At 42.1% G+C, this 72,089-nt stretch overlaps 2 protein-coding genes across 3 annotated transcripts in view; one reads left to right on the forward strand and one right to left on the reverse strand.

Annotated features, from left to right (window-relative positions):
* Positions 1-1,507: 1,507 nt before the first annotated feature.
* ZNF217 (zinc finger protein 217) lies at positions 1,508-35,669 on the reverse strand. Of its 2 annotated transcripts, none has more exons than XM_035122934.2 (6): positions 35,589-35,669; positions 16,157-17,924; positions 14,235-14,360; positions 11,705-13,246; positions 8,963-9,089; positions 1,508-8,045 (listed from the first exon to the last, which is right to left on the reverse strand). In XM_035122934.2, exons 2-5 carry the CDS (start codon positions 17,556-17,558, stop codon positions 8,980-8,982), a joined length of 3,180 nt encoding a protein of 1,059 aa, XP_034978825.1. In that variant the 5' UTR covers positions 17,559-17,924; positions 35,589-35,669; the 3' UTR covers positions 1,508-8,045; positions 8,963-8,979. The 2 variants fall into 2 exon arrangements, with proteins under 2 accessions (XP_034978825.1, XP_034978826.1); XM_035122935.2 differs by lacking the exon at positions 35,589-35,669 and adding an exon at positions 35,318-35,582.
* A 33,540-nt stretch (positions 35,670-69,209) lies between these two features.
* The window catches only part of LOC132592461 (52 kDa repressor of the inhibitor of the protein kinase-like), a 4,504-nt gene continuing 1,624 nt past the window's right edge, over positions 69,210-72,089 (forward strand). Inside the window, exons 1-2 of the mRNA XM_060277315.1 lie at positions 69,210-70,717; positions 71,074-72,089. The exon at positions 71,074-72,089 is cut by the window's right edge and continues 1,624 nt beyond it. Of these exons, the coding sequence (XP_060133298.1) occupies positions 70,690-70,717; positions 71,074-72,089 (1,044 nt within the window). The 5' untranslated portion in view covers positions 69,210-70,689. The remainder of the gene's footprint in view (positions 70,718-71,073) is intronic.

Here is a 72,089-nt window from a genome sequence, read left to right on the forward strand (position 1 = left end):
TCTGTTCCTGTTTATTTTTGCACATCTTCCCCCCCCCCCCTGCCCAATTTTACATAGACAAATGCCAGTTCCCCACATAGTAGAAGGAAAAATGGAGAGAGGAGATGGGATACAAAGAAGCTGTTGTGCAAGTAGAATGAGGTCCATTTGCACAATGGGACTTTCCTCCCCCCTCTTTTCCCTCCCCCCTGCACATCCTAAATCCGTTCGGGATGGGGGTGTTTTTTTTGGGGGGGGGAGCCCAGAACAGCTTTAGGGCATGCGTGGGGAGACTGCAGCAGAGCAGGGAAGTCCAATTGTGCAAGTGAACTCACGGCACTCATGCATACCCTGCTTAACGTGAAGTTTAATTCCACCCAACATAACAAGATTGAATTTGTGTATTTGAAACCCCCTGCTGAAGCAGCAGGGAGATCCAAAATGTATTGGATATTAGTATTGGATATTAAACTTTCCCCCCTACCCCTTTGGTTTCTGATCCTCTCCCCACAGACCTTCATTTCAAAATGATATATATATATATATATATATATATATTGAGAGAGAGAGAGAGAATGAATATGATGGTGGTGCTGGCATTTCCTTTCACTTTAAGCTTTATTGATCAGCTCAAGCAATATATTAAAATTGTTCAGAAGTGGCATGCATTAATTAATTCTTCAAATCACCCTTCAAATCAATCAGTATAGATTATATCAAAGATTAATATCATCAGTACAGATTACAGTATCGCAAACAGCCCTATACCTCTGAACTGCCTATGCTCCTTTCGCTGGTTAATGCCCGGCCAGTTTAGCCCTGTGTGAGCTCTAAACGGCTCAGCACTTCAAATAAAAGGGAAAGGGGAAATATCACTGAGTAGTGCTTGATGTGTGGGGAGAAAGCCCCTTCTGTGCTCTGCTTGCTGCTAGGTGGAGGTAACTTTGCAGTTGGTATCTAAGCACTCAGTTAATATTTTCCCATTCTTTACTTTGTGTGCATTTCAGGTGCTAACATGAGCTCACACTGTCACCTTGTGGTCGCATGACTCAAAGCACATTTGAAAACCAAACATGCTGCTGTTGATTTTAAAAGGAGTACTGTGCTTAATCCACCTAAATCTCCATGGAACAAGTTAGCTAAACTAGAGAATATTTAGCTGGGATAGGTAATTAAATAACCGGGCCTAAATCAGGTTCAGAATGGTTTATTAACCTGTTTAAAAGCATTTTTGTAACTCTCTCCCTAAGAGAGAGGAAAGAAATTGAACTCCTCTACTTTTGCATAGATCATGTGAGAAGTGGGAAATTTGGGGCATCAATAGATATCATTTTAGAAACTAGAAACATTGTCACACCACCCCCACACCCTCCCCTTATCTACCGCTCTCCCCCTTTTCCTCCCCAATGTCTCAACAATTGAAACTGATCTGTAAAAATGCTATGAGAGACACTGCCCATGTCTTTGTAAACTGAGAAAACCTTTAATAATATATATATATATTTAAGATATCATTTTAGGTCTCGTTTCACCTGGTACATTTCCTGGACTCTAGTACCATCTTAAAATAAGCATGGTTGTCAGTCACCTGGCAGATTATGAGACAAACACAGGGCTCCCAATCCCCATGTTTGTCTCATTTTGCTTAACAAACTTTATATACTACTTACTATGAATTTTAAAGTGTTTTATTTATTTATATTTATTGCATTTATATCCCACATTTTTCTAGGCGGTCTCCCCCTTGTTTAACCCCATCAACCCTGTGAGGTAGGCTCGGCTGAGAGGCAACAATTGTCCCCAGGGCACCCAGTGAAACTCATGGCTGAGAGTAGAATTTGAACCCTGGTCTCCCAGGTCCTAGTCCAATACACCAACCACTACTCTGCACAGGCTCTCGTGCTGCCACACTGAATGACTGGTTCCTTGCATGTGCGGAGGAATCATAATGCTAGTATGTTGAGGGACTGAGAGAGCCAATTGATGGGGAAAGAATGAGGCGGGGAGCTGTGGCTCATGGGTAGAGCAAGCGTTTTGCATCCAGGTTTGGTATCTCCAGGCAAGGCTGGGAGGAGCCCCTGTAAACTACCTGTAGGAAATCTACAACGTATAGACCAGTGTTTCCCAATCTTGGGGCTCCAGCTATTTTTGGACTACAAATCCCATCATCCCTGACCACTGGTTCTGCTAGTTAGGGATTATGGGGGTTGTAGTCCCAAAACAGCTAGAGACCCAAGATTGGGAAACACTGGTATAGGCTGAATTAGCCAGCAAAACTGTTTTTGATCAACACCACTCACTCACCTGACATCAGGCAAGGGATATGTAGCCTTGGCACACATGTAAAGCACACAGCTTAGAGCGCACCACTGTTCCTTTGCAGCAGAGCTCTAAATGGCAGTGCTAGTTAAACTTTGGTGCAGAATGCAAGCCCCATTTTCAGCAGGGATGCAATCCACCTACTGTCATGTGGCAACCAATGTTTGTACATATGCCCACTTGTTCCGTTTGGACCATAGAGGGCTGGTCAACTTTTTGACCCAGCCTACCGGCTGAAAGTGGTTACCCAGCCCCTGGTGCAAACAATACTGAAGCACAGGAAGCAATGGGCTAACAGCTTCCTATGTCCCCAGGTGCTCGTCTCTTCCTTTACAGGCCTCCCCCCCCCACTGGCTCTTTAACCCTTGCCTCTCCCATAGAACCTTGCAAGTAAAGCAGTTTACATCATATATTTACGGCACCTGAATCTGTAGTCAAGGCTCAACAGAACAGACAACCACACACCTGGGAGTTGCCACTGAGCAGGGGTGACAACAGGACTGGCTCTCTGCTTTGGGGGCAGCCACTCCCTGCTATCCTCAGCTTTTTTGTTTTTAAAGCTGCCCTCCAGGGATGAGGAGCCAGCGGTTCACCAACCGCTCTTTGTCTCCAGATTCCCATCAGCTGCAGTCAGAAAGGAGCACAAGCCCCCCATTCCTGATTTATTGTAAAGCTGCTGTGGCAAGACTTGTCAGGGAGTGAATGGGAGTACTAGCCTGTAGTCTGGTCTGATTTGGCATGAGCTACTTTCATCTGTTTGGTGTGAGCATTAATCAGGCAGTAGTCAATGCTCACGGTGCCAATACTTGCTTTAGAAGAAACTGATGTGTACACTTGTAATGTGTGTGTAAAACTGCTTGTATGAAACAGCTCTTGGATACAGTAGTCACATTAGTCCTTGGGGTTTCTTTTTGGCAGCGATCCAAACAGCTGCAAGGAGACCTTCTTCACCTGAGAAATATGCATAACCAACTCCAGCAGAAGCAAAAGCCTCTAGGAAGATTTTGCTTCCCAAATTGCTACCTAATTTTGCGAGGGTGCCTGTCAGAGACAAAAAGCGATACTTTCATGTTTCTGTATGGAAGAGATGTATCCTGTTTTTTTTAAAGCTACTTTAATGTACAAGTTTGTGGCCTTTTGCTGATCAGACATGCATGTTCCATTTGTGAATCACACTCGGAAGAAACTGCAGTGGAAGCTTCAAACTGCCTTTGTACGATACGGATTGGCTCATTGCAACCCCAATAAGTTTTTCAATCTTTTTTCCAGCTGATTGTACTTTTAAAAAAATGTGCCAAATTGCTTTTTAAAAAATATAAATATGTGCTTAATTCTTATTTTTAAGGCAGATTGCCTGCATGGCACACAGGAGACACAAGAACCAAATCTGCATTGGAATCACAGATTATAAGATTAGCATCATAGCAAAAGTGGGAGGAAATCAAACTCAGCTCCATGTGATAATTCTTTTGAGACTGCTCTTTTTGGATACTGTTTCTTGGTACTTGCCTGGCACCTTCATTACACATCTTTATAATAATAATTTATTATTTGTACCCAGCCCATTTGGCTAGGTTTCCCCAGCCACTCTGGGCGGCTTCCAACAATATTAAAATGCATTAAAATGGCACACATTAAAAACTTCCCTAAACAGAGCTGTTTTCTAAATGTTAGGTAGTTGTTTATCTCTTTGACATCTGATGGGAGGGCATTCCACAGGGCAGGTGCCACTACCGAGAAGGCCCTCTGCCTGGTTCCCTGTAGCTTTGCTTCTCGCAGTGAAGGAACCGCCAGAAGGCCCTCGGCGCTGGACCTCAGTGTCCGGGCAGAACAATGGGTGTGGAGACACTCCTTCAGGTATACTGGGCCGAGGGCATTTAGGGCTTTAAAGGTCAGCACCAACACTTTGAATTGTGCTCGGAAACATACTGGGAGCCAACGTACGTCTTTCAGGACCGGTGTTATACGGTCTCGACGGCCACTCCCAGTCACCAGTCTAGCTGCTGCTTTCTGAATCAGTTGTTTCCAGGTCACCTTCAAAGGTAGCCCCACATAGAGCACATTGCAGTAGTCCAAGCGGGAGATAACTAGAGCATGTACCACTCTGGCGAGACAGTCCACAGGCAGGTAGGGTCTCAGCCTGTGTACCAGATGGAGCTGGTAGACAGGTGCCCTAGACACAGAACTGACCTGCACCTCCATGGACAGCTGTGAGTCCAAAATGACTCCCAGGCTGCACACCTGGTCCTTCAGGGGCACTGTTACCCCATTCAGGACCAGGGAGTGCTCCACACCAGCCTGCCCCGTCCCCCAAGAACAGTACTGCTGTCTTGGTCAGGATTCAACCTCAATCCATTAGCCGCCATCCATCCTACAACTGCCTCCAGGCACTAACACAGGACCTTCACTGCCTTCACTGGTTCCGATTTAAAAGAGAGGTAGAGCTGGGCATCATCCGCATATTGATGGACACCCAGCCCAACCCCACTGATGATATCTCCTAGCGGCTTCATGTAGATGTTAAAAAGCATGGGGGAGAGGACAGAACCCAAGTGAGAGCCCAGGGGTCTGAACACTCATCCCCCCCACCACTTTCTCGACACGGCCCAGGAGGAAGGAGTGGAACCTCTATATAACAGTGCTCCCAGCTCCTCTAGACGGTCCAGAAGGATGTTATGATTGATGGTATCAAAGGCCGCTGAGAGATGCAGCAGAACTAGGAAACAGCTCTCACCTTTGTCCCTAGCCCGCTGGAGATCATCAACCAGCGCGACCAAGGCAGTTTCAGTCCCATGATGAGGCCTGAATCCCAATTGGAAGGGATCCAAATGGTCTGCATCCTCCAGGCGTGCCTAGAGTTGTTCAGCAACCACTCTTCAGCAAGACACTCCTCAGTAATTCTCTTGCTTTAGTCCTCTTGCAGCATGACGGTTCAGTGCTTGGAATTTTGTATGCAACCAGCGTTCAAACAAAAACCGCACAACCACCCAGTAAAATTTTGTCTGTCTAGTGTTCAGAAAGTGAAACAAGGACAAGAGTATTTGCAAAAAAACACACCAAGTTGTATTTACATCCACATGTAATAACATATTCCACTAAACTGAAAACACATCATAAATAAAATGACTTGAATGGTGTCTACAGCCTGACAACTTAAGGGAAGTTCCACAATTAAAACAAATCAAGATGGTAGGAAATAAATACAACAAATTGATAATTTGTACCAGTATACTCATTGCTATTGCAAAACAAAAAAACCCCAGTAGTATCCCATAGTTAATACTGATGGGCAAAACCTACTTTGGAGACCAGGGCTGCAATCTACGAAGCACTGCTGCTGCAGATCTCCTGCTTGTTTTGACAGGGCTTGCATGGAAATGTTTGGGTGTACAGCTGCAATTGAGGGCATCTCTTGTGTTAACTTCACAATATATGAGCTGCTTTGTTTTGTGCTGCAAAAGGAGCACTGGAAACTCCAGACCACGGGGAAAGGGTCAACCCACACCATGACTCCTGACCTCACCAGTGTCTCCCCTTCCGGAAACCAACCCAGCAAGTGCAGGACTTATATTATTTCTGCAGGGAAGGAGGAAGCTTGTGCTGGAGCAGCTCTTGTGACATAATAAAGGTAACACGAGAGAGATGTCCTGAGTCAAATTTGAAAGTGTTCTTTGTTCTCTTCCAAACTGAAGAGAGACAGAGTTTTAGAACAACTGCACCAAAACAAAGAGGAAGAGGAAGATTCTTTTAAAAAAAACATACAAACTATAGTTAAACATAGCCCTGGTCTTTAATATTTTAAGATTCATTACTTGAAAAAAAGGATACAGACAAGTTATTTTACACATCCTATAAGACTCGTTGAAGGGTAAGGCAAAAATAGAATAACCATCTTCCACGCAAATTTATCTTCAAAAAATAGGCTATAAAAGTGCAAAACTAGGAAAACAAATCTAGATTTTATGTACATATGGCTCAGCTTATGAACAGGAAAATGGTAAATTGTGTACAATTTCCTGATACACAGCACTTCATTACATTGCCAGTTTTACAGAGACATCAAAATTACATATCCCTTAATACACAGGAAGTAAGAAATTAATTTAAAAGGTCTCAAAGTTGCATATGGGGTTGTGGGGGAATCGCCAAGAAAGTCTGTGTTCTGCCGTTTTACATTTGATAAGAAACACACAATCAACAGTGCAAAAAAATATTTTTGAAACCATTTGTTTCCTGGAAATGTTTGACATCCAAACCCAAAGAAAAGAATGAGTTAGTCATTAAAGGCTTCACATGCTGTATCATCCATATGCACAGCACCATGGCTGATAACAAGACAGCTCTTCCATTCATTATTGTCACGTCCAATGGAAAAAATATTGGGTTCACACACACACACACACACACACACACACACACACACACACAACCCAACAGTTCCTTGACAAGCCTATCAAACCAACTTGGGGCTGCACTGCATGCACAGCACACAGTTCCAAATGTAAAGGAGTGGATCCCTAAGTAAAGCCACCACCATTCCTCTTTGCTTTGGTGAACATAGCCCTGGGCACACTGAAATGTGAAGGCCATTGCCTTCAACATGGGAAGGCCCACAGTTGCTCCATATGCGTAGATCTGTGGAGGACTGGGGTGAGGTGGGAGGGGGAAGCGAGACAGGCCTTCAGTTGAAAGTAATGGCAGTGCACATGGCTTTATATTCTGGCCCCAAATGGACAGGAATGTTGGAGGTGGGGTGGGGGTGGGGAGTGGAATGGGACTTCATAGTACCACGTGGGAATCTTTTTCCCATGCATACAGCCTACATGAATGGGTGGGTCATGTCCTTGCTTTGGCTGCTGGACAAACAAGGAGTACTATATTTGCAAATATAAAGTTTTGTATCTGGTACAACAAGTTGCATCAGGGTTCAACAGGAATGTTGTTTTCTGCTTCAGGCATATGTACAAAGTATTTTTAAAGCTATGCATTTTTGCAATATGATGCATCTGTGGAGTCAAAACTAAATATTTAGGAGGAAGAGGGGTAAACGGAATCTCTCTCATGCAAGCACAAGTCCCTCTTCAGTAATAGCTTGCAGGCCAGAAAGCATTTTATCTGAATTGTGACTGCATGCCAAGGATGATGAGACGTGTTACTCCCTATTGATAGAAAATAAAGTACACGGTTTCTTTAAAAAGATTGTGGTACTTGTGTTATTATTCTTGCCTTATTCCAGCTGGTATTTAAACTCTGCATAAGATGAAAACAAAAGTATGTTGTTCATTTGGAAACATTTTCAAAAATGTACATAGGTTAAAGCACAAAACAAAATTTGACAAACTACTACCCTTATACAAAAATAATCCCAGTATTTAAACCAGACACACTCAATGCACAGATTTACCTGAGGTGCAAAGGGTTACACACAGCTTCTAAATTGGATCTCTTTTCAGCAGCACTCAAGTATGCAAAAATATACTTTATATTGAATATTTGGTCAATGATAATTCTGAGAAAAAATATTATTCAAGATCAGGAACAGATGCATTTGCCAGTTCTTTGCAAGCTAGTCTTGAGAAGACAGTGTTTAGGTCCACAATGTACAAATGGGGTCAGACCTTCCATTACAGAACTGTAGTGTTTCTCTCTATACAACAGTACAATCACAGCTTAGTTTGGTAGCTTTCACCATTCATTATTCTCAAGAGATGAACTGCAAGGGAAATCAAAATTTGCCATCTTCATACCTGGAACACACAAACAAAAAGGGTTCTATGGCAATGACTCACAACAGATACAAAAAAAAGCAGCACAGTGGGGCTGGAAACAACAGAAATTGTTGTTGTTTAGTCGTGTCCGACTCTTCGTGACCCCATGGACCATAGCATGCCAGGCACTCCTGTCTTCTGTAACCACTTAAAAGTGATTACATATGTAGGAAAAACTATATTGAACTTTAGGCTACAGATTATAAACTCTGGTGCCAGAACATGGAAAATAGCATCCCCCCCCCCATGGCAAATTCTCCCCAATTACATAAAGGAATGCTTGATCAGTGACACATTGCCATTGTGTTACCTATTTTCCCCCACTCTTGCCTTACAAGAGTTATATCTTAGTTTTAGTGCACTACCAAGGACCTGAATGTTCCAGTTAAATGGCCTTAACCACATATCCTCTTGTAAACAAGTCAAACTAGGAGGGTCAGACAAGGTAAATGAAGGACTTACACTTAGAAAATGAAGTAAGAAAACATTTCCAGGAAGGTGAGGAGGGGAATCTTCAAGTGAATCATACACTATTTGAGATACGTCAACACACAAACATTGTTGATAAAGAAGTGTGGATACTTAAACTGTTAGGGTCAGCAATATAGGACAACCCTGACTGCTGGAATATCAAAGCTACTGGGCCAAAGCCATTCATTCAATAAGCCCAGTAAGAGTGCTTGGTAACTCAGACTCATATTTACATAACAGAGCAAATCCTCTCACACAGCACCCTTTTCTCCTTCAAATGGAGAAACCACACAGCTTAGGACTGCTCCCTAGGTCTAGAACAATCAATTCTCATGACTTTTTTCTGTTCCTCCTCCCAATATGTGAATTGTGGGGAGGGGGAGGGATCCTTATTCCTGAGGTAAATTTTTAAAAAAGTTGTTTACCATTCATTGCAGCAGAATCATGTTCTCTTGTCATTCAGTCGATTATGTGTATTGCCAATAAGCCTCTCGTAACCTCTTTTCTGCAGCATGGTGCTAGACAAGTGTTGATACGACACTGGCCTTTTTCCTAATAATAATAAAAAATCAGCACATTAGGAGACATTGCCAGTAAGGCCAGAAATAGCCACAAAACTAATTTCAAGAACTTAGTGAAATAACCATGGCATTCTTCCTCTGCCCTTGCTCAAATGCATAACTTGTCTATAAACACACTTTTTGCAACATTTTGATTGTTTTCATGAATTCAGCTGGATCTATCTTGAATGCAAAATGCTGGAAGAATTACTTCAGCCGATGATAATAATCTGCATACCTCAACGTAACACAATGGTCAGGACCCAATGAACCATGGAGCTTTTTTGCATAAGCTTGGGGGGGTGGCTATACAGTAGCTTTCCCCTCAAAACAGCACCAACTCCTTTTGAAACCATGAAAACATGAATCCAATTGTTTTAAAGCTGGGTGGGAGGTGCAAAAAAAATGTTACAAGACTAGCACAGGTTCCTTGCACAAGCCAAATCAAGCTCCCATTTTATGTACCCATTTACCAATTTGTTTCCACAAGACAACTGACTTGCTAGTTTTATACCCAAATTTGGTGGTGGGGGGACGGGACGGGGGACTTGCGCTGGAATAATAACCATGTGAACGCAGCCTTATTGCAAAACAAGGCAGCATGTTTGTAGAACTGTGGGTTCAAATCACCTAGTGAAAACCCTGGCCTGAGGCAGCAAAGCACTTTAGCTGCTCCTTGTCCCAACTCTTAGCATACATAATTTCCTGAAGTATTCAAAACAAACTCTGTAATAATCTGATTGAGACCACTCTGGTAAAGAGGAATACAGAAGCTGCACAAGAGCGATTTGAACACATGGAGAAAGCCTCGTCACCATTACAGGCCATGAAAATGTAGATGCAGGCACTTCCCACATGCTTCCTTGTGCTTTCTTTATTACTGTACTTCACTGCAGCCAAGGGAGAGTAGCAATTATATCACTAATGTAATTCAGGAACTGCTCCTGTGACATACAGCCACAGTAAGTCCATACCATCCCAGAGATAAAGCTACATGAGCCACTACCATACTACCGCTTCATGTGGTGTATTAGGCAAGTGCTGAATCAGCACATGGCATGACTGGAAAAATCCCCGGGGTCCTGTAGCTGTTGGTGGCATCCCCCTTTCCTTTCTTAATTTGGGTGGGGGGACCTGTGAAGGGTCCTGTGTTGGGGGGGGACCTGTGAAGGGCCAAGCAGCTCCAGTGTCGCCATCTTCAATAAACCCAATGCCCTACGCAAATGTGTAATCCCTCTGCAATTTCAGTTTGCAGCTCTGAAGCATTCTGGGGAAATGAAATCTGCGGCTGCAGCCACCTGACTGAACCTAGTGCTTCCCTGTGCTGAGGAAATATTCCAGGTACCTGGGGCTCCACTACTTTCAGTACTGCATGGCCCCCAACTGCTGTCTGTTCCCACTTGTCCCTGTCGCTGCTCCCCTTGCACCTGGAAAACTATTATTTCGGGAGGGGTAACAAGGCAGCATTTTAGTGAGAGTACTTTGTCCCAGGTACTCTCCAGCCTTGTGCTGGCCCTGGATCTAAGTCCAGGTTGCACATCTTGTGCTAAAGCTTTTTTCTCTGAGTGGGCATACATATACAGGCAGTGACCATTTTGTGTGGGGGTTCCATTCCTGGCCCCCAAGTGCACATAAGCCCATCCTGGATTGTGGATTCAAACAACCCATACATTACTGGTCACGTCAACTGGACATGCGCAAAATGGTCACCACCTGAACTTAAAGACTCAGGCCAGCAGGTGTGGTCACCAGCTATACACATGAATTTGGCATGTCTGCAACCTTCTCCAACCTGGCATAGGGCATAACTCTTCTTTCTAGCTTTAAGAAGTTACAAAGTTTAGAAAAGGAAGCAGGGAGTCCCACACCTAGCATCCCCCAACCCGCCCAGTGCTGTATAACAAAGGGCAGGAACTAGGGCTGTTCTCTCTCCTTTAATTTTTAATTAATTGTTCTTTTCTTCTGCCCCCGCCCTTCCTCCCAAAAGAGCACCCAGGGTGGCTGACATAAAATCTACATGCACAACAGTTTCTGCAAAACAGAAACTATGCAGCTTGAAGGCAGCTGCTCTTAGCAACATGCTGTGTGAAAACATAGTGGGATGCCAAATCCCTGTCTTCTGGTAATAGAACCGCTCAGGGAAGTAAAGGAGGCGGTAAGTGATCACTCTCATTTTTTTAAAAAAAAGAAATTATTACTGGCGATTGGTCAGAAAAAGAAAAACAGAGTGACCTATCTTACAATGTCTGCATGGGAAATTTTTGGGTTCACAGTGGAAGCCATGTGTTGATCTCCTCTGGGGCAGAAGTAAAAATATCCCACAGAGAAATCCAAATTTTTACCATAGTTGTGATTGGGCACCACTTTGTAGCAGCAAGTAAATATATGCCTGCTATCCTATTTTCCCCCAGATACATTTAATAAGCCCAGGATTAATGAGACAACAGCAATCACATGCAAGTTCTTAAATACACACTGAGGATTAGATAAATGGCTGGTAAATTCTAATTTTTTGTGAGCAGTGCAGTCACTTAAAACATGATGATTTGATTCAGCAAGCAGAAAGCATTCGTTTGTTTTTAAAGTGCTGAAACGCAGTGTGAATACCTTCTTTTGAAGAGCTGGGGACTTGGCTGCTACTTGATCCACAGGAACTGTAATATGGCCCAGGACCATATGTTTCGTATGGCTTCAGAATAGTCACTGGATTTATAGCATCTACTTCAGAGCTCATGAGCCCTTGTTTGGCTGGGAAGAAAGAGGCAGCAGGTTTGGTGTGTGAATATTCCTGAGGTAGCAGACCTGCATATCTGCCTGCAATATGTAATCTGCCAGCATCGTTCCCTCTCCGAGACAGCGTAGGGTCAATCTGTTCCGGAGCCGAAAGATTAGGCCTCGCTCTTTTAGAAGGCAGTCCATCAAATTCCAAGTTTATATTCCCTGCAGGTCTGTTACTGAGAAACTCTATTCCTCGATTGCTTGACCAAGCAGATTCGTTCAACGGAGTCTCAAGAGAGCCATTTATGTTGCTACTTGCTATGCCTAATTGAGAAGCCAAAACTCTTGCTTTAGGATCCAGCTTTTTCCCTCTATCCTGTACAGGAGTGCTATTAGGGCTGTTGTGGGTTTCTTGCTGTTGTCTAAAGCTAGTAATCTGACCTCCAATCACTTGCAGTTTGCATGATTTCAAGTTACTTGGTGCCGAGCTGCTAGAGTTCAACCCTGAAAAAATAGGTGCTTTGCTCCGTAGAGTGGGACAATGTTTAGCCTTCTCCACATGCAGGGATTTTGACTGGGTAGGCAAGGAAGACTTGATTTTCCCAGGGTTAAGAGGCAGAGGGTGCACATCCTTTCCCAGAAGATAAGGTGGGCATCCAGTACGTCTGGCTTTAAGAGCTGCCCTATTTCTGATACTATTTTTATTAGCAGTGTTGGGATTATTGGGGGGCTTATGCATCAATCGCCGGTGCATTATTAGAACCTCTGGATATAGTGTTCGGTAAGTACAAAAGGAGCAGGTGCTGGTTGCTAAGGAGCACTGAGAAGCAGCAGTTACTGAAGCATCCAGAGAACAGCCAGTAGATAAATTTAAGGGCTTTTCTTGAGCTATTAGTCTGCATTTCGAGTTTTCTGAAATGTCGCTTAGAAGAGCCATATTTGTTTCACCTTTCACAGAACCAGAATAAAGCACACTTTCTGGCAAAACAGAATTCCTTTTCTCAGACCTATCAACGTGCTTGTTTTCCTGAAGCTCTATTTCAATTTTTTCCAACTTGAAGTTTTCAAGGCATGGAACTGATGCACCATCATTTGAGCCACCATAGTTTGTACCTTTATTTGTGTCCTGAGTGATATTGTTCAGTGCAGTCTGAAAAGAGGAAAGCATTTCTTTCTGCTGTTTTACAGGTGGGCCTCCTTTAGCATCTTTGGCATCTTCCAGGAGCCTTTTCAGATTTTTGGTTTCCGGAGCACAATCGCCGACTGGCAAAAAGCCCATCTCCTGAGAAGACAGCAAACCTTTACTGTCAATTTTCACATCTGCTGCAGCTTCTGTTTGCTTGTCCTTGTGGTGTCTCTCCAAGTGATATCGCAAAGATGTTTTCTGGGCTGCTGCATACTCACAAAATTCACATTTGTATGGTTTTTCACCTGAAAGAGTTGCAAACGAGAAGTCAAGAGTTATTTCCCTCTGCTAAAAGAACACAAGAAGGGAATCTATTCTATCCTTCCCCATTTCCACTGAATATGCTGGGGGAATCAATATTTTGCCAAAATCTAACACTGGAGATTCACTAAGTACTAAGACCTCTGATTTAGAGGGAGTTCCAGCTGCAAAAATATTAAAGATGACCATTTTGCTAAACAGAGGGGAAAAGTAAGGCTAAACAACAAAGCATATAGCAAAGGTGCTAATCCCCCCTATAGTTGCATACATTTTCAAGAGGTTCACGTGTGTGAGTCTCTTGGTTAATCAGGATTGAGACATGTAGCAGTAAGCAACTGAAGCTGAACACTAAGGAGTGCCATCACATCCTTCTGGAATAGCAAAAGTATGTCAAGGACCTTCACCACACTCCCCCACCCGCAAGCAAGTGGCAAAGCAACTTGAGAATTTCCACGTCCTTCTACAAGCTATATCTTTGAGGTGGGCTCTGAGCCATCAATGTTGATGAAGATGCTTACATTCCTGGATTGATGCTTACATTCCTGGAGTCAAAATGGATGTGTAATAGCCTCTCCTCCCAACACACTTACAGCTTCTAGCACTGAACATCACAGTTCTCTGGAGTTCACTGAACACTACATACTCTGGAAAGAGACTAAAATCTTAAAAGGCAAGCAGCAGTGCTCTCTTATTTGTAAATCCCTAAATTTCCAATATCCTTTCCAGTTGGCTCACAATTCTGGAAATTTGGAGTCAATAGGAGTTAACCACCTCATCTGTCTAGAGGTCACAAATTTGGAGTTAACCACCTCATTTGTCTAGAGGTCACAACTAGGGGCTACTGTATTTCCTCAACATGCAGCAAGTTGATTCTGGGAAGTGTATCAAACACCAAAGCTGAAATTATCCTAATCATGAAATTTCCTTCAGTTCAGGGACCAACCATCATGAAGAGAGTTCAATTCATTTTACCTGTGTGAGTTCTGAGATGAATATTGAGGTAATAGTTTGAGCGGAAATACTTCCCACAATAGCTGCATTCTCTAGAGGCGCCAAGGTTTTTAACTTTTGCCCTTTCTATGCCATCTTCGTTCTTATCTTTGGACAGAGGAAGAAAAGAAAAAACACACACAAACCATGTTATAAAAGTGAATACAGTGGTACCTCAGTTTTCGAACAGCTTAGTTCCCGAACAACTTAGAAATCAAACACTGCAAACCCGGAAGTCAGTGTTCTGGTTTGTGAACTTTGCTTTGGAAGCCAAACCATTTGTACTGTTGTGCTGCTAATTTGCACCCCCCCCCCCACGTGATTAAAGCTTCAGGCCTTCCATTTTTACTGTTGTGCTGCTTATTTGCGTCCCCGCCCCCATTGTAACTGAAGCCTTCTGTTTCTGATTGCAGTGTTCTGAGGTGATATTTGGTGCTTTTGTTTTTGCTATTTTTTGCGTTTTTGTTTGTGTGGCTTTTTCGTTTTTGTGACTGTGGCTTGTTCTTCCTTTTATGGGACTCTGACTTGTGACTTCATTTTTGTGACTTGTTTTTGTGACTGGAACACTTGTTGGGGCCCTTTTAAAGGGGGAAAACAGCAGTAGCCACCAGAATGGAGATTAAATACGTTTGTTTGGGGGTTTTGTTGGCTATTACACACACACACACACACACACACACACACACACACACACTTCGGCTGGGTTATTGAGCATGCAATAGCAATATGCATGGTTGCTGTATCCCGGCTCCACCCTGAACTAGAAATAATGTTAAGTGGCATGATGTATGTGGGCATAATGAGTTTATTAGACTTGCGTTGCTAGTTCAATAGATGTACTGGAAAAACAAAATTTAAAGTTAGACTTCCAAGAGGAACAAACCCAAGTGCACTGCACAAGTTGAAACAAATCTACTGAATCTGTGGGGTACAAATATTATTATTTATTTATTATTACTGGGTGTACAGTATTAAAACCAACCCTATGGGAAGTATTTTAGTTCAACAGTATACAAAATTTTGTTTAAATATTGTAATGCTAGTGTGGGACACCTTCTTAGTTATTTGCTTGTATAAGTCTTTCATAGTATTGGAACAGAAGAATTTCACTTTTTTAAAAAATGAATTGTTTTTTAGTAAAAAAAGTTCACCCTGACAAGTGCATGGTTTTCTGTAATACATTTAAAGGAGGGAAATCTTTTGTTATCTGTTCATCACAGCAGGTTCCAGTTCTTCATTTGATAGTCATATAAACAATTTTCTCTCTCTCTCTCTCCCTCCCCCCCCTCCAGCTTCTACATGCAACTCCCAAGACATAACACTAGAGGGCAGCAAGCACAGTATTATAATCAACAAAGGGCGTTTCAGGTTCTTTCTAATGCCATTGCTTAGAGGTGCAATTTCAGTTACGGCTGCAGAATGGTGGTGCACACAGAAAACATGGACAGGAAATGCACCTAGTCATTTCATAAAATAAGAGTCATTTTTATCTTCTCAAAATTTTCATATTTTAAAAATTAATGAAGTAGCAACTATGCACTAATGACACAACAACCTAAATGATTATGAATATATATGTGTGTGTGTGTGAATGCGCGCACACACAAACTTGTCCCTATAGTGCTTGGAGCTCAGTACCAGTTGGCAAAGAATTGAGAAACAACGAAGTTTCTACAGGTCATTCAGCCATCAACAGAATGGCTAGTGCTCCATTCTACTATCCTGAACTACAGGTCTGCACATTGCTAGAAAGGGCAAGTGTACATGGAACATGCTGTACAATTAGCATTACTAGCAAAAATCTCTTGTCAGTAACTTTTTAAAAAATCAATGTGGTTTAGATAATGTATATGTGAACAAAACAAGTGAGCTAAAAAGGAATCAAACTTCTTAGTAGCTCTTACCTAAGGTCTCTATTAATCCATCCTCTGATCCATCTTCAGAGCCTCCTTCCCCTCGTTCTCCTACTCCATTCTCATCCACAGTCCCGACATCTGTAAGGCATGCTCTTGGCTGTTTTCCTTCAACAGAGCTGGCTTCTAAGTCATTCTTTCGGTCTCTCTTATGTACTCTTGAGTGAAGGACAAGCTGGTGGTAAGTTCGAAAGGCTTTGCCACACTCTGAACAATGTGTGGGCTTGTCTTTGTTCTGGGACAATTTTGAATCCATCTCCATAGAAGGCACTTCACGGCCAGGATATTTGAATTTGTCTTGTGGTATATTACCAATCGCTGTGAAACTTCCACTTTTGCTTGCCTTGATCTTCCCTGTGCTTTCAATCTGGCTCGCTTTGTTTGCATTCCAAATTTCCCCAAGCTCTTCTTTATCAGAAGAGGAGTCATCATTGTCTGTACTTCCTTCATGCCCTGGCTCTTTCACTTGCCCATGGCCAGTAGCAATTTTTCCTTTGGTAGCCAGTTGCCATGCCTGATATGTACTGAATGGATCTAACTCTGCTATCCATTTCACAGGCTTTTCTTGCTTTTTATTGCTAGGAGGCATGCGTGGTTTTAAGTTTAAAAACTGCAAAAACTCTTCCCTGGGCGATCCATTTCCTTTGTCACCTGGGTCAGCTTGTGAGCCATCATCACTGGCTACTGAATCTTTGGTATGTACTTTACTGTGCTCAATTAAACTTTCCTTATTCTGAAATAGGAAGCCACAAACCATGCAGATTTTGTAAGGTGATGTAATACTCTCAGTTACTTGGTCTTGTACAACCTCATTTATGGTTATAGGACTCTCTGATCCTTGAGGTGTCTTGCTTCTAGAACCAGGCTTACCAGTATGTGTTCTCATGTGATTTTTGAGGAACCATGGCTCCTTAAATCTCCTCCCACAAACACTGCACCAGTAAGTGAAAGAGTCCTTGTGCTTTCTCATGTGGGCCTCAACATCATATGCCTCCTCAAATGTTTGTCCACAAACCACGCAACTGAAATCTTGGCTATCCTTTTCATTGGCATCTGAGGGTGGCAAATCTGTTTTCACTTGTCCTTTATCAAGATGGCTAAGGTATTCCGCTTCTACACGCAGAACTGCTGGTTCACAGAGTGTTGGCCTGTGCTGCATTAAGACATGCTTACCAAGATCTTCTGGATGCTTGAAAGTCTGATCACAAAACATGCAATCCAAAGGCATGCATCCTTCCCCTTGCATTAAGAACTTGTCTTGCAAGTTCTTGTACGAGATTGTGTTGGCCCCTTTTATAGGCATAGTGGCATCATTGTTCTCCATACGTGAACCAACAGTACTTGCTATGCCATCTGGTCCATCCATATATGCTAAAAGAGGTTGAGTAGGCATATTCCTTTGAAGATGTTAGCATGGATTATAGGCGTTTTTTGCGTTGGAGATTAAGGCCACTTCAATGGCTTCCCACCTGTTTACTTGCAAATGTCCAAGCCCAGAGGACCATCAAGAGAGGTTTGTTGAATGTTTTTGCTCATCGGTAGGGGCAGAGATCCGCACGCAATACAAACTATTTATAAAAGTGTCCCATCAGTTCTCTAATGAAGGTATTGGATTGTTTATGCTCTCCGTGAAGCCTTTTCAGTTCATTTAAACTTCAAAGAAACTAGCCTGCATGTATCTCCACATGTAAAAAAATTCAGATCTTCTTAAGCCCAAAGAAATATGGAAATTGTTTAGCAGCACCAAGAAATTCACCACCTATGGAGAGAAGATTTAACACACAAACATTAACTAAGGAAACATGGATATAATAAAAATACTTTTGTTTAAAAACAAGAGGTTAAACTAGTATATTTTATATGATTTATTCATGTTTTATATTGCTACCAATATTCAGATTAAGTAATAAACTACTCCCTTAAGTCACCATAGATAACCAGGAATGTCAGGGAGGAAAATGTATGGAATTCCATAAAATAAATTACAGCTTAGAGGAAAATATGTGTATTACTAGCATAGCTGCCAAGTTTTCGCTTTTCTCGCGAGGAAGCCTATTCAGCATAAGGGAAAATCCCTGTAAAAAAGGGATAACTTGGCAGCTATGCTAGTAATACACTAGTAATAGGCGTCTATGCTGGAGAAAGTGAAGGTCATTTCTCCCCACCCAGCATAGAAATGCAGCAGGGCTTATGGAAAAGGGACAGAGTGAAGCATTTCTCCTTGTCCAGTCTACTGCATTTATGAGCTGGCAATAAAGGAGGCAAAGCCCTTTCGTCTGGGACTAGCACAGAAATCAAGCAGGAAGGCAGAGGAGCAGGAAACACTTAATGCCTCCTCAGCCAGTCTGTTGCATTTCATGGCTTTTTACTAGCCTGATTTTTATTCATAAGAGAGGTTGACCATCTATCTATCCTACCAAGCTCCTCTTGCGGAGTTCAAAGTGGGTAGGTATTTCTTTTGTCTTTTTTTTGGCATGCTAGTAACTTTTTATGCCTAATGTTTAAGGCTGTCTTATAAAAAATGACTTCTTCCTTTTAAAATTATTGCAAAACACACACATTTAGTCCAAACAACCTTATTCTTCCTAGATGTCTATGAATACTCATTTAAAAACAACTGCAACTACAGCTAACAGTTTGCCCAGGCAAGTCTAAAAAACAATTTTGTGTATTCCACAATTAAGTAAGTATAACACAGCTATTGAATTCAGATTTCAATACATAGTTATCTTTAAAATGATGCAACCGTCAAAGGAAGTTACTAATTTCTGCGAGGAACCTGCCCTAGGGAGTTACTGTTTAACACTCACATCATGCTTTTATATTCATATGGAAGAAGCTGCTTCAGTGAAAGAAATCTAGTAAGGATTGTTACTAAAGTTCTTTCACCTCCAAAATCCCAGGTCTACATTTTCATTCTGGCTGAAAAAGTCAGGTGAAGCAGAATTCCATTCCACTGTATTACATCCAAACAATTTAGGTTGTTTTATACGACCTCACCTTGCAAAAATGGTTCAACTTTTAAGATTAATTTAAAGTGTGAGTAAAGCTCTTATTCATGACTATAGCCAACATCTGCTGTGGATAGTGCCCATCTGGCAGCCATTTTGAAGCTACACTGTCTGCTGCTACTTCATCAGGCAGCCAACTCAGCAAATGGAGTTCCTACCCTTTGGATTACTTAACAGCACCATCAGCAGCAGACCTACCAGATAAGAGACTAAGACTACGTTAGCCCTAAAATAAAACTCTTCTGAGCAGCTGTGTTTTGGTGATCCATTCTAAGCAATAACATGTTTAAATCTCAAGTGAGAAGCAAGTAGAATAAAAAAATTATTCTAATTTCATTGGTCCAGCACACCTGGTAATCCAGCTTTCAAGGCACACTTATCTCTGATTTAAAAAAGAAAAGAAAGCTCAACAAGTTGTACAGGGCTGCATTTTGGCAGAAATAAAATGGCATTTCAAAGTACTTCGGCTTAATTATTGTCTAAATAGCCCTATAAGATGGGTCAGTATTATTATCACCATTAAATAATGTATTTAAATATTTATAAACTGTACTTTTGTATAAAAAGGGGGGGTGTATGCCACACAAAGGTTACAACTATAAAAGCAAATAAATGGAGAGAGTGGAGGGGCAGAGGTTGGAAAGAATGTCTTCCTGGAGTCCACCTAATGAGTTCATAATGACTGAACAGAAGACTACCAACTTGTCCCCAAGTCACAGTCACCACAATACACCAGCATATGCCATTTAACAGGGACCCCTTTTATCCCTATTTACTAGTATTTATACACAGTTCAGCTTTCTATTCCTCTCCAAGATGGGGAGAGGAGAGTTTTGTGTTACTTTAAAAAGCACCTGCACCCCCTAATAAGACAGGGGTTGGACTAGATGACCCCCATGGTCCCTTCCAGTTCTGTGTTTCATATTCTTTGTAAACCACTTAAAGATGTTATTTGCAGTTAAGCAGTATACAAACTTTGTTAAATAAAGTGAAATGCTGACACAGGACTGGCATAGACACCACAATGTGCAACCACACTACACAATGCATTCCCTCCAGGTTTATGTCTTCACTCACAATCCAAAACATATTAATAAGAAATGCTACATTTATATCACACATTTCCTCCAAGGAGCTCAAGGTACTTGGTTCTTTCACCCTTGCTTCATCCTCACAACCACCCTCTTAGGATAGGAGAGTTTGACCCAAGTCAAGGGTGAGCTTCATGACTTGACCAGAGATCTGAACCCATGACTCCCAAGTCCTAGTCGAACATTTCTAAGCACACCACCACAGATTAAACCAAGAGATGTCAGTTGTCAATAGCATTATGTCTACCAAGTATTGTGGATGGGGAAACTGTGGCCTTCCAGATGTGGTTGGACTCCCTGGATTGGCATGGATTGGTGAATGAAGTTTTAGTCCTGTAACCCCTTGAAGAACACAGGTTCCCCATCCTTGTGCAGCTAGAATTTATTTGTCAGTACTGTATTAAAAATTGGTAGACACTGTAACAATTTCCAAATCTAAAATGACCTTGCCAAACATGCAGGCACACCACAAATTCCTTGTGGTTTGAAATCCAAATGTTCTAGTTACTACAGAAGCAACACCCAAGGCACCTGGAGTTTCACAACTCGTTTCAGTGTCTTCTGAACCCACAACTCATAAATCCTTGATCAGATTTTCCACATGGGGTACTGGATGTAACTCTAGGGTTCAGAAGCTCCATTCTTGCAAACAAAGAAGTCAGCATGACAAGCCAAAGCCCTTTAAAACCAAACTGCCACTTCAAAAAGTTAGTAAAGGTAAAAGTAGAGGACCCCTAGATGGTTAAGTCCAGTCAAACGTGACAATGGGGTTGTGGCACTCATCTCGCTTTCAGGCTGAGGGAGCTGGTGTCTGTCCATAGACAGCTTTCCAGGCAGGGGCGTTACAATGGGGGGGCGATGGGGGCAGTCCGCCCTGGGTTCCACTCTGCGGGGGTGCCACTTGGCACCCCCACCCCCGCGACTCCCAAGCCAAGCCTCCAGCCTCCCGGTAAAAAGTCCACATCCGGAATTTTTACCGGGAGGCTGGAGGCTCGGCTTGGGAGTGGCAAGTGACACCCCCCCCCCCCGCCGCACGGATTGGAGTCACTGGGGGGCGGTGATACCCCGCTACATAACACGCATGTGCAGTGGGATGCTGCGCATGCGTCGTTACGTGGCGGGGTATCGCCGCCACCCCACGCCTCCAAAGCCACGCGGCTCCAGCTACAAAACTCCAGGTAGAAGGCGCACCCACCGCGCTGAGCGGGCTTTTTACCTGGAATTTGTAGCTGGAGGCACGCAGCTTTGGAGGCATGGGGGCGGCGATACCCTGCCACATAACGATGGATGCACCGTTATGTAACACGCATGCGTCGTTACGTAGAGACGCTGCGCCCCCCGGGTGCATGGCAATTTGCCACCCCGGGTGGTGCGGCGCCTCGCTACACCCGTTTCCGGGTCATGTCGCCAACATGACTAAGCCGCTTCTGGCGCAAACCGCTTCATTTTAACACCGAGCAGATGACAATTCATAAAGAGAGAAGATATGATGAATGAAATGATCAGACAGCGACCCCAGATCCTCTCCCACACTTTCCAGACAGGAAGCTTTTAGGAGCAGGAACTGAGCTTTTTATGCGGAAATGACACCCAAGCATACCACGGACTGTACTGAAAATTGACCATAGAAAATAAATCAACATGAAAATTTATTGTGGCTTCAGGATCCAGTGTTCACTTTAAGCATAGTAAACAGGCTTTGGAGAATGATAGAAACCAATGGGAGGTGTCAATCTATATTTGGAAACAGAACAGTCTACAGTGTAGACGGTATACAAAATAAGGAACAAGACTGTACCTTTTTTAAAAAATAATGTTTGTCCACAAAACCACAATTAGGATAAATTTGGATCATCTTCTTCCCTCATATTGTTGATCATTCGCCCATGAAAAGCTACAGAAGTTTCTTTCTCTAAAGGGAACAGTGCCAAACCACCATCACCATGCAGATAGGTTAAGTTGTTCCTTTTTAAAAACCAGGGAATTTGAGTTAGCGTACCGTATTTAAAACTACAGTATGCCTACTATGTGTCTACTTTCAAGTTAGGAAAGAGTTTGCCTATCACTGGGAATCAAGGCCCACTGAACCTTCAGCAACTATGCTAAGCATCAAGGGTGTGGAGTCAAGATCCGCAAGTTCTCTGAAGGTAGAAGTTCACGTCACTTCATGATGGGAAGTGGCAGAAGCAGCAAGAGAAATCAGCACTGCTTCTTCCTCTCCATAACTTAATTCCAGTACTGTACTGCAGGAGCCTCCAACCCCCACACAAAGGCCTTTGGCACGTATAGGGGAGGGGAAGGGTCTTTCACTTTACACCATGATTTGGAGAACAATAGAAACTAATGCGTTCTAGGAAATACACAAGAAAGGGTGGGTGAGCAGATGGAAAGGAATCCTTGTGCTGTAAATCCTGGGGGTATGATGAGTTGCCCATGCATACATGACATCTGGATTTCTGGACCCACTTAACCTACCTATGTGAGCTTTTTCTACATTACAGGGTCAGTCATGGGAATGCCTTGGGATCATAACCCAAACTGAAAAGTTTCCATGCCCAACTCACTGTATGATGCCCATAAATGTGTGTTTTTTTTAAAGGTGCTATTCAACTAGCTAGAATGGATATAGTTTTGAAAAAAGTTTCACTGCCCCATTTTCATCATACAGTATTCCTGTGTGCACACAAGGCACAGGATCATGCCTATTCCTGTCAATTAAACTCCTGTGTAATACACATTTGTGCGCATACATAAAATGTAGTATGTCTGACATGAAGCTTTTAAAAAACAGTTTGAACTGCTCCTTTTTCCTCACAGGGAACCAATCATTCCTAGTGGTTTTCAGACATGTATCTACAGCAATCCTGTCCAACAGCTAATTCTTGTTTTGTAAAGATTTCCCTTGACTTCACAGCTAACAAACACTTTCGTATATTGAATTCATGTCTGTCCTGTGATAATTGCACATTAAATTCATCATGTATTTAAAAAGCTACCAGCAAATCCTAGTAATGAAAAATATCAATATTTTCTTAATTACTTCATCCAACAAGGATAATGGCTGTTTTTTGTTTCTTAAGTGCAACAAACATTGGCAGATGTGTGCTATATTTTCTCTCTGTACACCAGTCAACTGACTTTTCTTTGTGAACAATATAATTGTGTTTACAGGAATTACCTTAGAAACCATTCATGTCAGAAGGCCCTTAAATCTTAAGCTAGATGCAAAACTACATTGCTCATATTTCTCCGATAGCTGAACAGACCTCTGTGTGCTTCTTTTTGTTGAATAACATGAGCCTGAAAGTCCTCTGCGTAATCTCATGTCTACCATTTGTAGGGCAGGGGGAAGGACAGAAAGAACAAAAATACCTTATGAATTTTCAATTCTATTTGACAGTATTCAAATCTATTTTCTCCCTCACTGGTTGTTAAAAATTATACATACAGTATATGAAGATACATTTTCTTATTCTGATGAGAAGTTACATTTATGCCTTTTATTAACATAATAGTCCAATTGCTAGAAGGCTTTAAATATAGGGTATTTTGTGAAAACAGAAGTGAATCCAGACTGTGGCATCTTCATAAAACATAACCAACTATTGCAGACCACTCCTGTTTGAGAGAGTTCTACAGAGCAGACTGCATTTCTAGTGTAGCTTAATTTTGACCTGGCATTGCAGCACTTCCAGTTTCCCTGTTAAGTGTTAAGGGACCTTGACACCACAATGCATCTTGCAAGAATAATAAGCTTTAATGAAACAACAGCAGTTTTACATTTTACTGTTGCTTCAGTTTAATGAGGAAATATGCTTTACCTCTCTATACTCTCTTCACACGACAGCCTTCCAGACCAAGGCCATTTAGTGCAACATCCTGTTCTTACAAAGGCCAACCAGATGGCAATGGGAAACCTGCAAGCGGAATCTGAATTCTCTCCACTTGTGATTCCTACCGGTAGCAACAGGTGTTCAGTTGCATACTACCTGCAACAGTGGAGGAAGAACAATGGCATTCTTGTAGGACTTCACTTTTTCATAAAAAAGGAACACGGAAGTTGCCTCCTGACCATTTTCCTTCCCTGTTGGCTCCTGTATGAACAGCAAGCAAAGCAGCTGGCTTCAGAAAGCAAAATAGCTGGAAGTCAACTCCCTTGTGCTTCTCAGCAAGAAAAGATGAGGCTACTTTGGAGTGAGTAGGCAGCAGCCAACACTCCAAGTTCTGGGTGGCTTCTGCACAGGTGCTGACTCACTGAGATGCCATGTGTGAACAGAGCAAGTATCTACAGTATATGGATTCAGATGTTTAATTAGAAGTTCAACTGTGTAGATAAAGAATGTCAGTTGGGAAAACTCATCACATTAGTCGAACACTCAACTCTGTTGTGTATTAAGGCTCTGTCCTTATTAAACAAACTCCAAGACCAATTAAGAGGCATTTGTAAAAAGGTAGCCAAATTGCAAGGAACAGTACAACAACTTCACACAGCTCATTCAAAATTCTTGGTGTTCCACACAAAAATGGGACAACAAATGCAAACTGATAATCTATTTTGCACTCTGCATTGGATGAGCACACGATCATCTATTCAAATTCCTGTTTAAATTTGAGATGCTACAATTTTTAAATATCTGATTAGTAATCAGAATTGAGTTTCTTCTTATAGAAAAGAAACGAAGAATCTTCATATCATCATATAATTTTTAAAGATCTATTTCTGGGTAATGGTATCAGAGAACATTTGAAAAACCACTTGAAGTAGAAGTTTATAAACCAACTGAAAGTTTTCCTTCCATTTTATCAACCTAGTATTTTGTATAATAACATACCTAGATTGTAGGTATGATCCATGATTCAGAGAAGGTATCTTTAAATACACACAAATAAAAGGGAGAAACATTTAAATTGGATTTTGTGTATTACAGCCTATGATTTATTTATGGAATATATGCTGCCCAATGTTGGAACTGTTTAACTCCTGTGTATGTATAGGAAACAAAATAAAAAAATTCCTTCAGTAGCACCTTAAAGACCAACTAAGTTTTTATTTTGGTATGAGCTTTCGTGTGCATGCACACTTCTTCAGATACAGTGAAATATTTCTATTTCACTGTATCTGAAGAAGTGTGCATGCACACGAAAGCTCATACCAAAATAAAAACTTAGTTGGTCTTTAAGGTGCTACTGAAGGAATTTTTTTATTTTACTTCGACCCAGACCAACACGGCTACCTACCTGTATAGGAAACAAAGTATACTTGATTCAAAAGATTAAAATCAGTAGGACACAAAGCATAACTATTTTGTGAGAAAAAGAACTCCCTACATATTGTTTCAGCTGCAGAAGAGATCAAAATAAAATAATCTAGAAGTTTGGGCATTTGACCCTAACTCGCATGTAAATAAAATAGAAAAATTCCTTCCAGTAGCCCCTTAGAGACCAACTAAGTTTGTCATTGGTATGAGCTTTCGTGTGCATGCACACTTCTTCAGATGCATGCACACGAAAGCTCATACCAATGACAAACTTAGTTGGTCTCTAAGTTGCTACTGGAAGGAATTTTTCTATTTTATTTTTGTTTTGTTTTGACGGCAGACCAACCTATCTGTAACTATCCCATGTAAATGTTTCCAACAGCTGCATAGTTTTAGCATCAAAATTATTTTAAAATGTGCAGGACTGTACTGATCTTACAAGTAAGCTGGAAAAGTCATGTATCACTACAGGCACAAATTTTACAGCCATGAGGAGCTACAGCCAATTGAGAATCAGATATTTTGTATCAATTGTTCACTGTCTTCATTAGAAAAAGCTACATTCCTTTTCTTTACAAAGCATGTCCATAAAACAGTGAATGCTGGTACTTAAGGACATTTTCAGGTTTTGCCACAAGAAAATTTTACATGTTAATTAATAGGTTGCCAATGTACATCTCCATACACAAGTTCCATAAGGGTTCCATAAGGGTATCAGAACTGGAAAGGGCCTTTTTTTGCTGTAACATATTGAGGGCACAATCATATGGTCCATGGGAAAGTGTCTTAAGGTCTGTAGGATTTTGAGAATCTCTCCCCCGGCAGTCAACCCTCCCAGGAGCCACAGAAAGGAGCACTGCTGCTGTTCCCTCTACTACACACACTATTTGGCTAAATGCAAACACTTTAAATGAATTATTTCTACAAGTATTACCACCACTTGAGCCAATTCAATCTACACAGTATCGGAGCTGTCTCAGTCTGGCACATTCATGCTTTTTAGTGTAGTGGTCAGGATTCAAAGAAGTCACTCAGTTTGCTTCACATGCCCAAGGGGTTTTGGGATTAAACTTTCTAGAAGGGCAGCCTCTGGGCTGCTTAGCAAACAACTTTTAATGCTGATGCAGAATTACAGAAAATAATCTGAGATATATCTCAAGGGCCTATTATTTGAGACGGAGGGAACCAAAATCCCACTAGGACTAGCCCAATTGAAAGAGGTTGCAATCCAAAGAATGACCAACACATGTCACTAAAACCATCAAACATGCAGTAGCTTCCAGTTAACAACGGAAAAATATTCATGGCATGTAATGTGCCTAAGAATTGCCAGACATCTCTAAAAAAAAAAAAATCTAAGCCCCATTATCCATTATTAATCCCTTTCTATGCTCTCATCTGAAGTTTCAGACAGAAGAGCACTATTACACTGGAGTATCTTTGGGATGGAGAGTTTACCTGTGTCCAGCTTTGAACAAGACACTAAACACATTCTAATTAGTACTGGAAGTTCTAGCACATGCAGAGTAGGGACCAATTAGTTCTGTCAGCCTGACCCAGGGCAGAAACAAAACAGCTGAAACACTCCTTCTGTCTTTTTGTATCTGCCTTTTGTTGGGTGTATGGATTAGCATATTTGAGAGAATTGGAGCCTAGGCTAAAGAGTTCTGCATTTGGAAAAGATACATTATGTGTGAAAACATTAAGACCTACCATTAAAATATTCCAGCTTTGAAAGGGGTGCTTTTTAAAAGTACCTTAGTCTAAGAAAAACAATATCCATTGAAGTGATGGGGAATGTTTAGTATTTGGTAATCCTTTATATGTAAATGCTACAGGGTTGGCAGAGACAGGGTGGAATGCAGGCTGGCTCCCATTTGAAGAGGTGCTACCCCTTACTAGCATGCACCCTGGTAAATACCCAATGCTCTTTACAGTTTCCTTACGTTGGGGTTCTCATTTTTATATAGGAGCAGGCAGCACTTAAAACATTTCTACCTTATGTCCTCAAAAAAGTTCTCCGACTCTCTGAATAAATCTATTTTCTTAAAATACTGCTTAATCTAACTCCAACACCTCACTTTATAAAGCAATTTTATTTTAATAATATTAAGATCAAGCTTTAGCCTACCAAGAATAATTCTATAATCAAATACCTCCATGGCGATAATGTGCAGCTATCCTATGTCTCAGAAGTGTTGGATTAAGTACTAAAAATTATTTGTATCAATTTATTGCAGGGTATCAACTTTTATATGATTCAGCCCAGTATTTAAGGCTCTCAAGAGTGAAAAGGATTTTAAAGAAACCCCAAACTAGCAAATAGTATCTAATTTCTTTCTGATGCTGTGTGTAATATTGCAGCAAGAAATCCTACTACTGCTGCCATTACTATTTAAGCCTACCATGTATAAAATACCAGATTTTGATATTTCTACCAGGCTTACATCACTTAAGGTAGAAAAGCTGTGAGAATTATAAATTGCATGGCAGAAAGTTACTCGGACTGTACCATTTTTAAACTCCGGACGGTATTGTACATTCAAATGTTCTTCAGAATGAAATGAAAAGGAATGAAACACCAACTTCTTGCTGCTTTCCATATACTGGAATGTGTTTAGTTTTGTTTAATATGGGCAGCATATAAACACATGATGCAACACCTGCAGGAAGAACTGGTTAATTCCCAGTTTCATTCCATTTTATTCATCTGAATGTGTGAATGCTTCAGCGGGCATTCAATGCTTCAGCGGGCCTGATAAGACTGTAGCCAATAGATGAGTTTTCATTCAGAGCCAAGTGATCAGAAGCCCCCCCCCCAAAATAATAATAATAATAATAATAATCTGCTGCTAAATTATACTACATCACACTGCAGGTGGGAAAATCAAATGTTTGAATACTTCACCTGTAGTTTTAACTCTTCGCCTGCAACTTTAGTGTAAGAGAATGAATAAGAAGTGGCTCCCTACAGCTACAAAAGCTAGCAACTTTTTATACATGGATAAAAGATTCAACCATTTGATTCCCCCACCTGCAGTCTGAAGAGATACACTCCAGCAGAACATTCATAATGCAGGCCTCTAGCTGATAAGAGTGTGTCTTTGAGTGTACCACTTGAAGTGGCAAACATTCACACATTATATGACACCTAGGAATTTCTACCATTTTGTGCTGACTGCAGAATGCAGCAAGCACAGAAATAGTGTAGCTATAAAATCAAGACACACCGAACTCTTCCTTCTGAATATATATACAGTACTCTCAAGTTTCTTCTATCTCACCCTAGCAAGCACAGAGTCTTACTTGTTCATGGCCAACATATAACCCAAATTAACCACTTCTATAGAAATTGTTAATATAGAACAATTTCTATGATTAACCACAGCTCTGAAAGATTATTGCTATTCTGATTAGCTGCAACTCTTCAAATAAAAACTAAACCTATCACCGAGGTTTTACTAAAAAAAGAAAAGAAAAAAGAAGTAACTCCCAGGTGTTTATAATTCACTACCCTAAGCATCATTGCAGTACTTGCAGTACAACTAATATTTAGCAATACAGCTGGTTTCTTCTTTGTAAAGACTACTATGACCAATCCAACAATACATGAGACATAATGGAGCTAGGTAAGAAGGCAATGGTTGGTATCTGTGTTTTTTGACCAAACAACCAACATTTGTTAAAATAGTCACCAACCCTGATTTACCCAGCATATGCTATAACCAACTTATCAAGCAGCATGATTTCAAGTTATATAGTTACAATCACTCAGCCTTAATAAGAACAAAAATTATATTTAGTTAAACAACAAATAATATGATCACTTCACGGCATCTGTGCAGCTCAGGAGCCCAAAAATCCTTGAAAGTATAGGCCAAAGATTTCCCAGTGGGTAAATTTATTTACTCCATTCAAATGCATTTGAGGATCATGTGAAAGTATGTTGCAACAAGTTTGGTTTTATTCCAAGTATTTTTTCTACAGTTTAAATGTGACACCTACAAGCAAAATGTTTTCACCAGTAAGGAAAAATCACATGCTAATTTGCTTTCAGAGTACTGTAGATGTTTACATAATAAAACTGTATCAGAGAACTAGATGATGTCTTCTGATATGTAGTATTGGGGAGGAAACACAAGTCATTGTCCCTGCCCTAGATTTAGTGGTGCTGTGGGTTAAACCACTGTGCCGCTTGGGCTTGCCAATCGAAAGGTCAGCGGTTCGAACCCCCACGACGGGATGAGCTCCGGTTGTTCGGTCCCAGCTCCTGCCAACCTAGCAGTTCGAAAGCACATCAAAGTGCAAGTAGATAAATACCGCTCCGGCGGGAACGTAAACGGCATTTCTGTGTGCTGCTCTGGCTTTGCCAGAAGCGCTTAGTCATGCTGGTCACATGACCCGGGAAAACTGTCTGCAGAAGCGGACAATCACTGGCACCCTTGGCCTGTAAAGCGAGATCAGTGCTGCAACCCCAGAGTTGTTCACGACTGGACTTAATTGTCAGGGGTCCCTTTACCTTTACCAACTCTGGAGATCTCTGCTTCTTTTTAGGAAGTCAATCCTACATTTAATGTTTAGAAGTTTCTATCCCTCAGGATTTACTGGACACCAAGCCAATATGTCTGAAGCAAAACTAGAAGACTCTAACAGCGCAATCCTATGCATGTGTAAAAGGTAAAGGGACCCCTGACCATTAGGTCCAGTCGCGACCGACTCTGGGGTTGCAGCGCTCATCTCGTGTTATTGGCCGAGGGAGCTGGCATACAGCTTCCATGTCATGTGGCCAGCATGGCGAACCAGAGCAGCACACGGAAACGCCGTTTACCTTCCTGCTGTAGCGGTACCTATTTATCTACTTGCACTTTGACGTGCTTTCAAACTGCTAGGTTGGCAGCAGCTGGGACCAAGCAACGGGAGCTCACCCCTTCGCAGGGATTCGAACTGCCGACCTTCTGATCAGCAAGCCCTAGGCTCTGTAGTTTAACCCACAGCGCCACCCGCATACTTCACTGTATTAAATGGAATTCACAGCTATTTAAGTGTTGTTCCCATGTAAGTGTGCATAGCATTGCAACCTAAATACATACCAGATGCAAGATCTATGCTTTCTAAACCTGGACTGTTATTTTCAATATTTAAAGTTGACAATATGAGGTCCTTTTGACCAACCTAACTGACTAAGAGACTCATCTGGCAAAAAGGGATTTGTCATATTATCCAAAGTGCCAGAAATTGTTCCCCCAAAAGTGGAATGCCCTCATGAGCCAATTTATGTGCTAACCCCCCCTCAGTTTTCTAACATACACAAACAGGCAACACAAAATGCTATTTACTAACCTCTTTTGCTATGTCATTCAAGGATGCTACCGTAATTAAAGCTGCTGATACAGTTGATGTGAACAGTTCAGGAGGTTAAAAAAAAGGGAGAAAATTCCTACTTGTGGAATTCTTCCAATTCTTGGACAGACATAAGATTCCTTGCTTAGAGCAAAACGTTATTTAACTTTATTATGAACCAATTTTAAAAAGGTTAAACCAAGAATTCAGCTAACTGCTGATAAACTACAAAACATACTTTAAAAGAACAACCACATGTGGCCCTAGATTGGGAACAAGAATATAAATGCTACCAGCTCACTAGCTTTGGGCTAGTAAACTTCTATTTACAATTGTTAATTCACATTTACACACACAAGCTGCACAGATTACTCACCCAATTTCTAAGGTCCAAAAACTTGATTACACAAGGCATTATACAAACATATTTTCTCCAATTCAAATACTGTAAGTGGTTACAAATCTCCATTGATAGGATCCAACCTTTTTAATACTTTTCTGTATTATTCATCTGCTAATTTTTATTTGCTGGAGCCTTACACAGATTTGAGCGTCATTAAAAATGCTCAAAAAGTGTTCATAATGAATGAATATCTTTTATGCCAAAGGCGTAGCAAATGTAATTATGTGAAGGGGGGCAATTGTATTGGACTCCTGATGTTCTAATCAAGAGAATGAGAATAAAGGAGGGCTTGTAAGCTTAGTAATGGCAGTCCTGCTGTGTCAGAAATTTTGCTGATTTTCTACATTTAAATAGTAGGTTGAATTGGAAAGGATGACATGAGATAAATAAGTAAATGACAGTCCAATAGCCTTATTTATTTAATCATCTGAATCTCTGTGGAAGCAAGTAAACTCAAAGGTCAAGCTCCTCTTTCAAATTTGCCTAAAGATAGGAAAGCTTAGTCATTTTAACTATAGGTAAAGAGCAGAGAGAAGTCCTTTATTCGCCAATAGAGTGTTTGTGTTTGTGTTTGTGTGTGGTATGAATAACAGTTCACCATACCTGGCATAGAAGTTGTGAGAATTTTCTCTTTTAGATATTTTTAAAACTAGGCCATATGTATCACTACAGTACTTCCCTGGCCTATAAAAGCCTAATTACAAAGTCTCAGTTTTACACAGCTGCTACCATACTGAAAGTCAAATGAGATCTGTAATTTCATTTTCAACTATTTTTCCAAGCAAACATGCAATAATTTGCACCTTGATGCTGAACACACTGCTTGGAATTATACCACACTAATAGCAATAGGACTTACTTTCAAGCAACATGATTAGGATCAGGGACATGCTTTTCACTTTGATCTTGCACATATAGGAGGCAAATAAAATCTTCAACCATGCAATTTCATTTATGCAAAGTATAGCAACACTCTTAAGTAATGCAGCTAAGTATTTGAGAGGCAGAGAGTTTTTCAAAGAAGCCCTAAATGAAACAAACAAATGTGAAATAGAGCAGAGTACCTTTTTCCCAGTCATATCGCCACCCCCTCCCCTTGCCAGTCTCCACCAAAACAAAGGAGATATTCCAAGCTATCCAATAGCTCTCCATCTGGAATCTAATGCAATTTCTGTTGAAGGAGTCAGTAGCAATCCTCTTAAACCCCCTATAAATATAGCCTCCCTTTGCTATGGCACTTTTTAAGAACCACAAATTTATAAATAACACTGCTTAATTAAAACAAATCCAGGAAATGGCTTCCCATCTACTCTAAAATGGGTTACCATTATAAGACATGCTGTGGTTTGGAACAACCCCAACCAGAAAACTCCAACATCTATAGGTCATAAGAAAGTTATTTATGTAGAACCTATATAGAAAAGACACCCATACTTTAAAATATGTATGCTGTATATGTAACTTGGGAGGAGGTTTTCAGTACTGGTCTTTATTTGCTTTAAGGAAGAGCTATTCAGTGGACAATATAAAATCTCTCTTTTTTTCCCTTTAAAGGGGACATTCAATGTTGCAATTTTTGCCTCACATAGAATTTCCATAGAGACACGTACCAAAAATAAGACTTGTTTCTCAGCAAGAATCGTCAGCTGCCATTAAAGCCACACCTTAAAAAGTTCTTACCACACAGCAGCCAAGCAAGTACAAACTAGTGGTGGCTCTTTTCAGAGCCAAAAAATAAGTTGAGCTAAAAGTTGGGATGATTTGGTATTTTAACATCAGATCTTAAACAGGCTGCGGTAAAGGCAGAAATATAAGCCATCCTTCTTTTTTTAAAGGCTCTAGTAAATGCATGATTTGTGTGTGCTTTTTTTTTTTACAAACAAGTGTAGTCTAACAACCTTTCACATGAATATAAATATTTAACATTTAAACCTGACAACACAGCACTAAAAGATAAAATGCCTTCCTGCTAAGAGCAATAGTGCCTCAGAACTGGAAGGCAGCTGCTGTTCCCCTGCCTTCTCTTTTGTTGCACCTAATCTCATGTCAAGTCATTCAACCAGCTCCAAAGCGATGAAGACATAATTGAATCAACCTTATACATTTTTATTTTATATTTTAAAAAAGCCACTATTATCAAATAGCTATATGTACATGCTAAGTTTTTCCAAAGAGGCCAACACTCTTCTCTCTCTCCAAACACCAAAAAACAAAAATCCAATGCATGCACACACAACCACAGTGAAACTGAAATCAACGACTTAAACTTTGCAGAAGGGAATATAACTTGGTATGTCAGATCAATCAATAATCCACTGAAATATTTTCTCAGCTACAGCTGTTTGTTATGTATCTGAATAAAGCCTCAACAGTAGCATCACTTCAAAAAAAACCAAGGGAATTCTCCTCTCTCTTTCCCTCACCCCAAGATTTATTATCTATGCAACATATATATTTTAGTATTCTCTCAAGTGGGAGTTCTTAATAAAAAGAAGTAACTGATGTCCCATCACAAGCTGGCATGCCTATTGCACATCTTAAATACTGACTCATCAATTCACATAAAACTAGTGGGGGGGGGAAGAGACAAGAGAGGATCAAACTCCACCTACTTTCCCTCCCCCACATCCAAAGAAAGCAGTTTAACCTACTTATGTGAGCCAATCCTTTCATAATGATCCAGAAAACAACTAATCATGGTCATAACATTTTTTTTTAAAAAAAATGCATCTCAAGTCCCAAATCTACAGAAGACCCCCTGAAGTGTAACAAAACATGGCGAGAGAAAATATTTGCAAGCCATTGTTATAAGAGCACTGTGCTCAGATACCTTTGCAGACACAAAAACCGGCCCCTAGCTGCCAACAGAAGTGGTCAGCAAGTCAATGCCTGCTATTCAGTATGTAGTTAGGCGTTTTATTTCTCTGCCTTCCTGATCATATCAGGCAAGCTTTTCAAGGCCTAATAGATTGAGAAGAATGATATGACTCTTCTCCCCCCCCCCACGACATATTTGTAAGTGTGCTATTTCCTTCTGTTCCCTTCACATGCAGAAACTTCCCTTTTCACATTCTTCTGCAAAAGATTTCACTTCATCTACATGATTAAGTGCCTATTTCTGCTTTTCGCTATATGCTAGATTCTTTCTTCTACTCGCCCCTCACCCCCCCACCCTTTCCACCCATCAGAAGCTATGTGTATATTTTAGCTTTCAAGGTCATTTTAGGAAGGACAAAAAAATAACCACAAGGAACCTTTTCGTTTTGTTTTCCTTTGCAAACACTCCATCTGAACCACAATGCCGAAGTTATTTGAACATCCAAAAGCCCTTCAAGCTAGAAACCAAAGACAGAAATTTTGCTGGCCACCACTTCAGAAACTCTTTTTCAACACTTCGATTCTGATACTCACAAGGCGATTCACACACAGCATACATTATAATGGGGGAGGGGAGGGGAGGGGTGGGCACACGGGACTGCGTGTCGAATGACTGCTTTTGGCGAATAGGTTTTTGTTTATTTCAACTGCAGAAACCCTAACACACCCAAAGTGAGCCGATTAGCCAATAATTAATGTCTCCCCATATATAGGTAAGGTATCAGTATACGGAAGTCAATTCACATCACCAAACACACTTTAATGAATTTGTATTCTCTTCCTCTCCTAGCAAAGTCTATTGTTGTTGAAGAGCCACAGCTCTTCCTTTTCCACTCCCCCTTTTTTTTTAAAAAAAATAAATTGTGTATACAAAAATATATATATACACACACAATTTGAGGTGGGGGAGAAATAACTCTGCAACGCCCCGGGGCAGATTAGATTCCGCAGAAGCAGCATTCAAAATGAAACTGACAAAAACGGATCAATAAAGTTTTCATTAGCAAATCTGAAGCCCCCCCCCTCCACCCGCGCACCCCCTCCTCAAACCATGAGCAAAACACATTGCAAACCTTTCCTCCAGGAACATCCCTGACTCACAAAGAAGATCCTTCCTCTCCCCCCACCTCCTCCTCCTTAAAATCGACATATCGAGTATTGAAAACAAATACCTATGTCTCTAATGGAAGTTTCAAACCTCTACTTGGATGGCAGAGAAAGGAGGGAGGGAGAGAGAGAGGCTGCAAGCCAGAAGAGACGAGGCAGAAATCACACACAGCAAGAACTTTAGAGGAAGCGAGGCTAATCTTCCCCTTCCTCATCTATTTATCTTCCTCCCTTTTGGTGGGTGGGAGGGGTGGAAAGAAAGAGGAAGAAATATAGCATAACGACGAGACCTTTAAAATGGGGTGTTTTTTGAGGGGGGAGGAAGGTTTCTTTTACCTGCTGCTGATCTTCCTCTGCCTAGTGGTGGCTGTTGGTGGTGGTAGGAAGAAGATAAAAACTGACACAACAGGAGTTGCTGCGTTTGAATGGGAAAGAAGAGAGGGAGGAGGGATTCTTGTGGGAGGAGGAAGGAGGGCTATTGGGAGTTAGCTTTTTTTTTTTAAGGCTGGTTGCGTGAGCTACCGCCACACACACACACACACACACACACACACACACACACACACACACACACACCTGATCCTTTTGGCTTTTCTCTTCCTGATACCATTTGGGGAAAAGGAGGATTTGGAAGAAAGGTTAAGGGAGGGCATTTCCCAACAAAAGTCATGGGAGGAGGAGAGATGCTGCAATGAGGGCACTGCTGAAAACCACCAGTCTTGAAAAGGGATGGGTGGGAGGAGAGTTAGGTGTATGCAAGCACACACCTGTCCACTTTTACTGGGGAGGGGGAGATTCCTCCCCAATTTAACGGTGGAGATGAATTCATGTGCCAGCTTTTATGTCCCAGGGTTTAGCAAGGATGCTTGCGAAAGGACATTTCATTTGCTTATTTTACATTGAACATGTATACACTGCCTTAGCTCCAAAAGGAATGAAAGAGGAACATGAAAACACAATCGCACACTAAAATACTGATTAAAGAGTACATATAGTACACATGATCATCCCGTTGCCATAGTTTTCACCTTAATTCCCTACAAAATTTCAGGACAGGATTATGACCCCCCCTCCCATATAAAATGCTTTTTAAAATGTCTACATGCCCTCCCCAATTATTTTAAATTGTAAACATCAACATCATCTTATTTGTATGCCACCTTTCCATAGTTAAAACAATGCTCAAGGCGGCTTACAACATGACAAGATTTACATGCAGTCATACCTCATGTTATGTCCGCTGCGGGTTATGTCTTTTCAGGTTACGGAAACGCCGAACCCGGAAGTCCCAGAACGGGTTACTTCTGGGTTTGGTGTGAGCGCATGCACAGAAGTGCTAAATTGGGCTTTGCGCATGCGCAGAAGTGCCGATTTGCGTCACGTGCATACGCAGATGCGCCGCTTCAGGATGTGGCCTTTTCATGTTGTGAACGGGCCTCCGGAACGGATCCTGTTCGCAACCAGAGGTACCACTGTAGTTACCAACATAACAAAAGTCATAAGCAATAAATAAAACACATCAAAAAGTACACAACCAAATGGAAAACAATTTCCACATAAATCATAAAATCTAAAACTATGAATACTTCTTGAAGCAATGAATATTATTATTAAAATTAGTAAGCCACTTTCCCATGTAAATATGCTTACGACAGAACAACTAAAATGAGAATCAATGCATCATTACCATAACAATCAAATACTAAGCCATTTCAAAACTTATCTAGGATGCTGTTAAGCGCCATACCCACTGCCATGTCGCAAGGCTTTGCTGAGATCCACTGAGGCCCTGTGTAGCGAACAGTCCTTGGCACAACTACTAAGAAGTTAAAAAAAAAAAACCACAGAACACAATGGGATTTGTGGGTGCATGCGCCCAAAGGTTGCAGCCTAAACCCCTAATCCCATAACTCAACACCTCCTTCCAGAGATGCATCGTTCCTCGTCAAACACATTTGAGCAACAACAAAATAGTAGGATTATAACATATATTGAGGCACCAGGCAAAACGTTTCTGTATAACCAGGGCCTTTGGCTGAAAGAAATATTCTAAAGTGGTGTTTGTGGGAGGTAGGGGTGTGTGTGTGTGTTGGTTCGTTACACATTTTGTGTTCCCCTTTTGTATTTTGAAGTTGCCACCCGCCCTGGGATCTTTGGATGAAGGGGCGGAATACAAATTTAATAAATGATGATAGCAACAATTCCCCAACGCAAAGTGCCAGCTCTGAAGGCAGCAATTCTGTTATTCTAATCTAATCCCTCTGGATGGAAGCGGTGGGGGGAGGGAATCCTTAATGCGCAGTCCTATCCCGGTCTACTCAGATGTAAACCCCATTGAGTTCAGTGGCATTTACTCCCGGGGCAGTGGTTACAAAAGCGCGGCCTAACGTTTAGTAGTTTGCCCATGGGCACATCCTCTGGAGAAGGGGGGTGGGGAGGAGGCTAGTCACCTTCGAGAGGAAAAATCACCCTCGAGCCATAATCCCATTTCCAAACCGTCCCCCCCCCCCAAGAGTCGCGCTCACAAAACCCCACACGGAAAGGGGCTATTTCAGTGGCCTTGCAGGTTTCGCTGCACAGTGACTCGCCCGAGCTGAGGAGCTGGCTTGTCGCCATGGCAGCTCACTCGGCTAGGCCCGGCCTCGTCGTCTACCCCGCAGCGGGCAAGGCGCTTCGGCCTCCCCGCAGCCCTCCCACCCCCATCGCTCTTCCCTTGCCCTCGTGGCGCCTCAGCCCCAACAGCTCGGAGGAGGGAAACGAGAGGGGAGGCCGCTGCGGCCTGAGGAGATCAAGGCACGCGCGCGCGCCAAGGAAGGCAGTTGGGCCTGAGGGGTGGGAAGGAGAAGAAGGGGTTGTTGGTGATGGGGCTCTTTCATCTAGGGCGGAGAGGGGGGACATTTTAAGAAAGTTTCCAGAGAGAGAGAAAGAGACCCCCCTTCCTCCTTAGTCTGTGACATCAGAGAACAACGAACGGGTCTTGGGGGGCACCTTAAAACATTCAGCAAAATTTACCGTGGCGTCGGCTTCCACGCGCTGCAGGTCGCTTCGTCAGGCGCTCCTGCCGTGGGGGATGCGGCGAGTGGCGACAAAGAAAAAGCGTTACAGCGAACCCTGAAACAAAGAAAAATGCCATTTCTCACCCCCCACGATAAATTTGGGGAGAAAATATGTGTGTTTATTTTGGGGGGGGGCGGGCCAAAGATTTCAGGCATGGAATGAAGAACAGGGAAGTGAGGAAGTTATGAGGCTAAGAAAAAGTGCTTTCTGTTTAGCTTTGGGAGGCAGATACGTTTGTTTTATATTTATTTGCTGGTCAGTGTTGTCCCACTCCGTACTATGTGCAGTCACACACACACACGCCCTGAATCTGGCACATTGAGTTGTGCATGGGGCCGCACCCTCACAGGCTCACAGCCTTGTGACATACGTTAGGCCTGCTGTGGGGAACCATTGCCCCCCAGATGCTGCGGGGTGTGTGTGTGTGTGTGTGCAAATGTTCCCTATTCATCTGCGAGGCCAAAAACTAGTGTCTTATTGGTCACTTATCCAGGTCATGGGGGTGAATCTCCCCAGCGTTACCTGCAACCCTCTGGCTCTCTGATATATTATTTAATAGTTATAAAACTCTTATTTAAGCATTTGAAACGCCTCACATTATCTCGGTAAGGCAGGCTAGCATTATTATTTCCAAACGGCAGATGACGTCTTCAGGTTGCGTGATAGAGGTTTGTCTAATAGCATGGCTTCATTTGCCCCAACTGCAATATAACATGTCTCTCCCATGTTGGTCTCTACAGCTTCTACAGCGCTGTAATTTGCCAACGGTTTGACTTTACCCCTGATGGCGCACTCTTCCATTGTCTCGAGACAGACAGATGGCAACCATGACTTAGGTGAGATTTGAACTCTGGACTGCCACATAAAGTGCAGCAAAACAAAATACTATCACTGTATGGGGTGGGGGTGGGATCTCTCCATGCAGCAGAGAACCCAACATGGTGCCGTTTAAAATTGGTGCATCTGAATCAAAAAAGGCACTGCTAGTATGGTACTTCTTTAAATGTGTCCCCATTTATTCAGTGCATTTTAAGTGGTGTAAGAATTTATTTAAAAACAATTTCATCATTATTAGGCGCTTTTAAAAATCGGCACAGGAGGATTTTCATAGACAGCAAGGGTTATTATGTCGTTTGTGCCTAATAGAAGGACTTGCTCTATTGTGGGGATCTGATGGGGTATTAAAGGCTTTAAACAAGGCAATGAAGGACCAGCAAGAATAAAGGGACTGAAGAACATGTAGGAGAAATAATGGTCACAACTGTGATGAGAAGAATGGAGTTCTGTAATTTACTCCTTACTCTGACAATTTGGTTAGATAGAGCAGTACATTTCTAGAGCAGACCATGCATTGGGCCTGATATGTTGTACCTCATCAATCAAAACAATAGCTTTCAAGGTTGCTTTGGAATAGTGGCTAAGGTTATTAACAAAAGTTGAGTTGTTTCTTTATCAGTGCAAGTACATTTTGAGCAAACTCTTTTTCTCTCTGTGTATGTAAATTTCTTCTTTAAATAGTGAAGAGGACACTACAGTAATTTTACTTTGTTTCTTCTATCTGACTTCTATCTGATTTCCTTTGGTATAGCTTAGGTTAACATACACCCAACAACTGCAGCATTCTGTAAATTTGAAATAATGGGTATTATTGTTTTGATATGTCCTCCAAGGCTACTGGAGCAGCAATAAACAGCAGATGTGCAGTTTTGGAAGACCATGTTTTACGGTAATGTTGAATCCAACACTGTTACTGTCTTTACCTATTGGAATCTTGGAAGTGTGGCAGTCAGGCTGCATTTATTTAGAATAGATTATCAGTTTCACACACATATCAATGTAAGGATGAAACAAAAGGAGCAAAGACAGGTATTTTCCTGATGATTGCCTAGCTTTACATATTTAAATGCAGGTCTACCCACTCAGTAAGGTGAGGCTGCACTTTAAAAGGACAAGCTGGTATTTGTGCTGCACTCTTCCTATTTTTCCAGCAGCCCATCCCCATACATTTTCCCAGCCAGGCTCACTTCTGGCATTAGAAGCCACAAGGCCAAAGCTCAGATAGGCAGATAGAAGCTGTTTTGATGCATACCAAAATATATATCTGTGCTTTCCAGCTGTTTGACAATGGCATGGACTTACGGTACTTAGGAAGTTGTGTACTCCCCTTCATTGGAGGTTTTTAAGCAGAGGACAGATGGTAATCTGTCAGGGATTCTTTTGTTGTGATTCCTGCATTGCAGGGGGTTGGACTAGATCAGGCATAGGCAAACTCGGCCCTCCAGATGTTTTGGAACTACATTTCCCATCATCCCTGACCACTGGTCCTGTTAGCTAGGGATGATGGGAGTTGTAGTCCCAAAACATCTGGAGGGCCATGCTTGGACTAGATGATCCTTGGTATCCCTTCCAACTCTACAGTTCTATGATGATGATGATGATGATGATGATGATGATGATGATGATGATATACGGTAGATGCTATGCTGCCTCAAGACAGCTGTGGTAGGCAGTACTGTATAGAAATATTTTAATAAAAAAATAAAAAATAAGGCACTTTGCTCTCAGTTCCATGTAGAGACACCTGCCAGACTGGCAGCTGAACTGTAATTCAACGCTAGCAACAGGACAGTATTGTCCACTGAATCTGAGGGCAGCAGGTTGGCTTAATGGGTACATCTTACTCTGCTTAATGGTAGTTCTGACTTGGAAGCCAGCTGGGAGAAAAGCTCCTGTCCAGGATGAGTGCAGAGAGAAGGGTTGAAAGATTAGTGGCATCCCTTTGGCATTTCCCCTCCAAACCAACTTCAATCCAAATTAGAAATAAAGAATGACCTGGCTATGTTTTAAGCCAGTAATGTGTACACAGCCTATGTGCCCTGCATATTAAAGCATATTATCCTCATTGGCATCCTCTGTGCAACCAGGTCACTGGCACTGGCTGAGTGTGCATGTTTTGTCCGCACTGGAATGTCGTCTCCAAGCGCCTCACGATAGGTACCCCCCCCCCAGGAATGAATGTCATCCCTTAATTTCTAATGGATAATGTGCACACTCAGAGTCATTGTGAGGTTTTGCTAATGCAGTGTTTCTCAACCAGTGTGCCTCCAGATGTTTTGGGACTACAACTCCCATCATTCCTGACCACTGGTCTTGCTAGCTAGGGATGATGGGAGTTGTAGTCCCAAAACATCTGGAGGCACACTGGTTGAGAAACACTGTGCTAATGTACTGTGATGTAACAGAATTCAGTGGGAACCATTGAGATCTGAGCCAACTCTCTGAGCAGAACTCCACCCTGCCACCTGCACATCCCAGGTTATGTTTCTTAGCAGTGTTACCAGATACATAACAATTCCTGTTCATATATAAGACTGTTTGATTGATTGATTGATTGATTGATTGATGTCCTGCTCTTCAGCCAAAAGGGCACCTAGTCTATTGCAAGACAGTCCCTGTCCTCAGCCTTGCATTTCAGATGACACAACAAAAAAGGGAAAAGGGATGTGGAGGGAAGAGGGAGGAGGACGAAAGCAATCTCAGACACCCATTCTCAGAATTTCAGTTCTTATAAGGACTAGCCGCAATGGAAACTTCTTGTTGAGGAATAGCTGCAGGCAGATGGTCTCTTAGCACAATTATTCAGGGCTTCTTAGTGAAAAAAGCAGCACAGAAGGAATTTCCTCTTGTGTACAGGAAGACTCAGGCAAGATCATTGCATGGGAGAATGTGCTGGAGACTGTTATTTTTTCCTAATTTGCTACTGACATTGCCCCAAGCAGGGACAAAGGAGAGTTCTGATCCTGTGTTCTTTCTCCCCTAACCACCCACAATATTTACATTCCTCTCTTTAGTGGAGGAAAAAGTTCACCAAAAATGAATTTAAAATTAGCATAAGAAACCTAAAAAGAATACATAAAAACCAGAATTCGGTGTATGTAAGACAACAGCAAACCCTTAAGACACTATGCTCCCCAAATATCCAACGGATTTTTAAAAATATATGCATTTGCCTCTATTTGAAAAAACAGCAAAAGAAAAAGAGAAGTGGACCTCCAGTGGGTAACCACTGAGAAAGCCCTAGATTGGAGAGCAGAATGTAGATCAAAATCTACTGCTAGATTTCTGGGAGCTTTGCAGTAGATCAGCAAGGAATTTGCAGTAGATGTAGCAGTACTGCTAGGAAAGTGATGAATGAAAAGTTAAAGTCCCCACCCCTACCCACAGAGAGATATAAAAGAACATAGAAGGAGGGAGCAGCTTGTGGTCACAAAGAAGAGGGGAATAGAAGGAAACTAAAATTGGTGAGTGAGTGTGTATGAGGTTCTAGCTATGAGAAAACAAGAATCTGTAGGTTTTGGGATAAATATCTAATATCAGTAATCTGGCAACACTGGAGTGTGACAGTATCTTGGGTGATAAAGAATGTGAGAAAGAGAGAATGCTGGGAACTGCTCTTATGTAGACAGATAAGAGTGCTCCCCTGAATTTGGGAGGACTGCCTTGGACTACCAACAGCACTAAACCATGCAGTATGAGAAGCTGCACAGCGCACAGGCAGGGGCTGTGAGTGAGGCACAACCATGTATCTTCAGGCAGGAACAAAAGGATCCTGTGTGACTCAGTAAAAAAGGGAACCATTTTATATCCTTAGCTTTGAGATCAACACAGCGCTCATCCTTGACTATGCAATGTTTTTCATAGTATCCCTGCCCTGTTCCTGCAAATACAGTTTATCATTTCATTAGCAATTTATAACTAGTGCCAACTAAGCCTTGCATAGCCTTTGCCTGCTTGCTTTTGGATGTTAAAATGTGGGTTAAGGAGAAACTCAGCAGCTTCAGGGTTATCCTTTGTCAAGTTGTAGCTTGGGCACACTACAGATTGCACCATGGAAACCTTGTTTATGCTTGCATATCTTTACATGGACTCAGAACTCAGAAGACACACATAATTTTGATCACTCGGGTAGTGTGGTGCAAATGAATGCTGCTGTTAGTAGTACTATGCAAATGGAATGTTTTGGTCACGGGATTAAACCTGACATACCTGTTCTTGGAAAACTGTGTTCAGCTTTGAATCACCATTCAGAGTGGTCAGTAGGAAATGTGACTTATCATGCAAACCCCACATAATTTTACTATCTCACTTATATACTTTCCCCTTTGTAGTTTTAGCTCATGGATTCATGAGATCCTTGGCTTTCATGCAGCTTAAAGACTCATGGTGATTGCATTCCTGACTGAGGAAACAAATTTGGAAATATTGTTTAAAATCTGCAGCTTTCTCCTCTAGATCACATCACACATTCTGGCTACTATATTTATTGATATATATAGATATATAGATATATAGATATATATATTTCAACCAGTCTTCCAACAGGTATTTGAGTGTAAGTTGCTTTATGAAAATGAGCAGGACTCCAGCTACCTAAATGACACAAGTTAAGAGCTACATATGGCAAGCCACCACATATCTTTAAGGCATTTCTAGGATGAAGAGTCCCCATTAAACATGCTTTGCTGTTTAATAAAAAATGCACTTTACATATTCAGAGGATAGGGGATATTGTTGCTACACTCTTAAAATATATCACAGATATCACATTGATTGCAATAATTAATCCTATTTGGTGGTATTCAACTAAGTTTTACCCAGAGCAGACCCAATAAAGTTAAGTTAGGTTCATTAATTTCAATAGGTCCACTCTTGAGTAAAACTTACCGGTAGTTGAATACCACCTATTATGTTTTGCTGATTGATTCCATTAGTCATGGAGATGCACAGGGCTTCATAGTTCTGCTCATCTTAATACATGGGAGGCATCAGTATGTACAAATATGCTAGTTCTCTTCTGTTGCCTTCCTTTTGTACCCACCTTTTAGCAGTTGTTGCTGCAACTTATTTCTTCAGTATAAATAAGAATTATGCACAGAAGGGACAGAGAGGGCAAACTTTGTGCTGTTATTTCTCAGATCAGCCCACCACTTCCAACTTATAACCAAGTCAGGAGAGTAGAACAGTACAGTACTGTAGCTTAAGGGCCGGGAGAATCTTCTTATCTGTCCTGCTTACTAATAGGTATTTTAAATTACTACTTGCCCTTTAAAGATTATACATAAGTACAATAAGTGCATATAGGAATTTCAGTTTATAGTTTGAAAGATCAAAGGAAATTTAATGACTTATATTAGTATATTTATATAGAATTTAATGACATTCCAAAGTGTTTCACAATGATTAAAGAAATCATATTCCTGGGGGGAAAGGTTTTCCCTCTCCTCTACACCCTTAAGGTTTATATGTATATTAGTAAAAGTATTGTTTAAATACTATTAATGCATGTCCAAGTTATATACATTTATTACTGCCCATGTAATTACAGGTTGTTGCCCATTGACATGATTTTTTTAAAGAACCCAAGCATAATTTAAAAAATAGTATTAAGGTGTTGACGTACATAGGGTAGCAAAATTAGGTGGGGGGGGGTCAAATATTTTAACAAATAAGTAACTTGCCTGAGGGTCCTCTAAAACTGGGATAAAAGTGAATGTGATAAAACTGTAAATGGAATATGCTTAAGTATTAATACTGATTTGGAACTGGTATTGCTCCTTACTTTGCAAATCCCGAGTGAGGCTGCTTAGTACTTCCAAAGTTCACCAACTTGTGCAGACAAGAACTTCCTTCCACCCACCCACTTTCCCCAAGCCACTAGTTTCAGGGGGTGGGTATTTATACCATTTGCAGGCTGATGTGGATGGTAGGGGGTGGGCCCAGTGGGCCCTGATCCTGGGGACTCACTCGCCAGAGAATGTCGGGATTGAAGGCCACTTCTGTCCCACCTCTCATAAGACCACATTACAAAGCCTAATGCCAGCTACCGCTGGCACTAAAGCTAAGCCCAGGGAGCTTCTCTCTGCTAGTTGTGGGGCACTTCTGCACAATCCTGATTGCCCCCAGCCAGCATATCTGGGGGTTAGGATTGTTCTGATAGGAACACTAAATGTCACAGTGTGCCTGTGTGTGTGCTTTTTATATATTAAATACAGTACATGACCATTATTGTAAAAACAGCCTATTCCAAAAGTTCCATAGAACATATTGTTCAGAACTCTGCAGCTGCACCAGGAAATGTGTGTGTGTGTGTGTGTGTGTGTGTGTGTGTGTGTGTGTGTGTGTGTGTGTAAAGAGAGACTCTGCCCCAGATACCTGTGTTAATTAATCTCACATGCCTATTAGTATGACCAAAAGATAGGAGGATAAACAAGATTCTGTTTGAAGAAGTCTACTGTATTAAAAGTCTTCTAGGTAGAAATGATCTTCATTTGCAGTTCTCAGGAAGACTGGGGGATTCTTCGCTTGTTTCTGAGCTGCTTCAATGTTAACTCAGTGGCAAGCGAAATAAGGAAATGCAAGCACACAGGTTGGTTGAGTCCTGCAGATTTCTTTCTTTCTTTTTAAGGATATACACAGTAGTATGTTTACAGGAAGTGATTGCTGTGCAGACAGTTTGCCATTCTTGATGTGGTAGCAGATTTGACTAATAGACTCACATGATTACATTTACAAAACTGTAGACAAGAGCTCTGATGAGAAGGCTCCAAGTCACTGCATTCTTGAACCATCAGCTAATCACATGATTAACTGCTTTTCCCTCTGTATTATGCTCTTCTTTCATGGTGATCAGTAAACACGCATAGGACTTTCAAAACCCTCCCTACTGCTGGAATGTGATCCACAATTTCATAAATGCTGTGCCAAAATCTGCCCTACAATTACTCAATAGTTATCTTCCCTTGCACACAAAAAAGTATTCGATTTTTCTGCCTCACTTTCAGGATGCTTTAGGATTTCAATAGATGTTGTGTTTTGAGTTTACCTTAGCATTGCAAAGTGGCACAGGATTGTGGGTTGTGCTTTTTTCGTTCCAGGGAATGGTTCTCCAAGACTTAGCAGCATACCAGGCTGCCCATGCTTGCAGATGTGAAAACAGCCCCATGGGAGCAGCTACCTCCCTCTGTCTCCCTCTGCACATTCATTTACTTAAATGTGTTAATTAATTGTATTGCTTTTAAATATTTTTATGTTGTTGTACACAGCTCTTAACGTTTTGGGAAAGAGCAGTAGATGAATGAATACTTGTATAAATAAATAAAACAACCCACTCTTCATTGTTCACACAATCCCAGAGCAGGGGCCACCATATTTGCCAAATGTTTTAGTTACTTTAGCCCTGTTTTTACTCTCTTTTTGAACTCCAGGGTGAATAATATATTAATCTATTATTTACTGCTTAATTGTAATAAAACCTCAAAGCTGTTTGCCTCCCCTCCCATTAAATAAATAAAACAATAAAATTGTCAGTAAAATAGGCAGTTAAAAACAAGTATTTAAAACATCAAACCCCCACACCACCACCACCACCACAACTCAGTAAACTAAAACCAGAGTATAACACATGATAGCTTCTACATGTCTGGACAGGTTTGCCTAAGTAAAAATGTTTTTAGCAGGTGCTAAAAAGAATACAGTGATGGCGCTACCTGATATCAATAAGCGGGGAGTTCCAAAGTGTGAGTTCTGCCACACTAAAAGTTTGATTTCTGGGAAGGGTTCAGAATGTAGACCTCTGGTGAGATGATGTGTAGGTTGAAAGAAAGGTCATATCCACACTGTCCATTTAAAGCAAACTTATTACAAAATCTCTCAGCTACCTCAAAGATAAATACATAAAAGCAATCTTCCTCCCCAACCATAATTTTCTCTCCCATTTGATAATTTTCAAATGCAGTTTTTTTAATTAATTGCTGGGAAATGGTCCCCCAAACATCCCCATAGGGGGGGGAAAATCACCACAGCACTATTCTCATACAGCTATCACTATTGTTTAGTTTATTATAAATAAAAAGGAAGTGCAACAGATATCTTCTATTTCACGACCACCCTGAAAGGTAGATTCAGTGAGATTTATTTACTACTGTATCATCATCATCATCCATCATCATTATTACCATTATTATGTCCTTCACCCTAGGGTTCCAGAGCAGGTCACAAGGCTTTGAATCACAACATTAAAAACAGTTTAAAACAAATTACAATCACAAGATCTCAAGAATAGGGTAGGTCCTAAAAATAAAGATCTCAAGGATCAAAGACCAGGATAAAGAGGTGCATCTTCACAATTTGCTGTGGGGAGAGAATTTCACAGCTTAGGGTCTGCTACCCCAGAGTCTCTTGGGGGTGCGGGGGGTGCTGTGGTCTAAACCACAGAGCCTAGGGCTTGCCGATTGGAAGGTTGGCAGTTTGAATCCCCGTGATGAGGTGAGCTCCTGTTGCTCGGTCCCTGCTCCTGCCCACCTAGCAGTTCGAAAGCAAGTCAAAGTGCAAGTAGATAAATAGGTACCGCTCTGGTGGGAAGGTAAACGGTGTTTCCGTGTGCTGCTCTGGTTCGCCAGAAGTGGCTTAGTCATGCTGGCCACATGACCCGGAAGCTGTCCGCAACCCCAGAATCATTTGTGACTGGACCTAACAGTCAAGGGTACCTTTACCTTTACCTCAGAGTCTAAGGGGAGTGGAACTATCAAGAAGGCCCCCCTCTGGTGAGTGAATTTTATGGCAGCACAGGATTTGGACTTGGATCCCAATGTAATCACAAACATGCTAACCATTACACCAACTTGTTCACTTCTCTTTGGATCCCCCTGTAATATACAGCAGAATTCTTGTTCTCCTCCCCTCTGTAGCTTCCTTGAATCATCTGTGTCTGTAGTTATCAAATTTTGGCAGCAGTGGTACAGTCTAATGTACTCTAGGTTTAATGATTGTCACATGCTCTCTTCTCGCAGCTGATAGGGGAATCATTCCAGTTATGTCTTGTTTGCTCATTACAGCAGAGCCAATGGCAAAAAAGGTAAAGGTAAAGGGACCCCTGACCATTAGGTCCAGTCGTGACCGACTCTGGGGTTGCGCACTCATCTCGCATTATTGGCCGAGGGAGCCGGCGTATAGCTTCCGGTCATGTGGCCAGCATGACAAAGCCGCTTCTGGTGAACCAGAGCAGCACACGGAAACACCTCACCTCATCACGGGGTGCTGATAAATTTACTTCTAGTACTTCCTCTGCCAGTGCATTGGCTTTAAAAAGGAGACTTCGAAAAACTGCTTTGCTCCTGCAGGAGATTCCAAACTTTGAGGATTAATAGGGCTCAGCAAGTGTGTGCTTCATTCCGTTTCTGCTTTGTATAATTGGTATTTTTAAAAAAAATAATAATAAACAAATCCAAACCAGATAATCTAATTTAGAGAGCAATCCTGACCCACATGGATGTTAATGGCTGGGGTGGGGGTTAGGATGAAGCACTGCTGGTGGAGGACTGTGCTGCTGCTGCAGAGGCAGGACCTCCACCAGAGTAGATGGAAAGCTACTAATTTAGCCAGAACTGGGTCCCAAAATGGGACAGAATTAGGCTGGCTAGCTAGACCCTTCCGCCTGGAGGCGGCACAGCAAAAATTCCCAAGACTTGCCCTCCCCTCAAAAGAAGCTCTGTCACCATGACCAGCAGGAGCCAACACTGTTTTCAATACATTATTAACTCTTCACTCTGATCACCCCATGGCACTGTTTGAATAGTTTAAAGAATAAAGCAGTTCAAAGTAAGTATCAGTATTCACTTGGATAGTCTCCAAATTATTGTGCATGCTGATATTTTTGCCTCTGCAAGTTTGCTGAAAACCTTTTCCTGACTAAAATATCTATCTTTCTTTCTAATATCTTTCTAATACACCAGTTTGGTGGTTTAAAGCAATACAGGAACAGTTTTACCATACGTTTATATGCCTTTTCTTTCCTTGAACTAGGACAAGGGTTCCCAAATTGTGGTCTTCAAGCTATATTCAGGTGGGCTGTTGCATGTCTGCATTAAGCAATAATATTGATTTTTAATTGTCTTTTAATTGTTTATTTTATTTCCTAGTTCCTATTTCCTAGTTCTCGCTCCGGCGGGAAGGTAAACGGCATTTCTGTGTGCTGCTCTGGTTTCACCAGAAGCGGCTTAATCATGCTGGCCACATGATCCGGAAAAAACTGCAGACAAACGTCGGCTCCCTCGGCCAGTAAAGCGAGATGAGTGCGCAACCCCAGAGTCGTTCACGACTGGTCTTAACTGTCAGGGGTCCTTTACCTATTATTATTATTATTATTATTATTATTATTATTATTATTATTATTAACCTTTAAAGATCTGGGCTTATTTCCCTTTTGTGCAACACTACGCAACCCCAGAGTCGTCTGCAACTGGACCTAATGATCAGGGGTACCTTTACCTACCATATGCTTGTAGAAGATGGAGCATGCCTATATTTATCCTAGGCAATGATGTATTTTAACACAGTATCCTCAGTGGTTCCGCTCAACGGCATTCAATGCCATTGGCCACAATGGCCAGTGGTTCTTGTCTCTACAAACTGAAACAAGGGGTAAAATAATTCTCCCTTCTCCATTTCTTGTCCATTGTTTTCAGATGAAGCAATGCATAGGCTCATGTTCACCCAGAAATAATGCTGGAAGAAAATATTTCACATTTTAAAAGAAACCTAAAGTTTCGAAAGCTGACTGCTTCACACAAAAATCCAAAACCTGTTCTGCTCCTATGGAGGTTAATGACAGCTTGAGTATCGGCTTTGGAGCATTAAAATATAAAGGTGAAGACAGGCTGGTAAATGAAGAAATGTTATTGCATAAGAAGAAGCAAATCTGGTTGAAACAATCCAGTCTCTTATTCTCAGACATCTGTTAGTGGTATTAGTTGATAATTTTAGCCAATAAAATCCTTGCCCCTATTGATACTTTGTAGGAGGAATCAGATTCTTAGGACACCTATTCAGTTTTCTCCACCTCACCCTAAAAAAACCACCTCATTCAGAGTCAGCCTAGTAAAAACAGATTTAATTCCAAATTTGTAAACTCCTAGGCTAAGAACTTGTTTGTTTTGAAAGGTAGAGCTGTTTAACACTGCTGAAGCCAATTAGCCAAAACAGGAAAGTAGCTTTTCTAAATGACTTTTCCTGTTTAGTTTCAGAAAAAAATATAAGTTGGTAGCTGCAATGAAATGTTGCAGTATGGGTGTCACCTTGTTCAGGGTTCAGTCATAACCTTTTCCAAGATAACCCATTCCCTTCACTTCTCAGTGGGCTCATAGTCACTTATTGTACAATTTTGAGGTCCCTCCCAAATCACCAGTATATACCTACTGATTGATTTGTTTATTTAAGGCAAAGTTAGCAAAGACAAGTAGAACCTGCAAAATGCTGAAGGCAGGATAGGTGTGGAAGGATCTGTCAGTTTGGTTCGCTCAGTTTTTCATCTTTCCAATCTTGAATTCAATTTTCCACATTTCTGTAACAATCTATAAATAAATTCTCATGAAAATTATTGAGCATTTTAATACGAATTTCTCCTAATGGACACATTTTTGTATGCAGTTTTGACAAATGCGCATATTTTTGCAAACCTCTACTAAGATAACCCATTTTTGTATGTTCTTTTCACTAATATATTCATTCATTTTTAGGCACACTTTCCCCTAATATGTGCATTTTTGTTAACATCATTTGGTTGGAGAAGCTGCACTGAAAAAAATAGGGATTTTGAAGTATGACTGTGTTTCAGTTCACATTTTGTTTTGAAAAGTTGGAATATGATAAATTAAGCTTTAAATGTGAACTGAATTGAATTCCTCATTCCATCGGCTGGAGTTTCAGCCAACCAGCCATGCTGTCAAGCTTCATGGGGTATCCCAGTAAAATCACAGTGCAGGCCCTAGAGATGGAGGCTAATTGGGAAATGTGAGCTAAGGAGGGCAAGCACCTACCCCCCTCCCCCCCCCCAAAAAGAAAATGTCTGTGCTAGAATTTGCTGCTAGATTCTGCTGGACTGAAGCTTGCAAGCTGCATGAACGGTCTTCTTAATTATTATTTAATTAAAGAGACTTCCACCCACCTAGAGAGTTAAGTCCTCCACTTGCCACCTGGAGAGGGCCAGGGAAAACAGGAGACTTCAGGTGAGACCTGAAGATCTGGCAGCACTAAAACCTCCCATGCCATCTCCTTTTCTACACATTTATGGGAGAGAAATAGAGGAGGAGGAGAAATCTCAGGCACTTAATGTAAATAATAAAAACACATTCTTGAATGAATTGGCAATTGACTGAAGACAGAATTTAACTGACAGCCCAGTTTAGTTGAAGTAGCAGGATTTAAACTACAGTATTTGGCACCTCTGTACTAAACACATTTACTTGGAAGTAATCCTCTTTGAGGATTCAGTGGCATTTATTGCCAAAGAAGTGTGATGAGAATTTAATCTGATTCGGGCTGTAATCCAAGTACTTCTGACCTACTGTGGCTGCCTAGATTTTTAAAGAAGAAGGGAAGGGTGAGGAAGCCTTGATACACATTGTACACATGTAGAGTTCAGGTACATAATGTAGTGTCACTCGGTAGGGCGTTGTCCAGTGATTGAGAAACCGTATTTGTGCTACAGACCATATTAGAGGGTGGGGAATGTAAAACCTAAAAACAATGCATTGCATAGTGCTATTTTAAGCATTCTGTGATTCTGGACTGTAGCTAAAATTTATATGGTGTGCCAGTTCACTTCTGCAGGGTCTCCAGAGGATTCAACAATCTTGCTGTCCATAGTTTCAGGGTAAAAAAAGAATGGCCGCAGCATCAGCTTTTATCTCTTTTGAAACTAGTACAGTATCCTCTTCTTTTGTTCCTCTCTTAGTTAATTGCAGTTGCTGTTCTCGTCCTGTGAAAAATACTGGAAAAATATTTTAGAATCCAGAATCTCTTTTTAACCTTTTGGAACACAGTATGACAAAAATGTGCTGTTTGCAAGACTGTGCACATAACAAAAGAAAAAGAGATCTATTGAAAATGGCCTATTAGCATGGGAGACCTGCTAAAGGCCAGCCTGGTTACTGGATTCCATGAGCTTCCAGAGTGTGTCCAAGGGTCGTCTAGTCCAAACTCCTGCAATGCAGGAATCTCAGCTAAAGCATCCATGACAGATGACCATCCAACCTCTGTTTAAAAATCTCCAAGGAAGGAGAGTCCACCACCTCTCGTGGGAGTATGTTCCACTGCTGAAGAGCTCTTACGGTCAGAAAGTTTTTCTGAATGTTTAGTCGGAATCTCCTTTCTTGCAACTTGAAGCTATTGGTTCGAGTCCTACCCTCCAGAGCAGGAGAAAACAAGCATGCTCCCTCCTCCATGTGACAGCCCTTAAGATATTTGAAGATGGCTATCGTATCTCCTCTCTCCTCTTTTCCAGGCTAAACATAACCATCTCTTTCAAGCGCTTCTCTAGTTCCTAGACTAAAGGGGTCGGCAAGGCTTACCTTGCTTGGGCCGGTTCACTGCTGCGGAGTCCCCTCCATGGGCTGGATTGTGGGCATGCGTGAGATTTCCGGCATCTTTGCATGCGCAGATGTGATTTCCGGCGCCGTGGAAGCGTTCCCGTGCCACTTTAGCGCAGTGCACTGGGACTCGCTGAGCGGGTGGCTCGGTTCGGGGGCAGCTCGTGGGCTGGTAAAACGACCCCTGCGGGCCACTTGTGGCCCATGGGCCTTAGGTTGCCGACCCCTGCCCTTGATAATCTTTGTTGCCCTCGTCTGCACACGTTCTAGCTTGTCAACATCCTTCTTAAATTGTGGTGCTCAGAATTGGACACAGTATTCCAAGTGTGGTCTGACTAAGGCAGAATAGAGTGGTACTATTACTTCCCTTGAACTGGAAACTATACTTCTGTTGATGCAGCCTAGAATAGCATTAGCATTTTTTGTTGCTGCGTCACACTGTTGGCTCATGTTAAACCTGTTGTCCACCAAGACCCCTAGATTCTTTTCACATGTACTGCTAGTAAGCCAGGTATCCCCCATCCTGTTTTTGTGCATCTGGTTCTTCCTGCTTAAGTGCAGAACCTTACATTTGTCCCTATTGAAATTCATTTTGTTAGCTTATACACAGTTCTCCTTTGCGATTTCCCCTTTCTTCCATTTCTTATATATGCCCTTCTTAACTCTCAGCTCATCTATGAGCTCCTTATGCAACCACATTTGTTTCTTAGAACCTCCCACTTTTCTTTCTTGTTGGTATAGATAGAGGCAACTTACTTAATTTTTTTGTTTTTGTTTTGTGTATTTTAAATAAAATTGTACTTCAGTGACTGGCTCGTTGACTTTCTGCATGCTTACAGAACTGCAAGTTAATAACTGCAATAAAATTGTGGAGAGCCAGTGTGGTGTAGTGGTTAGGAGCGGTAAACTCGTAATCTGGGGAACCGGGTTTGTGTCCCCGCTCCTCCAGATGCAGCTGCTGGGTGACCTTGGGCTAGTGACACCTCTCTGAAGTCTCTCAGCCCCAATCACCTCACAGGGTGTCTGTTGTGGGGGAGGAAGGGAAAGGAGATGGTTAGCCGCTTTGAGACTCCTTCAGGTAGTGATAAAGCGGGATATCAAATCCAAACTCCTCCTCCTCTTCTTCTTCCTCTTCCTCTTCTTCTTCTTCATGACTCTTCACTCACCCTTTCTTCCCTGGCAGGGAGGGGCACCATTTGGTGGTTTGCCCCAGGTGCCAAAATGTCTTAGGCTAGCCCTGGGTGCTGGAAGCCTAAGGCTTTGAGAGTGCTGCTGCACGCAGGTCCTGCTTGCATGCTTCCCAGAGGCATCTGATGTGAAAACGATAGTAGATGGGCCATTGGCCTGATCCAACAGGCTCTTCTTCGGTCCTTCTGCACCATAGCCTAAACAAATAGGCATTTACTTTATTTCTCCAACGCCCTTCCAACAGATGTCAAGGAAATAAGCAGCTATCCGATTTTTAAAAGATATCTGAAGGCAGCCCTGTTTAGGGAGGTTTTTAATATTTAATGCTGTATTGTTTTAATATTCAATTGGGAGCCGCCCAGAGTGGCTGGGGAAACTCAGCCAGATGGGCGGGGTACAAATAATAAATTATCATCATCATCATTTATATTGTGTTGCTAATTTTTTGGATTATGCTGACCAGATAGAAAGGTGGGATATGAACACTTCCAGAAATATATAGCTAACTAACTAAAGTCATTTTGCTTGGCTTGATTGACTTCAAGAAAGGGGGATAGTGTACCATTACAGGACAAAAAATCCCTTTCTCTGAAGGTTTAACAGCATGGTATCATGAATGGCTGCCATTAGGTACTCTGTCTCCCTTTGGTGGGGTTGGTGGGGAAAGGCAGCAGTTGCTGGGAAATCTCCCAAGTCATGGGCCTTCTGTTATCAGCCTCCTGGAAATTCTGTAAGTGCCACCCCCATGAGGCTTCCCGCCAGGCATACAAACAACTGCCATCTTCCAGCTGACCTTTGTGACTTTCGACCCTTTTTTGGGGGGATGAGAGTTCATCAGCTGTCCACGAGACGGAAATCAGGCAAATGATTTTTATAGGAAGTTGCACCCATTGACTGCACCAGTTTCTGAAATCACCCTTTCCATCCTTTGAGGGTTTTTATTTATAATCAGGCAGCATACACTTAACAAAAAATAAATCCATATCATACATTTAAAGCACCATGATCCCTCTTTAAGCAGCCATGGTAAAGAATTCTCGGGAGTGCTGAGAGTTGTTAGGAGACACTTATTCCCTTTACAGAGTTAAAATTTCCAGAGTTCCCTGGGAAGAGGGACTGGTTATTAAACTCTGGGAAATGTAGTTCTTTGAGGGGGAATAGGGTTTTCCTAGCAATGTTCAGCACCCTTAAACTAGTTCTCAAAACTCTTTGGGGGAAGTCATGACTGTTTACGTAGTATCATAGTGCTTTAAATGTGTGGGTTGAACGTGGCCTCTGTCTACTGCTGCTGATACTGCATCTCTTTCACAATCTGGTTGTAATAAAAGGCTTGTAATGTGCAGTTTCCCTGCTCATTTGCAGAGAGTGCAGCAGTTGCCTCTGGGTGAGCGCAGGAGTGTCAAGCTATTCACCCATCTGCTAGCCTTACAGGACTGCTACTGGGCCTTTGAGGCTACAAAAATAGAGGAGCCAACCTATGAGTACAGCTACGTACGGTAGCTAAATACTGCCCTGCATTGAACACAGTGGAGTGGACTGGGTTCATGGAGATGGAGAGAGTATATGAATCTGAGGCCATTTCCAGACAAATTGTTTACTGAGCATTTGTTTCAGGGAGATTAGATGACACTGGCTATTGCACGAACTCTGCCTTTTCCCATCATTTCCCTTATTGCAAAAAGTCCATTGGGGGTGGGGGGGGGGAGGGAAGCAGATTTCATGGGGAATAGTTTGTACAACTTTAATTTGCTGGTATGTAATCGAATCCCACCCAAACATAGTGATGGCCTGAAAGCACCTTTTGATTTGTTGTGGAGCTTCGTGTGCTGCCATTCCTGTTCCACTTTTTACCCCTCCCTTTTGTTGTTGTTTAGTCGATTAGTCGTGTCCGACTCTTCGTGACCCCATGGACCAGAGCACTCCTGTCTTCCACTGCCTCCCAGAGTTTTGTCAAATTCATGTTGGTTGCTTCTATAACACTGTCCAACCATATCGTCCTCTGTCACCCCTTTGCTTATTGGCCCTTTAAGAACTTCCAGAAGCAAAATCAACAAAGAGTCTTGCAGCATCTTTATGCCATAATAAAATATGTTAGGATGCTTCTGGCTGGGTGTTTATTGTGGGATCAGTGCAAGTCATGCAAACATTTTTGGGGGGAGGGGGTTGGTTTTGCAGTGTCTGTATCCCCCTCCACTTAATCTGGTTCTATTCTTTCCAGGAAAAATCTGATAAGTAAAAATATGCAAACCTGTTGCTAATGACCCATTTGCAATATCTCCAGGACCCCATTTGCCTTTATTGTTAAGGTGCTACAATATTCTGTATTGATTTTGCCCCTTTAAGGAAGAGGAAAAGCAGGAGAACACAGCCTGAAGCTAAAGTGGGCATACAGTAATTGATTTCCACAAACTGCGTTTATTTCTTAACAGTTAAGAGAAATATGGTACATTTGCATTACAACTTGCTGATCAGAGAAGAGCCACCATATTTGTTGTAAGGATACCGCAACCAATCAGTTGTTCAAAAGAACAAAAAACCTGGCTTCTTTTGGATCTCCCAAGATCAGCTTCCAGCCTTGAGAAAAGGCATCCTTAGCAGATGCAGCTATATTTTATCTAGTACTATAAACAATGTGAATTTGAAAATGCTTCCTGTTGCAAGCTTCCGGTATTTTTTATAGACCTTGTAGCAGAGCATATTTTCCCACAAACCTTTAACACCACCCTACGGTGCTACAAAGGGGTCACTTGTGAAAAAGCACTTTGGAACTGAGAATGGCTCTGCAAGAAGGCAGAATCGTCAGCTCTCATACTACATTATTAGTTTGGAGGCAAAGTATTTCCTTTATGCTAAGAATATCAGAGGGTTGGGAATTTAGTATCTTGTGGTTGAAAAGCTGAACTTGAGCACTGGGCTAAAGTGGTGTAATCTTATTTCTCCTTCCTCATTCGTTTTTCTTTTTACAGGACCTTTCAAAATGTTATTTGGGTTTGGGGAGTTGAAGAGTTGCCAGCCTGCTTTCTGTAAAATTGTAGTGTCTATCCAGGAATACACAGACCCTGCTCTGCCAGTGCTAATCATCACCTGGAACTGAGAATCTAATCCAGGAACACCCCCCTCCCCCCCCCCCGCCTGCTGCATGCATAGCGGATGCTCTTGAGACTGAGCTACCACCCTTTCCCTAAAATAGCTATTGTTGATTTAGTAGTATTAATGTCAGCATATTTGCTGCAGGAGTGTGTGTGTGTGTGTGTGTGTGTGTGTGTGTGTGTGTGTGTGTCCTTTGCCCATGAGGCTCCAAATGAAAGCCAGTAGCAATGGGTAAATACCTTTATTAGGATCCACTGACATGTTCCTTGGTATTCTTAGGGTTGTTACACCTGCATGCATGCAAGAAGCAAAAGAGTGAGGGCGGGTGAAGAGTGGGGAAGTGAAACCACGAAACCCATAAAGGTGCTGAAGAGACGTATTCTTTATACGCCCTCACATTTCTTAATGAGGCCTAATATGTTTCAAGAATAAGCCAGAAGCACCAGTCACTTCTTTTCCTGAATATGAAGTTTCTGTATAACCTTTAGTACAGCACGCACTGCAGGGTTAATTAGATTAGATCACAATCAGATTAGATCATGCTAAGTGCAAAACGAGTTTCAGGTTGTGGTTGGAAAGACTTTAGAAACCAGTTTCCATGTGTGGATCACCCTTGGTTCTTCATGGCAAAGGACCCTGACCCTGATCCAGACAAATCATAGGCTCCCATTTGGATACTTTGTTCCTAGCTCACAAATTTGTGCACAGGCTTTTGATTAGGATTATGTACAAGAAAACACTATTCTGCACTCCAGCTGTTCCTCTTTCTCCAGGGACAAACTTGATTTTCTGTTCTGAGTCCTTTGTAGATCTTGTTTTGCTGCACTCATTTTTTATGTGCCTAGAGTTTGGCTGTGCCTTTTGTGAAAATGTTTCCAGAGTGTGCTCATGTGCTCTAGAATGCACTGGATTTTCCTACCATCTTACCTATAACATCCCATCCAGATGTTCCCGCAGGATGTTGCACTGAGTGGCATTGATTTTATAATAAACACAACAAGATCCAGTGTGACACTGCATATTCTATTAAGCTTTCTTTAAGTTTTTTAAAAAGGAAATTGTTACCGTCAGTTTACTAACTGGCTTCAGAATCAAGGGGAGGAAAGGTTTACTGCTGAGTAAATGAGAGCACAAACCTTTACCGCCAACCTACTGTCACTTGTGAAAGAGCTCTTTGAAAGTGACAGTGGCCTTGCAAGAGGGCAGAATTGTCAGCTTTCATCCTGTGTTATGACTCTTCCTTTGCAGCTGCGGATTGCAGTTACAATCACCTGGCATCTTGTTCTGTCAGGTGATTGACATATGGGCAGTGCTGTGCACCTGTCAAAACGGCCAACAGAGCATTGGCCACTTCTGGATCCAGCCCTCTGACCAGATCCAATTACCTGTCCCTGATCTAGAGAAAAGGACTGGGAAACAAGACTTTACAAGTGTGTGTAAACACCAACTTCTGTCTTTTGACCACTTTGTGACTTTATGCCACGAGTATTGCTGCAAGCGCCCCCCCCCCCATTATAAAGCTAGTGTGAAAATAAGAGTCTGGGGAATTGCGTGACTTGCTGCAAGCTTCAGAAGCAAATGATTCACCATGAAAGTATAACTGAAACTGTTATAACAGCTGAGAGCAACTCCCACATAAAGGAACTTAGCAGCTGAGTTTTTCCTGCTCACAATCAAGGCACTTAACAAGGAGAAGAATTTTGCAAGAAGGAGGAACTCTGCATGCAGAGTTTAACCTCTGGTGTTAGGGATTTTGCATATCAGCTTAACTGGTGTATAGATATGTGATTTGCATGTCTGCCACTGAAGTGTTCTGCATCCTACACTTCCTAAAGTAATGTCTTCTTTCAAAGTATCTGAGATTTAGAGATAGCAGGGGGGGAAACCAAGCAGGCTTTTTCGAGCTAAGAAAAGAATAATCCTGATGGTAAAGGGAGTCAAATGCCAGGACTGTCTACCTGAGCCTCAAGGATCAGTCTCTGTAATCCAGAACACAGGATGCAACAACTGAGGAACAGAAAAGAATCCTAAAGTGAAAACCAGGACCCCATGAGTCTTGCAACTAAGCCTAGTCACACACTCCAGAGTCTTTGGCTGATGGGGTGCCATGGGGTTTCATCTTGTACGCATGTTTGACATCATGAAGCTCTTGGTAGAATCCATTGCTGATTGGATTGATAGGTTTTTATTGGTGTTCTTTTGGCTTTATTTTCATGGGTTTTAGTGCTCTGTTTCTTATTTGAAGTTATTAAGTCTTAGTGTTTTTTAATCACCTTGAACGTTTTGGAAAGACATTTTCATCTGGTCTTAGGAAGGCAGTGGGATCCCTGAGAATTATGAAGAACCAGATGGCAGAAAGCAAATTATTGACTGGTATCCTGCCCCCTCCCCAAAGAAGCCTGGGAAGTGTAGTTTGTTAAGGGTGCTGGGAATTATAGTTCTGTGAGTGGTAAATTACAGTTCCCAGGATTCGTTATTGGCGGGATGTGCTTTAAATGTATGGTGTGTACATAGCCAGGAAGTGCCAAGTTTGATGGAGCAGCACTCCATCTGCCATAATGAACCAGCACCCATAGAAGTGTTGTTCTTCATTGAAATGAACGAACTAAGGCAACAGGGCATATGTCCCATATTAAGAGAGTCTACTTGCACCATATGGAAGTTACCAGTTGTCACAGCTTTTCTAAATGGATGCTGTGTTGCCAAATGACTGTCAACCAATTTGCCAAGTCTTTTAAACTGTAAAGAAGATTTTTTTTAAAAAAAAGAGTTTGCTTTTGTTCAAAACAGATTTTTTTTATTTAAGAAGTGAGATCCAACGCAGTTGTAATAACCTCTTCTCCTTTAATCTTGTTTGAAAATATTTACAAATAGAAGATTCTGTCTTGTGACATTCATCATTTCTGCTCAGCGAAAATAAATTGCTCATCTCACAGCAGGATGCCAAATGAACAGTTTTACAGAACTACATATTCCTTCCATAGAATTTAGGGGAGAATATGGAGGATCTCCAGGTGATTTCTCACCCAGACACTGAGCAGACCCAGTCCTGATCTACAGCAAGGAAGTTCCTTCAGATCATATCCTGAGGCCATAAATATGTATGTGCACTGACACAACTCACAGATATTAAGAATGGCTGTGGAGCTTTAAAACAGTCACATGCCTATGCATTGAAAAGTTACTGTTGATCAGATAGACTGCTCCTGCTCAAAGGGAATTGTGTGTTGTTGTTGTTGTTGTTGTTGTTGTTTTAAATCCTGCTGCCATTAGATCAGCAGCTGGCTATACTTCTAATCCCCCCCTTCCAGCAGCAGCTGCAAAATCCAGTGTCTGAAGGTGTTTTGACAGGCAAGGGCCAGGTCTCTGGCCTGCCGCCCTCACTTAGCCTCTGAGGAATTAGCTCTGTATGCCTTTTAACTTGAAAACGTGCCTAATTATTCCATCCCAAAAGCCACACATTAGTTACATTATTCTTTCTTAAAAACAGAAGAGCACAACTGTTTATATATTATAGGAGTCTGGGTGTTCATGTTGTGCCCTTGTCCAGGTTGCACCTGGCACAGGTGCTCTGCCCAAGAGCTCTTGCCTAGTTACCTTCATCTCAGGTGTGCATCCCAGCATTTAGCTGCAGCACCTGCCTGTTTCTCTTGTGGAGACTGGCTGTTCTCTGAATTCACCTGATCCCCTAGATTACGGCCATATGGATGATGCCTTGAGAAAGGGGAACACAATGGGGGGAGGTGTGTTGGTGTATGTGTAGTGGGAAGGATCACAGATTAAGCACCTGCGTGTGAGAGAGTGACATAAAATATGGGGAGCCTAACGACAACCTTCAGGAAACTAGAAACCCGTCTGCACAGCCAGATACTTTGGGACTTTGGTAAATGGCTTTTCTGCAACCTATTAAGGAAGTTAGAATAGGAGTGGAAGGGAGGAAGAACCCTCCCCTTTCAGATATTAAAGATTGCTTAAGGCCTTCCGGAAGTGCTGTGAAAATTCACACACAGGCTGGATTTCTCCAGGATGCAGGGCTAATCTCATTTCCTAGCTGGTTTCACGTCTCATAGGCTGAAAACAGCGGTTTTCGTTCCTCCTTGTAGCATCAGGCAGGGGCGCTTTCAAGTCCACAGATCTCTTCCTTCAGCAGGCTCCGAATCCCATTTGTTTATTTCATCCACTTCATCTCCTGCTAGTTCTGACTGCAGGGGCCCCTTCCAGACTGGTGGGGGTTTTTTTTGGCAGGTGTATTCTGCAACATATCATTGACACAATAATAGCGCGTTAGTGGTGGATTTATACCAGTCCACACATCCTTCCACTTTATTTGTTTAGTTATTTTTATTTCTTGCATTAACACTCCCCCACCTTTTTTTCTCCAAGGTGTTCAAGGTGGCGTACATGGTTCTCCCCATCCTCATTTAAATTCCCACAACAACTCTGTGAGGTGGGTAGGCCTGAGAGTGATTGACTGGCCCAATGACACCTAGTGAGCTTCATGACCAAGTCATGGCCTCTAGTCCAACATTCTAACACTGGAATTGTTCCTGTAATCTTCCACAGTGTAAACCACTTTGGGATTTGATGATTAAGCAGTATATAAATCCTCTTAAATAAAAATATAGATGCATCTTTGCCTTCTGGAGGGACCCACTTGCGCTATAACGTGATGAAAGCAGGACACACAACAACACTTGGAACATTTGTGGCATAAAATATTCAGCAGGTTGTTACAGGATGTGCACTGGTTGGAAACAAAGCAGTATGTCCATTTTGCACAAATCATCAAACATGTGCAATAAAAAGGATGTCTGGAGGTGTCCCGGGTAATTAAACTACAGTAGTAAATCTGACCTCTAAAAAATATAAATGTAGAGAAGAGATTTTCTCCAGCCAAGCAGAGAAAAATTGGTGCATATGTAAGATGTTATGTACCCAACCCAACTCTATAAAGATAATTTATAATTTCTTTGCTGGTATTATTTTTTAAAATTGGTCTTTCAACCATTCTCTTCTTCTTCCCCTTCCCTTTAATGCCTCTTCCATGGATCCATTTCTTTTATGGTTTTCATTTTTAAACCTTTTAACTGAATTGTTGCATTTGATGAATATCAGGGGTTCTGGAAACACGAATCTCTCAACTTGTGCAGGTGTTGCATTCCAGAAATAAGCACATAAAGCCAAAATCGTGCATCCTCAGAATGCATTGAGTGCAATGGTGTGTGAGATTACCAAAGTCTCCCCCCCACCCCCGGACTTCTGCCTCCTTTTTCATTCTTTTGCCAAGTGCATAAAGCTGAATGCGTACAAGTTAAATGTGTAAATTGTGGCTCTACTGTACAGTATAAAGGTAAAGGGACCCCTGACCATTAGGTCCAGTCGTGACCGACTCTGGGGTTGCGCGCTCATCTTGCATTATTGGCCGAGGGAGCCGGCGTATAGCTTCCAGTAACTAAACAATTCACTGGGAATGCTGGCAGGGGGAAGGAGCTTGCAACACTTTTGCCACTTGGAGCAATAAAGCAACTTTGGGAGGTGGAGTAGTTTTTCTTGGGACCATAGCATAGGGTAAAAGAATTAACCCTCCCCTTCTCACCTACTGCAGTTCAAATACTGTATCTCCTTTCCCCAACATGGATACTTATTTTAACAAAAGAAAGCAAAACAAACCCAGATCTCTTAGATGCAACCAGGCATTGTGTAGTTTGGAGCTAAACTCAAAGTGCAGCTCTCTAGGTAGCCCATGTTAGTAAGGTCACTTAAATAACACAAACAAGAGTCCAGGAGGAGGGGGCGGTATTTTCTGTTTTGTCTCTAGTGGCGCTGCCTCAGTCTTGTGCTAGCTGGGGCTGATGGGAGTTGTAGTCTAAAACATCTACAGGGGACCAGATCAGAGAAAGCTGGTCTAAGTAACTGCAGTCAAGTAAATTCTTGGTCCTGGCAGGACTGTGTAACGAGTACCGTAGGATTTGAGCCAAGCCAATGGATCATATTAATACTAGAATTAAGACCTTATTCTGCTTCTACTCAAATATCCAGCAGGCATTTCCTCTGTGTATGTGTGTATATACTGTATATGATTTTCCTCCTAACACTCAATTAGCCTTTCCGTTGTGGCTGTTTCCAAATGTGCTGACACCATACTGTTGTTCCTAAGTCCATGAGCCGGCTGCTTGGGCACGGAGGGGGTTCTTTTCATTATTAAAAACACATTAACTGCAGAAGAATGGCCAGTCTTTTGAGAACCTTCACACACAAGAATGGATATTTGTCGCAAGGCAGCAATAGTGTGGAGGTATTTGCACTTTGGTCTTCATAAAAAGAAGTGCTTATGACGATTCCAAAACAAGCAGAGGGGAAACTGCTTGTAGGTGTGTGCTTGCTGCTGTTGCTTTGTTCTGGGCGTATTTTTTTTGCCAAGAGCATTTTTATAACTACCAAGTCAATAAGAAAGGGATTTTATAAAGGACATCATACGGGGTGGAGGGAATACATACCATTAAGGTAAGCAAGAGTATAAAGCAGGATATCAAATAATTTCCTGTTTTAAGAACTTAAGCGGTGTGTGTGTGTTGTACCTCAGGTGCAGATCAACGACTTTGTGTGCAGAAGGTCCCAGATTCAGTCCCCAGGATTTCCAGGTAGAGTTGGGAATGTCTCCTGTCTGAAAACCTGGAGAGTCTCTGCCAGTCACTGTGGACTGGGGCAAACAATGGGATGCCCTCCAGAGGTTGTGAGATTCCAACTCACAGCATCCCTGACCACTACTGGCCATATTGGTTCAGGCTGGCAGGAGCTGAAAAACCACATCTGAAAAACACCATGTTGCCTAGCCCTGGAGTAGACAATTCCAAGGTAGATGGGCTAATGGTCTGACTCTGGTTGCATACACATAAATTTAAAGTGCATTCAAAGTACACACACCCTAACCTATCATGGGAACTGTAGTTTACCCTTCAGAGAGCTGCAGTTCCTAGCACCCTTAATAAGCTACATTTTCCAGAATTATTTAGGGTGTGTGTTTTGAATGTGCTTTAAATGTATGGTGCATGCCAGGGATGCCAGCAGGATTTCCTGGGTCTGGTTCACTGTATATGGAGTGGGCCCCCTGCACCGCCGCCAATGTATTAGCAAAGGCCAGTTCCAGGTTTAAGGGGGCCCTAGGGCACAGGGTAAGGGACCCAGGTGGCGCTGTGGGTTAAACCACAGAGTCTAAGGCTTGCTGATCAGAAGGTCGGCGGTTCGAATCCCTGCAACGAGGTGAGCTCCCGTTGCTCGGTCCCAGCTCCTGCCCACCTAGCAGTTCAAAAGCACATCAAAGTGCAAGTAGAAAAATAGGGACCGCTCCGACAGGAAGGTAAACGGCGTTTCCGTGCGCTGTTCTGGTTCGCCAGAAGTGGCTTAGTCATCCTGGCCACATGACCCGGAAGCTGTCTGCGGACAAACGCCGGCTCCCTCGGCTTATAGAGCGAGATGAGCGCCGCAACTCCAGAGTCGGACACGACTGGACCTGATGGTCAGGGGCCCCTTTACCTTTTTAGGGCACAGGGTAGCAGAGAATCATAGGATGGTAGAGTTGGAAGGGACCCAAAGGTCATCTAGTCCAACCTCTTCCAGTGCCGGAATCAGTAGGACCCTTGGCTCCCTCCTTCTCAGATCACACCCCTCCAAGACATTTTGCCATCCAAGGAAGAGCAGCAAATGGTGTCCTGTTCCCTCACCATCTCAAGGTGCAAAATATCCAATACTGGCACCTGAGGAAGAAAGTCCCACAAGCACCTCTCCCTTTCTTTATCAGTAAAAATACAATAGAAACAAATAATCACTTGCTACCTTTTCATGACACCCAAAATCGGCTGCCCACGGCAGATGCCTCACTTCGCCTAATGGTAGAGCTGCCCTTGCTTGATCAACTCTCAGGGTTTCAGTTTTCGGTGGACTTTATGCAACCGGTTTCCAAATAAGCCGCCCACCTCTCCACCCCCACACCTGTCTTCAGCTTGAGACATCTCACTGATACTTTAAACCCTGAAACTTCTTGGATTCATAACAGCTTTGATATGACGGTATCTCTGCACAGTGGCATCAGGATGACAGGGTGGTTAGTCATCCCGTACCCAGAGATCACCATCGATCTATTGTCCTGCGTTTCACTGAGCCACATTCCATTACCCCCCTCTGCCTTGCATTTGCTAAAATAAAGTACTGTCTCATTAGAATGCATTACTGTTTGCTGGACTGACAAAATGTGATGAGTCACCATTCCAGCAGCAGCAGCAGCAGCAGCAGCAGCAACAGCGAGCAAGTGCAAAGAACACACTTGGCTCCATTCCTAGTTTTGAAAATGAAAGCAGGTTTTGCAGCCAAAAGCAAGGGGTCAACTTCTCTGGAACTCAGTTTCTGCTAGGGGCCGAAATGATGCAGCAGTCTGTGGACTAAGGGGGAAGTAATGAGTGGAAGAAATAAAAGAGACCCGAAGCCATAGATTTGTTTTTGTTGTTATTGTTATAATTTGGCTATTATTTGGGGTATACTGTATTGGAAAACTAATTTAATAGGAATAGTATTTAAAAACCCAAAGATTTGGCTCATAGGTTTGTTCGATTGAAAAGGTCAGATTCAGGCCCCATCTCCCTTTGATCTTGCGGCTGCAACCATGAATCATGGATCTCCAGCTCTTTGCTTGCCTCATCCGCTCCCGCTGTCAACAACACAGTCCTCCTTTATATGGGGATTGCGAAACAAAAACGAACTGACTGTTCTTTCCAGAAGCTGCAGTTTGACACACATTCTGCTGTTGGCAGTTTCCTCCTGAATGGCTAAATGTTTGAGAAATGTTTTTGTTTATAATGGAAAGCCAAATAAACAAGCTGTGTCTAAGAGTTCTGGTGACACAAGCCCTTTTTTTGAATTGTTAGCTTCAACTCAAACTTGATCCAGTGCGTTGTAATGGCTAGAGTGCGGGACTAAGGTTGGGGAGGTCCTGAGTTCAAATTCTAGCCCTGTCAGGAAGCTTCCTGGGTGACCTTGAGCCAGTCACTCTCTGAACCTAACCTACCTTACAGGGTGGTTGTGACAGTAATGGAGCGAACCCTGTGTGTTGTGTTCAGCTCCTTGGAGGACCAGTGGGATAAATAATGTAAGAAATAATACCACATGCACTTTCCTTACTACCCGAAATTTCAAATTAAGATGCCGTATATATGTATGTGTGTTCGTTAATCTTGCTTTAAAAATACTAACATTTTCAGTACCGTATTTCAAAGTTGAAGCTAGCAAAGCTCAGTTCTTCTTTTTTTGTAATTATTTTTATTAAGGATTTTCTTGGGTTACAAAGGTAATGTAATGTCTCATTTCCCACCCCCCTTCCATGTAACATTTTTACACATCAATCAAAGCTCAGTTCTTAGGATAAGTGATACTTTGGCAGCCAAAGAGATTAAGGTGGAGATGATCCAGTGTTAAATACTATTTTTTGCTCAGTATCCAGTTCATAGTAAGAAATAGGCATTGTCCCTCTTAAACATATGATGTAGTCATCTTAGGATAGATGTGCCTGTATATTAAATCGCATGTTTTAATTGCTATAATGGTCACAACTTTCCTGCAAGGGACTTACAATTCCACAGAACATAAGAATTTTCAACACAGTTTTCTTAATGCATTTTATAACAAAGATTGCCATGATTCCTGGCAGCTGAACTGATGACTTCAGACTGCTTCAGGTTGATGCTGTGTGCTTCCTGCTGCTTTGCATAACACAGTCAAATACTCTAGCAGGCAATCTGTCTTGTTCTGTTGCAGATTACATCTTAAAAACCAGTTCTCAGAGGTGTGGCAAGCTGTCATTAAGGAGTCATTTGTCAAGAGCTCAGCTGTGATGGACTTAATCTAAACACATGCTAAAGGCTTATAAACCTCAGTCACATGGATGTGCCCATTGCCAACACTTTCCCCAGTGTGCCTCTCTGCCCCTTACTTGAGAGGGTCAGGAACATTTCACAGAATGAGTAATAGTTAACACTGATCTTATGGTATCAGGATACAAGGGATGTCAAAACACCCAGACATTAGAAGTACAACATATTTAAAGTTTACACTTCAAGCATGGTTGTTCTGTACTTTAAAGTGAGGAGGACATCATATTCCTGTAGACTACTGGGTGACTACAGGTGATCATTAGCCAATTTAAATGACTAAACAACAACAATATGAATAGATTATGCACATAGCATTTTAAATGAAGCTGTGATTGGATTACTGGGCCTAATCTGGCCCATCTTCTCTGATAGCTGCATCTTAAGATTTCAGGCAACATTCCCAGCCCTGCTACCTAAAGAGGTGTGTTTTTTAAATTTTGTTGTTTAGTCGTTTAGTCGTGTCCGACTCTTCGTGACCCCATGGACCATAGCACGCCAGGCACTCCTGTCTTCCACCGCCTCCCGCAGTTTGGTCAAACTCATGCTCGTAGCTTCAAGAACACTGTCCAACCATCTCGTCCTCTGTCGTCCCCTTCTCCTAGTGCCAAGGGCGTACTCACCATGGGGCAAGTTAGGGCAGCTGCCCTACTCTAAAAGGCTGCTCCCCCCCCCAAGCTCAAAAGAAATAAAAAATCTCAATGCAAAAAGCGGGGCGCGCGCTGTTTTCCCCCCCACTGTAAAAAGAAAAAAGAGCTCAGCAGAAAGAGCTCAGCAGAGGCCGGTGGGGAGGAGTTGCGTGCCCGCCCCCTCCCCTCGGGACATTGACCACGCCCCCTGGGGGAATCCCGTCGCGTCATCGCCAGCCAGCCAATCGGGTGGCTGGGGGCGTGGCCGGGGGCCGGGCTCGTTCAAACCAGCGCGCCAGCTGAGAGGCACTTTCTCGGCTGGCTGGTGCTGCTGTTGCTCCTTCCGCTCGCCCCACTTCTGCCTCCTTGCCTCCTTGTCGGCCTGAGCGTTAGCGGCCTCCCCCGGATCGGGCCCTTGCGCTGCCGCCGCCTCGTACCTGCCGCCACCGCTGCTGTTCCTCCGCATTTGCTGGAGCTCTGGAAGGATCCCATTCCCTGCTGCCTATCCCTCCTGCCTGCCTAAGCCTTGCCTGCCTTCACCACGCCAACGCCACCAAGGAACAGCTGATTGCTTGCTGCCACACCAGCGCCGTGCCCTCGCCTCCGCTCCGCCGCTGCTCCTGACTCTGTGGTTCAGGTGAGTCCCGACTCCCATGCGTGTGTGCTCGGAGGGTCATTCAAAGGTGCTGCCCCCCCAGGGTTATGGTGGGCTTAAGTGGGGGAGAGGTAATGTTTATTATGGGATCAGGCTTAAACATAAGGTGTTCGTGGGGGGTGGCACGGGGGGGGGGGTCCTTGAGAGGTGCAGAGGGTGGACACTTTTGGGTTTTTGTGGGATGGGGAGGAATGTTTTCGGGATGTGGGCCTGAGCCCACCCCAAAAGCAGCCGTTTTCCTCCTTGGCTTCACCCTGGAATTATGTTTCCCCTCGTCCTTGAACCAGACTATATCCCCCTCCCTGCTGGTCCCCCTAAGAAATTGCTCCAATCCTTTGCTCCCTCTCCCTTCAGCCAGCCCCGGATTATGCCCCCTTGCCCCCTGAAACTTGGCCAGAATATGCGCCCCTTTGCCTCCTGAGTTTCCTCCCAGAGAGTATGCCCCTTTGACCCCCCCCCCTGAAACCTGGTCTGTATAACACTGGGCTCTGTCTGAGAGGGAGCAGGAGTCCCTCAAGGGACCAGGGTGCATCTCAGGGAGGCTGCTTCTGCTGCCCAAACAGCATCCAAAATAAAATAATTTAGCATGGCTACCAGCCTGGGCTTCCCTTTGAACTTGCTCTTGAAGCATGGTTGTAACAGAACAGAATAAGAGTTCCAGTACAGACACACTCAATAGCTCTGCTTGGTTGTGCAAGACATCTGCTTGGGCAGCTAGGTGATGATTCAACTTAAGAAGACACAGGCATTGGTGACCTTACCCTCTCTTGTTTGCCCCCCCCCAACTAACTCAAAGTGTAACAGTCAGAACAGAACCTTGTGCATGAGGGGGGGGGTTGGACTAGATGACCCTGGGGGGTCCCTTTCAGCTCTACAGGATTTCTACAGGATTTCTGTGAGGGAGTTCATGTGAAAGGAAGCACAGATTGATTTCTTAAGTTGGGTGTGATTATCCTATTTGATGTAGGGTGAATTCCAATTCCCCTTGACTGAGGAAAGCATTACAATGGATTCATTTGCTGAGAATGGCTGTGATATTAGGCAAACAAAGGGAAAGAGATATGGGCCATTAGCAAAGATTCTGCCAGACAGCAAGAGGGTGGGTCCTACCTCCTTCGACTGAGAGATAGTTAGCAAATACAAAGGAAAGGCCAGTAAGTAGTGAATAGGTCAAAACAAAATAAAAAAATCCTTCCAGTAGCACCTTAGAGACAAACTAAGTTTGTCATAGGTTTGAGCTTTCGTGTGCATGCATGCACACTTGCTTTTTCAGATACACTGAAGCAGACCCTTATGTATAGTCAGGGGGTGGGGGTGTTACTCAGTAGGGTAGTGGGAATGGGCAACTGGCTGACAGGACTGGTAAACCTGCTGATACATGATAAAGCTTTCTTTAGCACTTCACCCCTTGCTTTTTCCTGCAAGACCAATTGCAGTCATTAACAGTTGTTAGCAATCATCAGCATCATACAGCTGGAAGAGAGACCACAAGGGCCATCCAGTCCAACCCCCTGCCAAGCAGGAAACACCATCAAAGCTTTATTAACATATGCCTGTCAAGCCTCTGCTTTAAGACCTCCAAAGAAGGAGACTCCACTACACTCCTTTTATATATTCATTAAAAACATACACAATAACAAAAATGAAATAAGAAAACAGAAATGACCAAAATATAAAGAAAATACAAAATATAAACACAAATTAGCAATAACCCAAATTAACAATAAAATATAAACACAAATTAACAACAAACCAAAATCTACCCTCCCAAAATAAATTTGAACATACTTATTCCAAATTAAATCCCTATCCCCACCCCCTCTCCACCACATGTGACTTCCAACCTCTCTTCTTCCTAATGTTTAGGTGAAATCTTCTTTCTTGTAGCTTGAATCCATTGCTCTGTGTCCGCTTCTCTGGAGCAGCAGAAAACAACCTTTCTCCCTCCTCTATACGATATCCTTTTATATATTTGAACATGGATATCATATCACCCCTTAACCTTCTCTTCTCCAGATCCTTTTCACATGTACGCCTCTCAAGCCAGGTGTCTCCCATCCTGTATTTGTGCCTTTCATTTTTTTTTGCCCAAGTGTAGTACCATTTCTCCTTGTTAAATTCCTCTTGTTTGCTTTGGCCCAGTTGTCTAATCTGTTTAGGTCATTTTGAAGTGTGATCCTGTCCTCTGGGGTTCTAACCACGTGGGACCTTTTACCTGCTGAACTCTTTCTAGCAGCCTACGGGGATTTGAAATAATAAATATACTGTTTTCCAGTCTGGATTTGAAGTTGATAGATAAATAGTTGCTACTGTGTATAATCTAAATTAATAAATAACTTGGGAATTATCCCATGATTTGGCCCGGTACTGTATTGTTCAATTCTGAATTTACTATAAGTGTTTTTAAGACAACCGATTGTTCGGATTTATTCCAGTTATTTACATTTAGAACTAGAAGACATCGCGGCTGCTGCCTAAATGGATATAAGAAGCTGGTTCCAAAAAGGTAAGTTAATAATTTTTAAATTTTCATTTCTATCTCCATGAATTTCAGTTACTTATGAGTGGAAGTTAATTTATAGTATTGCTTAGATAATAAGTGACAGTTTGGATTTGATGAATTTATTTCACCACAATCTGAATTTATAAAATTTATAAAATCAAATATTATTGATTAAACTTCTACTAGTATTCCACATTAGCCTCGCAGTGTCCCTAATGTGGAATACTGCTGAGTCCAACTTGTCGTCTGACTTGTCTGCAGGCAAATCTAATGCTAAAGTTACTACATCATTTTATTTTATTTTTAGGGTATATGATTGTTAACGGTTTGTTTACTATGTTATTTTCTATGATTTACAGGCGGTAAGCCCATCAAACGAAAGCAGGACGATGAAAGAAGTGAAAGCAATGACAATGATAGAACTCAACGGATCAAAGCATCAAAGATTATGGATGAAGGGTCTAGTAATTGTTGTGCACCTGTTCCTGCTACCTCAACAGCGATTGAAGAAAATGGTGGTGGCTACCATGAGAACGACATTGGTCGTTATCTGGATCAAACACTTAAATTGTCAACAGAAAAAAAGAAGGAATTGCTTTCAAATCCTTGGATTCCACCACAAAAGTATGATTTTGGTTCAGATGCAAGCCATTTGAAAAGAAAATTTAACCGCCACTGGTTAGATCAATACACTCCTTGGTTGGTCTACTCCAGTCTTTTGAAAGGTGCTCTATGTAATTATTGCGTTCTGTTTCCTCCTGCTATTGGTACAATAAAAGGAATTTTGGGGTCATTCATAGTAAGGCCCTACACAAGGTTTAAAAATATCCATGAAGATTGCAAAAAGCATGCCAGCAGCCACCACCACAAAATGTCAACAGCTGCTGCAAAAGCATTCTTGGAAAATGTTCCTGTTGATGTACAATTGCAAAGTGGTCACCAGAAGAGGATTGAGGAAAACAAACAAATATTATCATCAATTATTTCCTGTATCATATTTTGTGGAACTCATGATTTGCCGCTTAGAGGAAAGGAAGGAGATGAGGGGGTTTTCTTTGACCTTTTAAATTTGAGAATTGACTGTGGTGATGAGAAGCTAAAGAGTCACTTGGAAAAATGTCAGAAAAATGCAATCTACACTTCACCAAAAATTCAAAATGAGATTATAAAGTTATGTGGTCAAGTTGTAAAAGAAAGAATTATCGAAGATTGTAAACAAGCAAAAGCTTATGCTGTAATGGCTGATGAAACAGCAGATATCGGTGGAAAAGAACAGCTTTCTATCGGATTGCGGTTCTATGATGAGAGTCAAAAAAAAATCAGAGAGGAATTTGTAGGCTATGTTGAGCTGAAATCTCAAGATGCCCCTACAATC

This window comes from Zootoca vivipara, chromosome 7 (assembly GCF_963506605.1).
Source record: "Zootoca vivipara chromosome 7, rZooViv1.1, whole genome shotgun sequence".
Lineage (NCBI taxonomy): Eukaryota > Metazoa > Chordata > Lepidosauria > Squamata > Lacertidae > Zootoca > Zootoca vivipara.

Coding starts and splice junctions, on each gene's coding strand:
- ZNF217 (XM_035122934.2), bottom strand. CDS start 17,558: ATGCCTACTCAACCTCTTTTAGCATATATGGATGGACCAGATGGCATA. Junction 14,361..16,156: donor TGGATTAATAGAGACCTTAG/GTAAGAGCTACT, acceptor CTCTGTCCAAAG/ATAAGAACGAAGATGGCATA. Junction 9,090..11,704: donor CCCCAGCTCTTCAAAAGAAG/GTATTCACACTG, acceptor TATTATTATTAG/GAAAAAGGCCAGTGTCGTAT.